General features: G+C 35.8%; 2 protein-coding genes across 4 annotated transcripts; both read left to right on the top strand.

Moving 5' to 3' along the window:
- Window positions 1-13,098: 13,098 nt before the first annotated feature.
- Window positions 13,099-45,424, top strand: LOC132151672 (caM kinase-like vesicle-associated protein). Of its 2 annotated transcripts, none has more exons than XM_059559961.1 (11): window positions 13,099-13,281; window positions 38,711-38,818; window positions 39,076-39,207; window positions 39,441-39,515; window positions 40,076-40,214; window positions 40,496-40,616; window positions 40,968-41,043; window positions 42,203-42,339; window positions 42,438-42,516; window positions 42,605-42,692; window positions 43,014-45,424. In XM_059559961.1, the coding sequence occupies exons 2-11, from the start codon at window positions 38,724-38,726 to the stop codon at window positions 43,194-43,196; spliced, it is 1,125 nt and encodes a 374-aa protein (XP_059415944.1). In that variant the 5' UTR covers window positions 13,099-13,281; window positions 38,711-38,723; the 3' UTR covers window positions 43,197-45,424. The 2 variants fall into 2 exon arrangements, with proteins under 2 accessions (XP_059415944.1, XP_059415945.1); XM_059559962.1 differs by lacking the exon at window positions 13,099-13,281 and adding an exon at window positions 24,674-24,903.
- A 329-nt stretch (window positions 45,425-45,753) lies between these two features.
- LOC132151671 (RNA-binding protein 10-like) lies at window positions 45,754-66,564 on the top strand. 2 transcript variants are annotated; one of them, XM_059559959.1, is made up of 23 exons: window positions 45,754-45,854; window positions 46,605-46,714; window positions 48,431-49,955; window positions 50,315-50,404; window positions 50,721-50,790; window positions 51,873-51,946; window positions 55,054-55,125; window positions 55,228-55,516; window positions 55,602-55,759; window positions 55,861-55,961; window positions 56,133-56,196; window positions 56,474-56,540; window positions 56,766-56,830; window positions 56,936-57,059; window positions 57,948-58,045; window positions 58,137-58,421; window positions 58,543-58,689; window positions 59,514-59,585; window positions 59,812-60,048; window positions 62,430-62,504; window positions 62,717-62,793; window positions 62,888-62,939; window positions 66,048-66,564. In XM_059559959.1, the coding sequence occupies exons 2-23, from the start codon at window positions 46,668-46,670 to the stop codon at window positions 66,138-66,140; spliced, it is 3,882 nt and encodes a 1,293-aa protein (XP_059415942.1). In that variant the 5' UTR covers window positions 45,754-45,854; window positions 46,605-46,667; the 3' UTR covers window positions 66,141-66,564. The 2 variants fall into 2 exon arrangements, with proteins under 2 accessions (XP_059415942.1, XP_059415941.1); XM_059559958.1 differs by having other exon boundaries at window positions 57,945-58,045.
- The last annotated feature ends 5,525 nt before the right edge of the window (window positions 66,565-72,089 follow it).

Genomic DNA, 72,089 nt, shown 5'->3' with positions numbered 1-72,089 from the left:
TTGTTGAGGTTTGTCCTCTGGTGGACTGCAGTGAGTCATAGTTGTCACATCAGAAATAAACACAACACTTAAATGCCAGTGTCATGAAATGCTGTACTGCTTTTCAGTCTCACTGCTTTTCTTGATCTCAATAATGTTTAAATTTACATTTAAATTATATAGGCTCAATTCTGTGCTGAAATAGCTACTTTCCAAGATCCAGACAGCTTCTAATGGTTTAAATCAAGTCTTGTCCTACTGGTGTTTTGAATTAAAATGGGTTGCAAATGCCATTCCACGTTCCAACAAACTGAAACACGCTATTTCAAGCAAAGTTTAGCTTCCTCAACAGGAAAATTAAATGATTCAGGTACTGAAACATACATCTAGAGCTATACACCAATATAACTTCTCAGAAAGCCTTTGATTAGCTGCTACCAACTGTTCTTCATCTCGACTCACCTTGAAAACAGTGTATTTAACTCTCTCTGTTTCCATAGCACTCAGCCTTTGTTAGAGACCCAGAAAGAAAGAGGTGAGGGCTGGAACTGAATGATGGAGGGTTGCTACTGTTCAGTGAGCTTGTTAGTGGATGGATTCTGGAACAGTCACGCATGACGGAGCTATTTACATGTACCGCCGGCCGTCTCTCTGTAAAGCAGAATCCTTCAGACGTAGACTGAGCAGTAATCCAGTTCACATTGTCTTCTCTAAAAGGGTGGGATAAAAGAGAGACAAAGTCTTGCAGCAGTTTCTATGGGTGATTTGAGTTTGACAATATTTTGAAAAGCACTTCTCAGTTTTTCTGTGCAAAACATGATCTGTGTCACACTGTTTGTGCCACCAACTTGGAACTTTTTGAAAAAAGTGTGCTACTGCTTTTCTAAGCAAACAAACCTAAAAAAAAAACCCTTAAACATATTAAAAAGGGTCAAGCATATCCTCTCTTCCTTTGGGGCCCTGGTAATCAGTACCGGTTTTACCCCCAGTCCGACGGCCCTGAGCATATCATACCAAATTAACATATAACATATAGGGGCAGAGCCAAAGTAACACCAATTTACTTAGCCACCTAGCTAACCACCTAGTAACCAGCCAAACAACCATGACAACCCTGTAACAACTAGCAGATCATACTAGCAACTTTCTAACGGCCACTTAGAACACCAGTTAACTTAGTTTTGCGCAGGTAAATGTTTTGGTAGTCTTTGTCTTTCCATTTCTCTTTAATTGGTGTGCTTTTATTTTGAAGTTTAGTTTTGAAGCTCTTGTCCGTTCATCATTCCTCCATTGATTTTTCAGTTGGTCTTGTTGGTCTTTATTTATACATATCTGAGGCCAAAACCTGAAAAATTCTTCTGTTTCAGACAGTATACTGAGGTAGGGTAAAGCTGATTAATTAAATTAATTTATTAGGTTATGTGTCAATGGTTTGTCTAAATGAATGGCTACATTTTTGCTTCTCTAGTAAAATCAAACCACTGTCAGGAAATATATGGTATAAATTAAGATCTGGTTGAAAATCTGAACAGTGAGATGCCCGTCTTTCTACAGCTGTGCTCTATTTGTGGATTGTTCTCAATCCTTCTCGAAACCAGAGTGTTTGTTCGTTGTTGTTTTGTTTTTCCAGCAGAGTGCTGGTTTCTTTAGGAAGCTCAGGATAGTGAGGATGTTTCAGACGTCAGAGCTACAGCAAACACCTGTCATCTACTGGACACGGTGTTCTTCGTCAGTAGATTTGACGTGTACTGTAAGTGCGTGTTTGTACTTGGCCAAAATGTTCAAAAAATAAAGAAATAAAAAGGAAAAACACTAAACAAAAACTAAGCCACTGGAGGAAAAAAAGTTTAATCTTTATTAATGAATCACTTTCTATATATATTAAGATTTATATACAGCCATTGCTTCTGCCTTTATTGGAGCAGATTTTTTATTGTTTATTTTAATTTTATTTGTTTGCATTGAATTTGTGGTTGACTTTAATGCCTTCCATTTTGCTATATGTTTTAGTATATATGTATCTTGGCTACAAGCTCTACCAGTAACCCAGATGTCACGATTTTGTTCATTCGTGCTTCTTTACCCTAACATCTTATTTTCTGTATTCAGTTTGAAGTTCAGCCTTGAGCCTGTGTGTTTCCAGCAAACAAGACTGCAGTGCATTCTTCCATCCTCCTTCTGCTGCTCCTCTGCGTTGTCGCAAAACATCTAGAAAGATTATGTAAAGTCTCTCTCAGGTCACAGGGGTACAGTTTGCTACTCGCATGAATGCTGTTGGGATGAATATGTCTGTGGATGGGAATTCATAAAAACATTTATTTACCATGCCATGAAAAGCTTTTTTTTTTTTTTTCTTCACAGACCCAAGGCCACATGCGTCAATGGGATGATTATTAAGGTAAGCTGTTCAGATCTCTGCAGATCACATTGAGAGCGAAGGAATGTTCTGTTATGTTTTGTTCTTAATCAGCGCTTAGATTTTTTTTTGAAATATTACAAAGGTTAACATTTCACCTCTCACTATCAAATCAAAATTATTTTACTTCAGCATATTTGCAAAAAAATAAAATGTCTTAGTAAAATGGTAGTAAATTGTGTATGTTTGCTTTTTGGATTTCTTGCAGAGCTTGAATAACTGGGGGTTACACAATTATGATATAATATAAGTGTAATCCTTAAGTGTTCAAACAAATAATGGACACATAAGTTTAATTTTGATGGAAATGCAATCTTTAAATAGGCTGATTGGAGGCATTATGTAACCGAGAGCTCATCAGTGTGTTTCACGACATGTATTTTGAATGAAAAATTATTTTTATTTGTTTCACATATAAATGAGTTGTACCTATATACTTTTTTCCCCCACATAGAAAATAGCTTAACTGCAAATGAACAGATGCAAATGAATAATACACAAGTAATCCACATGACTTCAGTCCATCAATTAATGTCTTGTAAAGTGGAAAACTGAGTGTTTGTAGTAAAACAAATCCATTATTAAGATGTTTTAACTTTAAACCATTGCTTCTGGTCAAAACATGAGTCTGTTATCCATAAATATGCTTTCTTTAGTTGAAAAGTCCACTCCCTGTTGTCCTCTCACATCAAAACCCACCAACATATTTGTTTAGAACTGTTATGGACTGTTTGCACTTGCAAAACATGCTTAATCTGTTCATATTTCGTTCCTGATTCAGATAAGATGAGATTACTTTTTTAACTGGAGAAAGCAATATTATGGATAGAGGACTTGTATTTTGGATCAGTTTGAAGTTAAAAACATCTTAATGAATTTTATTACAAAAACAGGTTTTTGCTTCAGAATATTTTAATTGATGAACTGTCGTGTTAATTACTCGTGTTTGGACTCTTATTTCTGACATTCACTGCAAAGGATCCACTGGTGTGCAAGAGATGTAGTGCTAAGTTTTTCCAAATCTGTTCTGATGAAGAAACAAACTTATCTATACCGTAGATCTTGGATGGCCTGAGAGTGATTTAAATCTCAGCAAATTTTCATTTTTTGCTCAACTGTTCCTTTAATGGAATATGATGATATAAACTACAGTATGACTTTGCTGTTATATAATCTTTTGAAAACTTTTAAAACTTTTAAAAACTATTTAAAAATTAATTCTGTCATCATACTGACAGCTGCGACACAACCAGCACTTCACATGCCTCGTATTGCTTGTGCAGCTCAATTAACATGCCTGGGTATGAAATATGCATCAACTCATTAATCTATAATATAATGTGCTCTGCTATACATATCTACTTTTCAGTTTCATGTATGTACTGTGAGGTTAATTGCTGATGTACACAAACTACGCCAGTGATCTAAATATTATTTTGATTTTATCTGATTTTTTAATACACACACATTATATTACATGTATTACATATATGTAATATAATGTAGCAATATACAGTAGCCTACAGACCAAAAGTTTGGACACACCTTCTCGTTCAAAGAGTTTTCTTTATTTTCATGACTATGAAAATTGTAGATTCACACTGAAGGCATCAAAACAATGAATTAACACATGTGGAATTATATATGGAATTATATACATAACAAAAAAGTGTGAAACAACTGAAAATATGTCATATTCTAGGTTCTTCAACGTAGCCACCTTTTGCTTTGATTACTGCTTTGCACACTCTTGGCATTCTCTTGATGAGCTTCAAGAGGTAGTCACCTGAAATGGTCTTCCAACAGTCTTGAAGGAGTTCCCCGAGAGATGCTTAGCACTTGTTGGCCCTTTTGCCTTCTGTCTGTGGTCCAGCTCACCCCTAAACCATCTCGATTGGGTTCGGGTCCGGTGACTGTGGAGGCCAGGTCATCTGGCGCAGCACCCCATCACTCTCCTTCTTGGTCAAATAGCCCTTGATGCCTTCAGTGTGACTCTACAATTTTCATAGTTATGAAAATAAAGAAAACTCTTTGAATGAGAAGGTGTGTCCAAACTTTTGGTCTGTATTGTATATATATTATATAGTGGGTTTTTGTTAAATGTGAGCCAAAATCATCCCAATTAGAAGAACCAAAGACTTAAACTTGTTGTGCGCAATACACCTGAGAAAAGCATAGGAGACAGCTGCATTTCTCTATTTCTTCTTGACAGAGGTTGTCATAGAAACCCTTTACTCTTACTTCTTAGGGCTGCCTACTAGCAGCTGTAAAAACTGTCAAGTTCACATGGATACAGTATCAAGATGCTCTGCCCCCCCCCCCCCCAATTCAGCCCACTAAAGTGCATTCATTCTTTTGATTAGGGTGGGTGTGATGACTTAACACTGCTCTAAGGCATTCATATGCTACCTCAAGGCCATTGTTGGTGGTGCTTAGTTTATTGTTTATCGCCCATGAATCAGCTTTATTGTGCAGATCTCATTTTGCACCACTTTATTGTGCTCCGTTGTCAACAAATTTGGAATGCTATCCATGTTTACAGGATATATGCTTGTCATTGCAGTGGGAATTGTTTGTTAGAATATACATGCATCTATTATTTTGTCAGTTTGTCAACAGGCTTCCAGAATGCATTTTGGATTAAAAGAATACACTAACAGTGCTATTTTTAGTGAATCCAGTCATTGGTTTGTGTGTGTGACAGAGAGGGAGAGAAAAATAGCAGGTGGTGATATATGATCTTTTCCAACATTGTGCAAAGATCAGACTTAAGCCCTTAAATTACAATTATGCAAAAATGTTTTTAGCTGCCATCAAAAGGTCAGTCTGCCCCCAAATATTTCAATGATAGTATAGTATTACTTTAAATAACAGTGTGCTTTCCTTTTAAATGTAAAGATTGTGCTTGAACAATTTCACAAACATTGTGCTTACTGAAGCAGTACCATTCTCTCTCTCTCTCTTTCTCTCTCAGCTGTATTGTTTTCAACAATCTGATGCATTTAAATGTAATGTCATAAACTGCATGCTGACACAAGCAAACAAATGAGATACAGCAAAACAAATAACAGACAGCAAGACTCATCATGTTTTAAATTAATAAATTTGTATTTCTTGCTATTGTGACCAGCATAATAGATAGTTGGCTAACATGAACAGATGCTGGGAAATCTGCTTGCCCAATAAGTGTTAAAGGTGGGGTATGCAATTTTTTTTAAATGTTAAGGTGGGGTATGCAATTTTTTTTAAATGCTTTAGAAAACTGATTCAGGCCTAGTATCAAAGCAAACTTGTAGCCCATCAGCAGTAATGGGTGTGTCTACTCATGATGTGGAGTAGAGAGCGTTCAGTGCACAGGATGGACATTAGCCAAGCCAAGCGACAGAAAGATAAAGATGGCAAATAAAAAATCAAAAGAGGAAAACGTCTACAGAACAAAAAAAGGCTTAAGGCAAAAAGGAGGACCTGTGTAAATATCGGATCAGCTTTCCAGCGCTGGAGAGAACACAAGGAGCTTGAAGGCCTGCGATCGGATGCAGAGGTTGCTTTGTCTCTTCTCGATAGGTGAGTAACACCGTGTCTGCACCACAACAGCTAAAGTCTGTCTAGTACACTGGATGCAACAAAGTGACCGTTGAAAAGCATTTGAAATTTGTGTCAATGCATCATAGATAGAACTCAGCAGCAGTTTTTCTGTCGGGGATTTGTCGTGACATGCTACACTGCATCTAGTGTAGACCATAGATTTGTATATATATCTATGGTGTAGACTGCATCACTGATTATAATGAGTTCTGTTTTTTGTTGCACCGCGCCACTTCCGATGTAGACATGATATAACTTTGTTTTTGCTTTGTTTCATAGAACTAATCTTGCCTGGGTTGCATACGTATGTATGGGACGGAGCTATCAAAATAGGGGCGAGACCCTTTTGGAGTAGAGGCATGTTTTGGTGATTTCCAATGTCAACATTGTCTACCAGAAATAGCTTACCCCACCTTTAACAGAGCTAGGATACTAAGTTTGATAATGTATCGTTTTTGAATTATCTTCATTAGGGTAATTTTATTTTTTAGCCAATATTTTTATATATGTGTGTGTTTATCTTTTAAACACTCTGCATATTTCACATTTAACTGTATTACATTTTAAACTTACTGAACGTTCTAATATTTTTTTTTTTACCGATACTTGATTTTAACATTAACCAACATCTTTTAATATATTTATTTTGAGCAAGGAGAACATTAAAATAAAGTTTACAAATGCCACTTAACTGTTTGCACCTTTAACAATATTTAGTATTATTTTCATAGATGTTTTGTACTGTAAGTAGATTCTATATGTGAAGTTTACAGCCTGAGTCACAATTTAATCTGGAAGACCTACAGTACCGATTGATGATCCAGGCAGAGTAAATGGTTAATTCTATTACATACACTTCATATCTGCACTTCCACAGATGTACACACACACACACACACACACACACAAAACACTCATCTTCCAAGGACCCTGATTTGGTTTCTGTGCTTATCACCATGGCAACCTAGCTTTGACGCTGAATATGTTGGATCGCAAACAGAATTCTTTAGAAAATCATGTTGCTGTATCAATTGATTTCAAATTGCAGAAAACATGTTTGCTATATTGTGAGTTAAGGAAACCAGTCAACCATCACCACTGGGAATCAGAATGCCAGCTAACTCAACACCTGCTGGAAGTGACAACTCACAAGACGAACCAAAATATGTGACATTACATTTAAACACATTTGAATCAAAATATACTGGCATTAAATAGAAAAGAAATAGTGGATTTGAAGGTCTGGTATGAGTGGTGTGCTAAGGTAGTGCTGTAGGAAACAACATGATTAAACATTTACAGTCTGCAGAGAGACCAGCTACATTTCACAGATGGGACAGAAGTGCTTGAACCAAAAATTCAGTGCACACACCATCTCTCAATGTCCCTCATATGTTGCTTTCACTCATTCAATAAGCAAGTCCTCCATTCATTCCTTCCTACGATGCAGCTTGTGCACTTTTTTTTTTGATTGTCTCTCTCCACGGTCAAAGAGCCATTCCTGAAAATGCATCAATAAAGTTACATTATCAGAAAAACATATCTGATTTCATTTCTGAACTTGAAAAATGTATTATCAGCATACATCTGAAGCTGTTCACATATGATATAGTATAACTTTACCACCATGAGTCAGATACGTTTACGCAATATTAACGTTAATATTCAGGTTATGAAATATGTGTCTTCTACTGTGATGGAGAATGTGCCACTCTTCATGGCACTGGACGTAACTGGGACATCTGTGTTGTGGTAACCATGACAACATGTGAGTTTGTCATCTACAGTGGCAAAGCTCTGAGGGGATTGAGCACATGATGCGGAGTCTGTACCAAACACCCACCCACATAAACACATATGGCACATGCAACATACTACGGTTCTGGTTTAAGCCACAGTAAAAGCATCTGATTCTTATAGGGTGTTATTTAGAAAGGTTGCAGGTTCGATTCTCACCATATGATGCACTTTAGTGCCCTTTTTGAAAATAAACTGTGTCACTTTGAATAAATGTCTGCTAAATAACTACTCATTTAACTGACTATTTTTAGGTAAAAGTAAACTTATTTTTCTGATATTATACTCAAATAAGCAAAACATTGCAGGGTGGCAGTATGTAATATCAGTTTATTCTTTGCCTTTTATTCTTCATTTCTCAAACAGTTTCTATTCTGCTACTGTAAGGCCATTAATTATCTCCCACTTTGTTGCAGATGCTTCCCCCTGCCGAAAGATTTTTATTCACAAAACTGTGATTGAGACAGTTTGTTCCCAGCAAGTCGAGGCTTGTTAGCTGATACGTTTTGCTCTCTCCTCTGCGCTCCATCATGATGCTTGTAGAAAACTAGATGAGACAATTGTTGTCAAGGTAACCAATCATCTTTAAAGAACTCATAATGCAAATAGCATTTAAAATCTAGGGTCAATAATGTCAGTTAGCTGAAACCCGTTTCTAAAAAATATTTCTGATTCTGACTGTGCTATTTATAGATGTCATAAAAATATCGGATTGAAATGAATTCAGATACCTGAGAACTAATCGAATCTCAAAACCTAATGTCAAATTAGGTACAAAAAAAGAAGAAGAAAAAAGTCATTTAAAAGTCATTAATTTTTATTAGCCAGGGATAAGCTTTTTTAAAGAGTGGATGGTAATCTTTAAATATTAAACACAGATATTTAATATTTAGATATAAGATATTTTAGATATAAGACCATGGACTTTAACATGTGACTCCACTGTGTAGGGACACCGGCAAGGGATATAAGTATCACTTTTGAATCATCCTCTTTTCTACACGATCCTTCACTTTTGTTTCAGTTTTTATGACCAACTCTTGTGTTTTCATATCCCTACAATTACTACCACTCGCAAACCACCCATCACACACTATAGGCAGCACAATCCTAACAAACTGCGCACTTTGCCTATGTCTGCTAATACACTACTTTCTCTTTCTATAGGTCTCTGGAATTGTCAGTCTGCAGTAAACAAAGCAGATTTAATTACATCTATTACTAGTCATTCAAGACTAAACCTCATGGCCCTGACAAAGACCTTGAATCAAACTAGAGGACACTCTACTCCTGCAGCACTCTCCAGTAATTTCTCATTTTCCCACACTCCCACCGTCTGACTGGAAGAGGTGGAGGTACTGGTCTGCTTATCTCCAATGATTGGAAATTTATTCATTTCCATTCTCTGGGTATTAACAGCTCCTTTGAATCACATTCAATCACTATTACCCACCATTTTAAAATCAATTTTTAGACCCCCAAGACCACAAGGTAACTAAAAAGATTTCCTAACCTATGACTTGATTTCTGCACCTACTGTATATCTGGTGCATTCACAATACTTAAACTTTTAAGTTGAGCTAAATGAAGTTGTTGAGTTTAAGCACTTTGTGTGGGGAAAAAGTTGGAATTACTTAGTTAAACTAAGTAATGTCAATAAACTTAATAAAATAAGTTAAGTTTACTTACAGTGCAGTTATAATGATGTAAGTGAAATCTCGTGGCAGATAAAAAGGTCTACACTCAACCATGAGAAACTGTAGGTTAGCTGAGCAGTGTCTCCCAACAATGACAGAGTTCATACACCAAGCTTTGTTAACATAAATGCACAATCCGCCACCTTTGGTCTTGCCATTATGTTAACAAAGCTTGGTGTATGAACTCTGCCATCAGTTCAAGCCCGAAAGGGGAACAGAGTTGCGTGACAGACACAGTGATGAAGCTCGTATGTGTTTGTAGTACACAAGCCACGGATGGTTAAGACAGCTGACTCCACTGTGTGACCCTATCTCTCTCTCACACACACGCATACACATGCGACGCGCAAAACTTCACATTTGAACATTCAATAGCAAATACCTAAACTAATAATGAAACATTACAGTAGCTGATGCAGAAGTGCCAGATTTTCATAGCAAAGTCAGATTTACCTCCTCTCCTAGGTTCACGAAATGGTCGTACATAAAATGCGTTGCTGTTCTGTTGTAAGTAATCTTAAAGATTCCTAAATGCATCTTCAGAAGGCCAAATAAAGTGCTTTTGTTTCACCTAGATACACACAGCATCTCCCTGACATGGCTGCTTTAACACTAACTGCTGTTACTGAAACAACGGCTTCTGCTTTGCGTGAACATTTGGGCGGCATTACGCAAATATTTCCACATAGTAACGTAGACATGTGGGGGCGTATTTGAATGAGCTGTTTTAGGGGGCGTGGCAGAGTATTAACTTTGATATATAATATCTCTTTGGATTTGAGACTTTAGTCTTTGCAACTTTACAGATCTTCTTTACGCACCAAGAGATTGTAATACTCCAAAGAGAAAGGAAAAAATTAAATATCATCATATGACCCAGAAGTATAAATCAGTCTTAACACGCCGCAGACATGTGCAGTGTAAAAAAGGGGAAAAGATTTATTCATGATACAGTGTCGGTAGCTTCACTGATAATAACGGGAGGGTTTTTAAAGAGCATATAATACTCACACTAGACTGAAGTCAGTTATGATGTTCTTTGGTAATGTAAATATTCTTGGCTCGTTTTCTGTTTGAATAACAGAGGAACTGTTTGATTAACTGCTTGTTGTCAAATATTTCAAAAACATTCTTCCTCTCCTGAAAGATTTGTGCATGTCTCTGTCTCCTCAGCACCATCACAAGCCCCTGCTGGCAAACTCCTAACCACTTGAGAGACCTCTCAAGCTGTCTTAAATAACTGGGAGAGTAAGAGTGATTCTTAGCTTTAAGAAATTTGATAAGAAATTTGAAAGAAGGATTACATTTTATGAATTCTAATGAATTCTCAGCACTTAAGACAAAATTGCACTTTGAGAATCTTGATAAATATGGACCCAGGCCCTTTCTTTCAGAGCATGCTTCACAACTCCTTTTTCAAGCTCTTGTTCTGTCCATGCTGGACTATTGCAATGCTCTCTTGGCAGGTCTTCCAACTAGTTCTATCAAACCTTTACAATTTATCCAGAACGCGGCAGCAAGAATGCAAAGAATGCACGTCACACCTCTGTTTATCAATTTGCACTGGCTACCAAAAGGTGCTCGCATAAAATTCAAGGCATTACTGTTTGACTCCAAAACCACCACTGGCTCTTCACCACTTTACATAAATTCATATTTCAGACTTATGTGCCCTCTAGAAGCTTGAATTCTGCACGTGAACGTCGCTTTATTGTGCCATCCCAAAGAGGCACAAAATCACTTACACAGATGTTTTCATCTTCATAGATCTTCAAGATTAGGCTAAAAACACATCTCTTCCATCTTTATTTTACTCTCTATCTCTAGCACTCTCTATACTAATTCTATTCTTTAAACAAAAGACTTGCACTCTGTTCATTTACTAACTGCTTGTTTTGGGCAGTTTTGTTTGGGAGTATATTACAGAGATAATCTTCAGGTAGATAATGTATAAAGCAAACAAAAAATGCATAACAATTAAATATTTGACTTTAAAGATAATGACACAAGATTTACAATAACTGGAAAAACAGCAGAGATATATCCCAAATATATTAAAAAGTACTAAACATATTAATAAAAAAGTTGGCATTAAACACTATTTACACATAATCACAAGATGTGGTATCACCAAATTTATGGAATAAAGATAAAATAATTATATAGTGATTATTTTACCATGTAACTATATATGATCAGGCTCCCGTCCCTCAGAGTGTCCCATCACCTTCATACTGAACTGTTACTTACTGTTCCTGCCACATCAGTTTGTGTCTTGTCATTTCCTGTTAATTATGTTAAAGCCATGTGTTTTTAAGTCAAAACCATGCCTGAAGGTATGACTAAGGGTTTACTGTTTTTCAAGGTATACCCACTAAGAACACTGACCAAGATAAGCACACTGTTTATAATAAGGTATGTGTGAGAAGAGCTTCAGTCATACTAAACCAAAAGAGCAGAAGATGCCACACACGCCACACTTACAACCATGCAGTAGTTACAAAGCTTAATTTTAGATAGTACATGACTTTATGCAAAAAAATAAATAAATAAAATAACCTGTAATTCCAGGAGGCATTGTTGAAATCAAAAAGTGTAGTGCAGCTGTCAAGCAGTACCCATTGAGATCTGTGCTTATTCCTGAGTTAAATTTAATGAAGCTTTTCTATAAAAGCATACAGTACATAAGAGTTTCAGAAATTAAATATCTGGTAAAATTCTGGCCCTGTAACATCATAAAATATCTTAATTTACCTACATAATGGCAAGAAAGTAAATAGTATGGAAAGTTAGTAGAAAGATTGAGGTTCTTTAATATTTAAACTTTAAAAGTTATTTTTAAGCTTTTGCCTTTATTTTACATGACAGTAGGGGATAATAGACTGGGGGCTAATTTTGGGACATGTCCGAAGTAGATCCCAAACTTGGATCCCCAACTATATTTTGAAAGTTTTGTACTATCATTGCAGTTTCATAAAAAATAGGCCTATAATGTCTGTTCAACTGATTTCCCCATTAAAACAATCACTTCCGTAAGAAGATGCCATTAAGAAACTGGTTTGTTTTTTAATTTATTGTTACTAGTCTAATCCAACCAAAGAGTAAACTAATTTCAAATGTATGCCTATTTTTATGTAATTTTTTTTAAATTCTAATTTAAAATGTGTAATATTTCATCCAGTATTCTTGCTTCTATTGTCCTCATTTGTAAGTCACTTTTGATAAAAGCATCTGCTAAATGACTAAATGTAAACATATCAGGGATAAGAAAATTTAATTTATAACACAGGTGACTCATTAAATGGGAGCTTTTTACTCTGATAATTCACCCCCAACTGTTTTCGACCATTTTGCTGTTTTGAGGGCGTGTGTTCTCTTAACTGGCCATAAAGCACACCTAAATGTCAATGATAACGTTAAAACTTTACATTAATTTGATAAACAAAGATTAGAGACACATATTCCCAGACACTGTTCAATAACCAGACGGGCATTAATAGTTGTGTAAAACCTGACTGAGCAGCATAGAGCAGTTTGAGCTGCAGCAAAAAACTATAGCTAGTGCACGTCTACCTGAGAGAAAGAGAGAGCGCGCGCGCGCGCGCGGGAGAGAGAGAGAGAGAGAGAGAGAGAGAGAGAGAGAGAGAGAGAGAGAGGTGCAGGTTTCTGGGTCGGCAACAGAACGCGTAAATTGAGTGTGGCACGCGGAATATTGGCCAAAATTACTCAAACATCAGGAGACGCTCAAAGGGAAGCGAACGAGAACGGTCGACAACGCCTATTTCTCTGACACGCTCAAATTATCCGGTAAGTCTTCGTGTTTACATTAATTCCACGCAACTGTTGTCGTTGAATGCGTAGATGTGTTTCCCTAACGACTTTACCGAACGCTTTCGTATAAAATGTGTTAGTTATGTTTAACAGACTGCGTTGCTATTCTTTTCTTTCCTTAGCAAATTCACCTGTGACTTAACCATAACTAAAAATAGCTGGTGGCACAAACTCTTTCCACAACTTCAAGAGGTTCCGCGCCACACTAATGCTTGTATTTACATTTGTATTTGCATGTTTGAACTTCCGTAAGGGGAATTTGGTCTGTTAAGTGTAAATAGTATATAAAATATGTTTACATCGAACCCAAATTCTTGAACGTTAACTAAAGTGCAGTGTACTGCAGTGTTGAATTATGTGTGTGGTAGTGGTCAGTCAGCAGATGCATGTCATTGGTTAAAACAGGTCAATCCTTGCTGCATACATGACATGGATGCTCACAGACCTGGTTATTAGATATGAAATGTATTTTGTTTTATTTTTTGCAGTCTATGACATCATGTACCACCAGCCCAATGCTGTCACCTAATGACATTTTAAGGGTTTTGTTTCAGCATCTGCAACTGTTTTATTTTGTATAACTAAAACATTGATATAATATTCTAATATTTATGTTTATCAGATTTAAGTGGTTTATAAATTTAATACTTGTACCTAAATTCAAATAGTGCAAATTAGAGTCTAATACAAAGAGTGCTGCTGTTACAACCTAGCACATGGTAGGTTCTATGTGAACAAATAGGAAACATTTTTGTAATATAGATCAAATACTAGCAGCAACTCTAAAAACATAACAGACAGTGCATGTCTATATATGTAGCTATGTGTGTGCACCCATTATGCTTTTTCATGCAATCTGAAATGGAACACACAGTGGAAGGTGACAACCCTCCGTATCTTGTCAGGCTTGATCATTTTTTTTTAAACATGTAGATGAAACATTAGTTTAGATGGTATCTATTAAATTAAACAAGATAATTTGCTTATTCAAATTATACTACTTTAACATGACCATAAATCAAATAGAAGACTTCAGATGCAAATTAGTTTTTTTTTGTCAGGCTTCTATATTTTTGTTCAGTTATTTCACTTTAATGGCATAGAAAAGGACCTATACATTTTCATTAAAAGTAAAATTACTGAACCTAAACATAGGAGCCTGATAAAAATGCTAATTTTAGATGAAAATTTCAGACGGCACTTAGAGGCTTTTGCATATGGAGCCTTCTATTATAAACCAGGTATATTTTCTTGGTTGTGCTGTAACCAAATAGAAATAGAAACTTGTGTAATTTATAAGCGCTTTCATGAGATTGGATTCAAATGTATATTTTATGACTTAAAAAATTGCATGTAATGCCTTTTTTCCTGTTTGTTGAGTGATCACATCAAAGTTTTAGTGAAAAGGCAGTCCTCATCTCTGCCGAACAGCAGCATTGACGGTAGGGCTGCATGATAAATCGAACGGGATCTCGATTTTCATTCACAAATCAGTAAAGCCGGTTCTGTGATTAGCAGTAAATCTCCATCACCTGCTTTCAAGTGGAGCAGCATTTACTACACATAGCTGTAGTTCTCTGACAAGCTATGCAAAACCATGTTCATAATCACAGACGATATAATTCTAGGATTATGAAATCGACTAAATCATTTGCGATAATGACAGCTGTTTGCGTATCTTCTCAGTGAACTACGGCTCTGTTTAGTAAATGCTGTTCCATCTGAGAGCATGTGAAAATACAACATTTAATAACGTTTTAACTCCAAATTCACTTCATAACATCAGTTAGTTAAGTGTTTAAAAAAATCCATCTGTGAGATGATGTGGCTTCTTAAACAGAATAATTAAAACACACAATATTTCTCTAAGCAGTGATAAAGGCTATGTCGATTAGCATTTCATTATAGATATACTGTATTATGATGAAAATTATAATAATAAGAACTCAGATAAACCATATATTGCTGTAGTTGTGTGTTATTAGTCATGTTGAATTAATGAAAACAGTTAAATCTTCTGTTTATTCAGCTGCAGCGATAGGCATTTCTTGGATTTCTTCTTCGCGGCATAGTTGGATTTTCAGCGCGAGAGCGTCCTCTGGCCTTTGGATGGAGATTTACTGCTGATCACAGAACCTTGCTGCACTGAAAGATATGCATGACAATCGCTGCTTCTGCTTAATCGTGATTTATTGTTTACCTTTGTGGTTTAATTTTGATTAATTGTGCAGCCCTAGTTGATGTTTTGTGCCCAATTCTGACCCCCACCAGATTATTACCCCCCTGGTATTGGTAGATTTAGGAGTAGGTGTGGGAAAGGGGTTGGGATTAGGCAATCAGGTAGTAATTTGGCAGGGGGTCAGTTCCAGTTGTGGCAGAGATCGAAAATGTCATCTATTTCGTCCACAACTTCTATTTCGTGCATAAGGAGCCGTCTGCTCTGCTCTCTATAGCTTTCGTGAAATAATGTACAACAATAATAATAATATAATAATAATATACAACGATCGATCATTTGGATTTTCTTTGAATTAGAATTTTCTTATAGGAGTCAATAGCTCCTTAAACGGTTAGTTCACCCAATATTCAAAATTAATGTCATTAATAACTCACCTCCGTTTATCTTCGAGTCAATCTTTTGTTCGTTATCTGGCTCGGCTCGGTGTTCATCTTCAGTTCTCTCTTCACAGCAGTTCAGTCAGTGTACTGTTTGAGTAAATGAATTAGTCCAGGATATTGGTTTATTTTAACTCCGAGGGAGTGTCAGCCACATCAAAAAAGTTAACAGCTTAAGTCATTTGTGGATAAATGCTTATTGGAGACGCGAACCATTTTAAACGATTCAGTTCGATTTGTTGAACTGGTTCAAGAAGATCTGGTTACATCGAATGATTCGTTCACGAACCGGATATCACTAAACTGCAGTGTTTTGAAATCTCACAACAGACACGGAAGAGAAGACAATGCTGAATAAAGTCATAGTTTTTGCTATTTTTGGACCAGAATATATTTTCGATTCTTCAAAATATTCTAACTGACCCTCTGATGTCACATGGACTACTTTGATGATGTTTTTCTTACCTTTCTGGACATGGACAGTATACTGTACACACAGCTTCAATGGAGGGACTGAGAGCTCTCGGACTAAATCTAAAATATCTAAGTAACTGTGTTCCAAAGATGAACGGAGGTCTCACGGGTTTGGAACAACATGAGGGTGAGTTATTAATGACATAATTTAGATTTTTGGGTGAACTAACCCTTTAAGTGATTTTATTTATTTATTTATTGTCTGGAGCCCTGCACCACACACACACACACAGACACGTGTTTGCAATTATTAACTGTTTTGCACTTTTCCTATAGACTTCAAGTACATAATTGTCAACATTTTTATGTTTTCAAGGTTTTTTTTTCTGTGGTAATTGAGCTAAACTTGTTTTTAACCTATGGTTTTCCTTTAAATGCTCTCAACCTGTAATTTAGTGGTCACAGTATTGTTTGAGAGGCCATTATTTCTTATGTAACAGTTAATGATTGTTGTGCTAGTTTATAACAACACATTTTGTAGTCTAGTTTTTGCATTCTATGTTATTTTTTACTCATGAAAAAAAAAAAATATGTTGTTGTCAGATTTGGCCAGTTTGTATTGTGTGTCCACCTCTTAATTTAGTTTTAATTAACATCCCATTGTGTTTAAAGGAGTCCATCTACTTTTTTACAGTTGTTGATGATGTTATGGCATCAGGACAGAATATAACAGAACTGACCATGCTCTCTAGGGGTCCCATAGAAGACGAGCACAAAGAAGCTCGGACACCACCCACCACCTCTGTTCAAAACACCATGCTGTTATCCAGAGCTGTTAGCAGGGCCCATCATCCCTTTATATAACATAACACCTGGCCCACCTCCACCCACAGCCAACACCGGCACTGCACCAGAGGTGATTAACAAGAGCACCACCCCCGTCTCCCCCACTGCAGATTTCACAGTCACTGTCACTGTCACAGTTTTGGCTATTTCTCAGTAAGTTTATATATATATATATGTATATATATATATATATATATATATATATATATATATATATATATATATATATATATATACAGTACAGACCAAAAGTTTGGACACACCTTCTCATTCAAAGAGTTTTCTTTATTTTCATGACTATGAAAATTGTAGATTCACACTGAAGGCATCAGAACTATGAATTAACACATGTGGAATTATATATGGAATTATATACATAACAAAAAAGTGTGAAACAACTGAAAATATGTCATATTCTAGGTTCTTCAAAGTAGCCACCTTTTGCTTTGATTACTGCTTTGCACACTCTTGGCGTTCTCTTGATGAGCTTCAAGAGGTAGTCAGCTGAAATGGTCTTCCAACAGTCTTGAAGGAGTTCCCCGAGAGATGCTTAGCACTTGTTGGCCCTTTTGCCTTCTGTCTGTAGTCCAGCTCACCCCTAAACCATCTCGATTGGGTTCGGGTCCGGTGACTGTGGAGGCCAGGTCATCTGGCGCAGCACCCCATCACTCTCCTTCTTGGACAAATAGCCCTTGATGCCTTCAGTGTGACTCTTCAATTTTCATAGTCATGAAAATAAAGAAAACTCTTTGAATGAGAAGGTGTGTCCAAACTTTGGGTCTGTACTGTACATATATATATAATATATAATATTCAGGGCCGGATCAACCCCACCCCAGTTGGCAGCAACAAATTAAAAGTTATGGGCAATTTGAAAATTTACAAGCGTGAATCTCCAATATCCGACTGCAGTGAATGCAGCAGCACGAGATGACAGAGCAGCAAGAGACTATAGACAGTATGCAAGAGACTGATTTGTTTGGAAAACTTTCTCAGTGCGCGCGAAGTGAGGGAACCATGAGACACAGGAGGAAAGAGGTAAAAATGTATTATCAAGAAACGAAGCTTTAATGAAAGCACAGACTTTGCATTTGAGGATTTATTAATGCTTGAGACTATAAAATAAATTAGTCATAATAAAGTTATAGCCATAGGTAAATGTTGAGAGCTACAATTTTAATTTGTAAATAATACAATTTATTAATTTACTTTTTTATTTGATAAAGGTCTATTTTCACCCCTATAGTAGGTGTTTTTTTTTCATCATCATATTTGAGGAAGGGGGGCACAACAATACAATCCTGCTTAGGGCACCCATTTGGCCAGCAGCAGCCCTGAAGTTGGTGTTATACACATCTCTGGGAATGTGTGCTCTACTACACACACACACACACACTGAAGCACGCGTGTTGTTTTCAGCTCTTCACTATATTGACACATGATGTATGCTACACATGTGCACATCGTATACACTGACAGAAACGGCAATGTCTTTACGACAACCTGTCAAAATAAAATTTTGGTATAACTTGAAGAAATTCTAACAGAAATATAGTACTATTGCACAGTAGAGTATGCTATACTTCAAGTAGGCCTAATAGATATTGGTATACACTTTTCTAACGTCAGTAGCATTTGAGGAGAGTGACTTACAGTCATACAAACAACTGTAATTGTTAATCTAGGTGTCAGCTATGATGCACAATTGAATTGAATGTTTGATATTTATTAAAATAAACTGTAAATCATATGTAAATTATGCTACTTTTTCACTTGGCCCCAACGCAAATTTGACTTGCAGTCATAAAACAATTGTAATGTGTTCAGCTACAATGCACACCTTATACATTTTTAATATATATTTAAATAAATTATAAATCATTTAGGTAAAAACTAGGCCCGTTAATCAGTTTCAGGCACATTCCTGTGAAAGTTTTTTTCTTTTTCTTTTTTTTTCAGGTTCCCTTACGAAAAGTACCCATGGTTTTAACAATAACACCACAAATCATTGTTCTTGTAGCCATGGTAACTGCAAATTAACCATGGTTTTGTTACTTCAAATAATAATTTACAAAGTATTAATATACTGTAATATGTTTTGATGTTGTTGTTGCTATAAAAACAGACCTAAGCCATCAATAGCCTTTAAAATGACTTAAAATGTATTATATAAAAACAATGAGGCAATAATGATTGGTTAATAATAACACTGTTAAAATACATAATGTAGGCAAATACAAAATAAACAATTTATGTACATGTTATACATGTTATATTACAAATGCCTGCAAATGGAGCCAAATGCCATGTAATTGCTGCTGTTACACTCAATCAAATCCTTGTTTAGGCTACTGATCAAACATTTAATTCAAATATTCACTTAATCTTTCATTTTTGACCACCTTGTTGCTATAGATGGCACAGCCTTTATAATTTCTTCAACAAAAAACATGCATATCACAACCCTTACAAAAATAAACCATGGTTTTATCATAGTAAAACTGCTTAATTTCCTTTTGCATGATTTCTTAATGCTTGAGACTATAAAATAAATTAGTCATTATAAAGTTATAGCCATAGGTAAATGTTGAGAGCTACAGTTGTAATTTGTAAATAATACAATTTATTAATTTACTTTTTTATTTGATTAAAGGTCTATTTTCACCCCTATAGTAGGTGTTTTTTTTTCCATCATCATATTTGAGGAAGGGGGGCACAACAATACAATCCTGCTTAGGGCACCCATTTGGCCAGCAGCAGCCCTGAAGTTGGTGTTATACACATCTCTGGGAATGTGTGCTCTACTACACACACACACACACTGAAGCACGCGTGTTGTTTTCAGCTCTTCACTATATTAACACATGATGTATGCTACACGTGTGCACGCCAGCACGCTATGAGAGGATTTCACCATTTCATTTGATAAAACTATCGTCATTCATTCGTATCGTATACACTGACAGAAACGGCAATGTCTTTACGACAACCTGTCAAAATAAAATTTTGGTATAACTTGAAGAAATTCAAACAGAAATATAGTACTATTGCACAGTAGAGTATGCTATACTTCAAGTAGGCCTAATAGCTAATAATAATAATAGTTTATTAATAAACACAGAAACTCTGTCTACAACCCACCAAAATAAAAGTTTGGTCTAACTTACTAAATTATGTAAGAAATTGCACAGTAAAATATACTTAAAAAAGATATACTAAAACGACCATATTCCAATAACATCTAAGGATAAATTTAGCTCTTGACTGGTTGAGTTAGATGGTGATTAACACTAAACAGTAGAAAATCAGTTGAGTCTCCCCATCTGTAAATGTCACTGGCTGTTAAAGTCTTGTGTTTCTTATAATAAATTGAAATATTGATAACACTGAACCTTTTATAATGCTCTTAATTACATGTCGATGCATACTGTATGCATTAGTGAGTGTGGTGGTGCTTATGGGGTATGGTCACTGATTCCTTATATGAACTGTTTCAAATGCCAGACATTGATTGCATGAGATTAAGTTTGTAAATGATAGTCTGTGCCCTTTTGTAGTGTGCACATATACTATTTATCATCAAACTGTGATAACTGTGACTAAATTCAGTATATATACGTCTGCCATATGTTGCCACCCCTCAAAAATTCCTGCCCCCTTCTTGCCACCCCATCAATATTTTTCTACATCCGCCCCTGATAATATTCATATAATAATAATATTACAAATATTATGGATGCAATCAAGTTAATCAAAAGTGACAAGAAAGACATTTGTAATTTTATAAAAGATTTCTTATTCAAATAAATGCTGTTCATCGAAGAACCCTGAATGCTATTCAGTGCTATAAGAATCCTGAAAAAAAAAAAAATTCACAAAAATCTATTTTTAACATTTCTAATATTAAGAAATGTTTCTGTAGCACAAAATCAGCACATTAGAATGGTTTCTGAAGCATCATTGAAACAGAAGCGTGCAGAAATTGCTGCTGAAAATTAAGAAAATGGAAAAGAGTTACTAATTTACTCTATTTTTGATCAATTAAAATACAGCCTTGATGAGCAGAAGAGACTTTTTTCCCCCAAAAACATAAAACTCACACATTTTAAGTATGTATGTGTTCATGTGCAATTTTGTGGAAAACAGAAAAATAATTGTTGAGCTGTAGCCTTTTTACAAGGTCTATGTGCATTGAATTTATTTAATACACGAGTTTCAAAATTTGAGTTGAATTACTGAAATTAACTTTTTTCCATGACATTCTAATTTATTGAGATGCACCTATACATGTGTGTGTGTGTGTGTATATATATATATATATATATATATATATATAAATTGCTGTCAAACGATTAATCATGATTAATCGCATCAAAAATAAGTTTTTGTTTACATAATATATGTATGTGTACTGTTTATGTATATATAAATACACACACATTCAGTATATATTTTGAAAATATTTACATGTATATACATTTATATATTTATATTATTATATTTTATATTATACATAAATATATTTAATATAAAGACATAACATACTATTCTTAAATATATACATGTATGTGTACTGTGTTTATGTTTATATAAATACACACATTCAGTATATATTTTGAAAATATTTACATGTATATACATTTATATATTTAGATAATTATATTTTATATTATACATATATTTAATATATAGACATAACATATTATTTAAGAAAAATATGTTGCTTATGTTGTTGTTGTTATATGTTGCAGTTGATTCAATGCATTTAGGGGTGTGGTCCTGGTCAAGACAATTTCCTGAACTCCAAACTGAATGTCAGAATGGGAAAGAAAGGTGATTTAAGCAATTTTGAGCGTGGCATGGTTGTTGGTGCCAGACGGGCCGGTCTGAGTATTTCACAATCGGCTCAGTTACTGGGATTTTCACGCACATTTCTAGGGTTTACAGAGAATGGTGTGAAAAGGGAAAAACATCCAGTATGTGGCAGTCCTGTGGGTGAAAATGCCTTGTTGATTCTAGAGGTCAGAGGAGAATGGGCCGACTGATTCAAGCTGATAGAAGAGCAACTTTGACTGAAATAACCACTCGTTACAACCGAGGTATGCAGCAAAGCATTTGTGAAGCCAGAACACGCACAACCTTGAGGCGGATGGGCCACAACAGCAGAAGACCCCACCGGGTACCACTCATCTCCATTAAAATAGGAAAAAGAGGCTACAATTTGCACAAGCTCACCAAAATTGGACAGTTGAAGACTGGAAAAATGTTGCCTGGTCTGATGAGTCTCGATTTCTGTTGAAATTATATATATATATATATATATATATATATATATATATATATATATATATATATATATATATATATATATATATATATATACAGTATATATAATGTATATATGTATAAGTAAGTGCTTAACACTATTGCTGTAGCTGGGAGAGACAACTTTCATCATGGCAAAAACATTACTGAGATACTGCCTGCATGTGGTTGAGATTACAAGATCTTGTCTTTTTTATTTCTGTCTAAATAGAAACATCCAGTTGACACAAAATTCCCTGGAGTTGCTTCTGAGCATATAAAATAAGAGGATGAGTATCACTGTGGCTGTGGTTGTGTGTGAATGAGAGAAGCAGAGAGGCAAATGGAGAGAGATTGGAGTAACAATTACAGAAGACAAATAATAGGACTGTATCTACAGTGTCTTGAGTTTTATGGAGGGCCTTGTTTAATAAAAGCATCAAACGTGACACATGCCCTCATGACCTAGATTCATGCCCCTGGAGTGTCTCAATCTGGCCTGTCTCCTGACAGAAAAGACACTTATTTAGAAACTGATAACTTTATTTAACATGAATATGACATGCAGTTAACTGGTGCAAATTTGTTTAAACTTAAACATTAAATGTTTAGACTGTCAGTTTTACATTTACATAATATTTTGTATGAAAAAAAAACTATATAGCAAATACAGTAACTTTTATTTCACAATATAACTCTGCTTCAGAGAGATACGGTCTGTCTGATGTCAGATATGAAGGGGAATGTAAAATGAAGATGTTATTTAATATTTCACCCACCCACTTATTTATCATAGTCAACATGTCCGTCATCATCTGGGGATGCATTAATCCATGCAGGTATAATGGAGCCGGACTCCGGTTAGTGGATTTGAGTCATTAGCTTAACAAGTTCTAGGGACATGAAAGCACAACAGCTGCGTAATACTTCCAGTAACAGTTGATAAGAGTTCTCTTTGAAAGTCCCTTTATTTTTAGTATTAACATTAGCTTGAGTGCAATTTAATTAGATGTTCAGTAGGATTTAATTTATCATAATATCTTTCTTTTTTTTAAGTAGTGTTGGTCTTCATCCAGTCGAGAAAATTGAGTCTCTATCTTTGTAAACCAGGTCTGATATTTGTTTTTAATTAGGATTTTGGCTTCAATTGTGTCCTATTGTGTTTTAGATTTAGATTTATAGCTGCTTGAAAACAAGGGTTTGGTTTAGTAGTGAGAATACGGAAGCCCAGTGTTGTAATGTGGAAAGCTTGGAGGGAATATGTTTTATTATATTACCAGCAGGAGTTATTGCTTGCTGCTAACATACCCATCACCGATTCCCAAAACTAGCTCTAACTCAGAAAGAGAACAGCCTGATGTAAGACTTCCAAGTAAGAGCTAGAAAATGTGAGACTTCTCTTGAGAAATGTTGTTTTGTTTTTTTCACTTCAAGCTAATACTTGAAGAGTAAAATAAATAAAATAGAGCAACATCTTTGCTTTTATAGTCTGTTGGAATCCAGAAGCTATTGCTTTTCCCTTCTTTTTTTGTTGTTGCCTGGGAAACAGTGTTATCATGAGGCGGATGCTTGTTGTTAAGTGATCCACCCTCAATGTTTTTCGGTGGAAGCATGCCCAGAACAGCCAGGAAATGAAGTTAACTGAGCAGTTCTCTTTGTTCAGTGCCATGGCATATCTCATTTCTCTCATGTCTGTGACGAACATTTTCTGAAAATTATGTGATGTAGAACTTTCTAAAAAAATCAAATAACTTTATTTTACTACTGATGACAAATGCAATATTCAAAAACTATGCCAACACTAAAACTGAAGGAAATGGCTGCAGTTTTTTTTTTATTGATTTGATATGAGTTTTCACACTGAGATTTCACAGCTGATCCAAACCCATCTTTCAAAGGACACATAATCAAAGAAACTTGATTTTGGTCATAATAACTCAGTTTTGACAAAACGTAGAAACTGCAATTTGCCTTTGCACTGCAGATTATTACAGAGGGATTTCTCATACAGTCTCAAAAGTCTGGAATTTGGATAATGAAAAGTTTTGTTCATATGCCAGGAACACTTTAGAGAGAGATTTACATGAGTCCTTAAATGTCGAAGTGTTTACTTGCAATGTGCAGTGCTGCGCAATGATCAGCTCCCCTCCTCTTGAATCCACCAGCCTAACTACTGCTGGCTTTACTCTGAAGCAGCCGCACTATACTCTACCACTGCATTTATGTATGATTGTAACCAAGGCAACAAACAACATAAGGAACAGAATGGACAGATTAACCGACTGGGTGTGAAGCGAATATAGGGTTCTTAATACGCACATAATTCCTCCAATTAGCCATTCCTCAGAGACACAACGCAAGTCTTTTTGGGAAGGTTCTGACTGCAGCAGCTTGTGGTGTTGTGGAGGTATTATACAGGTAAGATAAAATGCATTGCCCTCTTTGAAGCATGTATTGTGCTCTTTTATGTTGTCCATTGCGTCTCAGGAATGTTTTCATGCACACTCCATATTTACACTACAAAAGTACATTTTTTGCATTTTAATGTGGATAAAATGTCTTTATTTTTTGTATAATGATTTCCAGCATTATCATTTGTGTCAGAATTCTCCTTATGTGTGCGTCTTGGTGCTGTACTAAGCCATCTGGCACCTACTGTTTCACCACAGCTTGATAAGATTCACCCTTTGAAGAGACCTATAAATCCGGCTGTCTGTTAGGCCTGTGATGGCCTTCTACAGACCTCTATCTCAAAAAATGTGGTGTGTTGCATTATTTAATAGTTGAAAGTAAAATATGAGATGTTTTTTGCAGATTATGAGAAATTCTGCTCAGAGGAGCTTGTGTCCCTTTGATTTTAAAAGTGTCTTCCATGAAGAATGTTATTTTGTTTGATAATTACTTTAGGTTATGTTTAGAGATGCACCAATAGACTGGCCAGGGACCACAATTGTGCCCATTTCTTACTCCCTGCCAGATTATTACCCCCTAGTATCGGAAATAGACCAATTATAAGCAAAGTGGGAAATTACATCTGTTTTGTTATAAACGGCAGCCTCTTTCCAGTCACGGAGCACTTTATTTTGGGATTTGTTTAAATGAGAGAACATCTTTAATTTAGCCCAAATTGGGGGAATTGGAATTAATTTTACTATGCAAAAAAAAAAAAAAAAAGTTGCATCACAATTTGCATAGATTTTTGTTTGTATATGATGTCAATTATTTAAAAATCTGAATCGGCAAAAATCTGTATATTGGCAGGTCACACTTACAAAAAAATCGGATTCTGCAAAGAAAATTGCAATCAGTGCATCTCTAGTTATGCTATCGATATACTTGGCAGAAAATATATTCATATTTCTAAATTTGGTCACTTCAGTTGAGTCACATCTTCCTTAGAATATTTCCTTTAAGCATCATTTACTCACTTTCAGGTTGCTTAATACTTTTTCTTCCTTGAAACATGGGAGGAGATTTTATTATTGAAATCTCAAAGCTACTGTCCATTAGATGAAACTGCATGGTCACCAGCTGTCAATTTCTGCTGTTTCTGGGTTTATGGTGTAGAAGTTAATAATAATATAATTATTATATGGGGAAAAAAGTAACTGTGTGTTTGTGTTGTTTTATTTATTTATTTCCTGATTTTCCTACAGTAATTATCATGCATACTTTCTATTTTCATAATTCTATTTTTCTTTAGCTGTATACATTGGAAAGTCTATCATTTCGTTGTATGTCTCTTTATTAGGGAAGTCGTGGCCTAATGGTTAGAGAGTCGGACTCCCAATCGAAAGGTTGTGAGTTCGAGTCCCGGGCCGGCAGGAATTGTGGGTGGGGGGAGTGCATGTACAGTTCTCTCTCCACCTTCAATACCACGACTTAGGTGCAAGGCATCGAACCCCCAACTGCTCCCCGGGCGCCGCAGCATAAATGGCTGCCCACTGCTCCGGGTGTGTGCTCACAGTGTGTGTGTGTGTGTGTTCACTGCTCTGTGTGTGTGCACTTCGGATGGGTTAAATGCAGAGCACAAATTCTGAGTATGGGTCACCATACTTGGCTGAATGTCACTTTCACTTTTTACAATGACAATATAAGATGAATTGAATTGTTGATATTGTGATCATAAATGTTTACTTTGAATCACAAATCTAAAATTTGCTCAGAAACACAGATGTCTCAAGGCAGAGATAAAGCTGCATTTTTAGCGGGTTCACTTTGAGAATTAAAAGTCTTCATAAAAAAAGTAATACATGAAAACGAATAAGTGGAATAACTCATTTTCTTGGAAGTAAATTTTCCATCTCACTGGACCGATGGTTAATTGTGGAGGAGTGACAGTTCAAAGACATTAACAAAAACCTTGCTTTGAGTTTTTAAAGACAAACTTTCAGAAATGGACAAAAAAGAAAAGACTAAAATTCCTAATTAAAAAAAATATTCTGAAAAGAATATTTCATATTCAATGCAAAAGCAAGGTGTATTTTTCTTCATTTGAGTCATATTAGAATAGCTTGCATTACTTTGACTGCACATCATGAATCCGACTATATTTAATATCACAATATCATTGTGAAGAATATTGTGGATAGTGTGGTAAATAACACTAGATAAAAGTGTTTTTGCTGTTTTGGAAATGGTAAACAAGTAAATTAATTGTGAGCTCACTGTGAATGAGTTGTGTGCACTTAATGTATAGTATAGCCAGGGGTCATTTAGGGTTTATGAAATTTAATTTCTCCTGATTTTTGTAAATCAGTGGGGTATTTATCTAATGTATGACCACAATTGAGTGCAATATCTCATAAAGATTGTAAGCTTAAAGTCTTAAAAAGTCGACGTCGTCTTCTAAGCCCTGAAGATGGGTTAGTTTAACAATTGGACTCTGGAAAGCACAACAATAGCATTAGTAGGCCTACATCTGACTCTCAGATAAGTTTTAATATTAGATTTTTTAATATTTCTTTTAATATTAAATTCTTCATCCACATTTGAAAAAGTGAAGTTAACAGATTTTTAAAACTACTTCAAACAGAGGGGTAAAAATAAAATAGTCCCAGACTGTAGATTTCCGTGTTTAGGAACTAGTTTTCTAGGCCATCTAAATGAGTGTATAAATCATTTTCTTTTAGATGCAGAGGCTGCATTTAGTTTGCAGTTTTATCTTGTTTAAAGCATCTGGATGTCTCAGGCTATAAACATGACAAATTTGCCCTTGATTAAAAGTTTAATACATATTTAGTCACCTAGCAGTTTTGTGTTATATGGTCTGCTGCACATGTAGGGCTGACTGTACATCATTACTCACTAAATAAATATATAATACTGACTTGAGTTAAATTTGTTATATATAATTTATAAACTTCAACTACAACCCGAATTCCGGAAAAGTTGGGATGTTTTTTAAATTGTAATAAAATGAAAACTAAAAGACTTTCAAATCACATGAGCCAATATTTTATTCACAATAGAACATAGATAACATAGCAAATGTTTAAACTGAGAAAGTTTACAATTTTATGCACAAAATGAGCTCATTTCAATTTTGATTTCTGCTACAGGTCTCAAAATAGTTGGGACGGGGCATGTTTACCATGGTGTAGCATCTCCTTTTCTTTTCAAAACAGTTTGAAGACGTCTGGGCATTGAGGCTATGAGTTGCTGGAGTTTTGCTGTTGGAATTTGGTCCCATTCTTGCCTTATATAGATTTCCAGCTGCTGAAGAGTTCGTGGTCGTCTTTGACGTATTTTTCGTTTAATGATGCGCCAAATGTTCTCTATAGGTGAAAGATCTGGACTGCAGGCAGGCCAGGTTAGCACCCGGACTCTTCTACGACGAAGCCATGCTGTTGTTATAGCTGCAGTATGTGGTTTTGCATTGTCCTGCTGAAATAAACAAGGCCTTCCCTGAAATAGACGTTGTTTGGAGGGAAGCATATGTTGCTCTAAAACCTTTATATACCTTTCAGCATTCACAGAGCCTTCCAAAACATGCAAGCTGCCCATACCGTATGCACTTATGCACCCCCATACCATCAGAGATGCCGGCTTTTGAACTGAACGCTGATAACATGCTGGAAGGTCTCCCTCCTCTTTAGCCCGGAGGACACGGCATCCGTGATTTCCAACAAGAATGTCAAATTTGGACTCGTCTGACCATAAAACACTATTCCACTTTGAAATAGTCCATTTTAAATGAGCCTTGGCCCACAGGACACGACGGCGCTTCTGGACCATGTTCACATATGGCTTCCTTTTTGCATGATAGAGCTTTAGTTGGCATCTGCTGATGGCACGGCGGATTGTGTTTACCGACAGTGGTTTCTGAAAGTATTCCTGGGCCCATTTAGTAATGTCATTGACACAATCATGTCGATGAGTGATGCAGTGTCGTCTGAGAGCCCGAAGACCACGGGCATCCAATAAAGGTCTCCGGCCTTGTCCCTTACGCACAGAGATTTCTCCAGTATCTCTGAATCTTTTGATGATGTTATGCACTGTAGATGATGAGATTTGCAAAGCCTTTGCAATTTGACGTTGAGGAAGATTGTTTTTAAAGTTTTCCACAATTTTTTTACGCAGTCTTTCACAGATTGGAGAGCCTCTGCCCATCTTTACTTCTGAGAGACTCTGCTTCTCTAAGACAAAGCTTTTATAGCTAATCATGTTACAGACCTGATATCAATTAACTCAATTAATCACTAGATGTTCTCCCAGCTGAATCTTTTCAAAACTGCTTGCTTTTTTAGCCATTTGTTGCCCCCGTGCCAACTTTTTTGAGACCTGTAGCAGGCATTCAATTTTAAATGAGCTAATTAAGTGGATAAAAGTGTAAAATTTCTCAGTTTAAACATTTGCTACGTTATCTATATTCTATTGTGAATAAAATATTGGCTCATGTGATTTGAAATTCCTTTAGTTTTCATTTTATTAAAATTTAAAAAACGTCCCAACTTTTCCGGAATTCGGGTTGTAAGACAAAAAGGCAAATACAGTGTAAAATACAATTAGCATAGCAACAAGAAAAACTCCTTATAAGAAGTGCTTAGTGGTCATTTTCACTACAATTGATAAATGAGATGTGAGATGGTGCCATGATTGTCCAATCATGTTTGGGGACAACTCCCTTGTTTTTAAGCCTCCGCATTCATGGCCAGAGTACATTTACAACAAACAGCCTGATGCTATGATTGTGCCAAATGAGAGAGAAAACAACATGATGCACCATCAATTAGATTACTAAGTACCCATTTCTAAAAATAAATTCATCCATATGAATGTGTTTTCATAAATGTCTGTCTCTGTTTGTTGACTAACAGCTAATTGATGCTATGTTTCTTCATTTGTTTGATTACTGCAAGAGAGCATACTTTTTAGCTAAGAGGAGAATAAAACACACTTGTAATGGCTGATGGAGGCTTGATGGTCAATTTAGTGTATGCTCAAATGGAACTTTGTTAACTGAACATATTCAGATACATAATGGAATTTCAGGACAAACTGTAACAAGGTTGTTATAAGATATTGACGTCTATCAATGATCTTTTATTTTTAATTTTGTGCATGTTTACTAATGTTTTTATTATTATTTTTATTATTTAAACTGGTCAGAGGACATTTTTTATTGCTGAAATGTTACATTTGTATAGTTTAAGAGACTTAATTCTTAGTTATATATTTTTTGATAATGCTAGATAGGTAAATATAATGTACTTCTAGAAATTCTAACTTTAATGTTATGGCAAATCTGAGCACAGTTTGAAACAATGTTGGTCTTTTTCTCAAGAGAAATGGATTTGCTGAGACAAAAGTCTCCATTTGATCTCTATTTAATATAATTACTGTTCAGAGCAGATGTAATTTGTGTTTTATCTTTCTGATGAGTGCTTCCAACTTACTGGTAAAACAAAAATACAGTTAAACAGTCCTGGCAAACTGATGACCTCACACGATTGAATTAAAAAAAATCATTATTTGTTTCAAACAATGCTGGTCGTCCTGTAACACTTCCAAAATTTTATTTGATGCTATGCTCAGTAGGCTCCCACATGGAAAAAACCTATATAAACATATATATTTCAATATAGGTTTTGATATAGGTTTTTAATATATGTGACTAGGGATATGCCGGTATCAAATTGTCCTGTTGCGGTTAATTGATCATGCTTTTATCACGGTATACGGTATTATCACGGTATTGCAATTTTGTTTTAAAAAGTGGTCATAATACAGTATAACAGGTTAAATAACTTAATAATCTTATAACAAAAATAACTAAACATTTAAAACAATAAAGCAATACAGAAAAATATATAAAAGTTAAATGTTTTACACATTAACGTGCAAAAGAACTATAAAAACCAATAGGTATCACTTTACAGTAAGACCGCATTAGTTAACCTTAGTTAATGCATTAACATTCAAGGCAAGGCAGGTTTATTTGTAGCACATTTTGTACACAATGGCAATTCAAAAAGAAAGTAAAAGAAAAATAATCACAAAAATAAAATAAGCAATTTAAGAACTTGAAAATGAAAATGATTTAAAAACTGACTTAAAATGAATTTAAGACAGTTTAAAAATAGAAAATGATTTTACATAAAATACAGTACAATACATAAAATATGGTGTAATCAGTTCGGACATCGGATAGTGCTCATTCAATAAATGCACAGCTAAACAATGAGCAATAGCTACATTTGATATAGATTTAATTAATCTTTGTTAAAAAATCTTAAAAGTCTTAGTTCATGTTAGCTCATTAAATAACACAGTTGCAACTTTTAATTTTAACAATGTGTTATTAAATATTGGAATACCTAAGATTAATGAATGTTCAGAATAATTTTTTCATTGGCAGTTTATGTTAACTAATGAAGCCATAATGTAAAGTGTGAATGAACAATAAAAGATCAAAACACTTTCAAACAATATCTAGGGCATTTGTAGTCCAGATTTTTTTTTTAAAAATGAATGTTTGAAGATAAATAGCCTATTAAGTCTAAATATTTCAGTAGTTGGCTCTGTAATAAACACCATAGGGAAAACACAAATCTGAATGGTTATTTAGGATTATTTTTATGTTTACAGGGTAAGGGCTGCATTTAGCACCATCTGCTGTCAGAGAGTGAATGTGCTCTCATGCAGCGCGTCTCTCAGGCCAGTGACCAGGCGGCAAGGAAGTCGACCGGAAGTTGAAGTCGGCCACGTGCCGCCATCTTGTAGCAGAACTTCACTTGCGTTAGTTTTCCCATTGACTCCCATTCATTTTGGCGTCACTTTGACAGCGAATAACTTTACATCTGAGGCGTTTAAAGACTCCGTTTGTCCATTATTTATTTCTAAAGATATACGACGATGTATAAAGGGCTCCATTACCTTCTATGTTACATTATGGCCCCCGTAGAAACAGTTTTTGTAAAAAATAGGCTAACGATTGCGTCATAACCACTTGACTCTGTCGCATTACCGTACAGACAGGAGGAGAAGCTTGCAGGCAATTAACTTAATATGGCGTACTGGCATTACATTTTAAAATACTATACAAAATAATTAATCAGAATACTTACTCCTGCTCACTCACGCCAAAGAACTCCCCGCTCAAGCTCGCCGTCTCTGCAAGATTAACGATGGCAGTTTGCACGCACAGCCACTAGAAGATTTACATCTGTCAGACAGGTTGCTGACGTCATCAAGCTTAGTTTGAGTCTGCGCGTCAGAAACGGAAGTGCTAAAAAACGCTAAAAAAGGGCTTCACTTGTCTCAATTGAGTTCCAATGGGGTCGCTGTGTCCATTTCTTTTATTGTCAATGCCGGTGACACACTGGCTGCGTGGCATCTCTGCTGCGTGCCAGAAGCATGGCGGCTGCCTCGCGTTTTCTGTGTCTTTACACACCAGAGGCGTGCCTGACGCGGCGCTGGCGCACTGCTACTACTGTAATATGACATAGAGGGAGGCCGCCAACAGACCAGGCTCTTGTCTTCATGACAACAAAATCAACTTTTTTTTTACACACCTACAACTACGCCTACTGATAAAGGACATCGTCAACAGTTTTGACGGCAAAATATACTATGTTTGACAGGTGCAATATTTGAAAATAGATAATTATTTATTTTTTAAATTACATTTATATCTGAATTTATGTCAACCTATAGACTTTCAAACATCAAAATGTCATGAATTAATATGTATTTGTGTACAAAATGACATATAAACATATTTTCCTATTATATTTTGCCTGGAAACGCTTCCAACACGCTAGCGTGTCGCGTGAAAAATAGGCGTCGGTTCTATTTCTAGCATGCACGCGTTTTCCGCGCGGCTCGAGCCGATTCCCACAAAGCCTTGCCCCTTCATCACAGTAATTGCACTCCTGTTAATTGCACTCAGGTGTCTTCACTTGATAGTCATTACCCTGCCTATATTAACCGGTCTGTTCTGTTTGTTTTCATGGAGTCCTTTCATTCCGTCACCCAGTTTTCTCACCTTCCGAGTTTCCTGTTCCTTCCCTGTTTGTTTATTGTTTGGATGGATTTATGGTTTTGACCCCTGCTTGTTGGATTCTGATTTGGATTACCCATTAAATACCACACTGCGTTTGGATCTCTCGTCTCCTGTGTTTCTCTGGGTTCCGAACTTAACACACATGCATTAACACAAATACTGAAGCTAGATTGTGTAATTTATCAGAATCAAGGTAAAGGGGTTATATTTTGTCTTTTGCTTTCTAAAGCCCAAATAGGCACAGATGACCCCCTAATCCTCAGAAGATTTAGATGAGCGTGTAAAAGCTAAACAGCTAACAAAAGTTTTTCATTTACAAATTTGTTCAACGGAAATGTGCTTAACAAGGGGAAAAGATTTCCTTGGCGTCCTCATATCTGGCCTTTTCCTGACTTCTGCTGAAAAAGAAAAAGTGCAGCTGCCACTGAGAGAATATGGTCCAAATTATTCTTTCATATCTTTATTGTCTTACCTAATGGATTCTGTTTTATTACTCGTGATAATTGCATTTTTGCATGCAACTTAGATGTGATGAGACCCTTTCTGGGAAATTAAAGAAACCTTACAAATGATATCTCTTAATATCTCAGTTGTTTTCCTACACAACAGTTAGTTTAAAATGGAGAGTAAATGAAGACTTGAAATTGAAAAAGCCAGAGATTTCAGTGAACTCGAAGATTTTTTAAAAGAATTGTTCCAATATTATCTTAGTTACAGCTTGTACGAATGAGGTCAAATCTCTACTCAAAGAGTATTACAAAAAAAAAAAAAACAACCACAAACAATCATGGCGGACGAAGAGGATGCAGTGGCCATAGTTTGTGCTTTGTTTTTAACCGAAAAAAAAAAAAAACATAAGAAAAACAAGAAAAGGCAATGGTCAAAGAAGTGGAGACAAAGTCCTCCATCTCCGACGTCCACCGGACTTTCTGGTGCGCCATGCCGCCGGCTGTTTTGAATTTGTTTCCCGGTATTTCCTCGCTGCCTCGTCACCTCGCTTTCTGATTGGCTACACGCCACAGTCCACAGGCTGCGTGATCGTTTGTCCTCGGGGGACACCACACACGAGAAGAAATCGGGCCAAATAAATCCAACATGTTGGATATCCCCGATTTGAGATCGGAGTGGTCCCGACATCCTTCCGAGCAGAGGAGAGCAGTCTTAACACACCACACACGGCAGGAATATCTGATCAGATTATTTTACGATAATCGGAGCATCCTTAAGATTGTCGGAAGGTGTCAATTGGGGCTAAAATCGGCCTAATTATCCTGCCGTGTGAACCAGGCTTTAGCAAAAGATAGTGGTTTACATCAAATGTCTCATAGCAATCATTTAACAAACACCATGGGCACCATGCTACATAAAGAACACATCTGTCAATCATCATTCAATCATCATTCAATCAAGGAAGTCATGAGAGCGGGGAGCCGTAGATCCATGGTGCAGGAGAATTAAATAGAGCGCCAATCACTCCAGTCACCATCAGGTCACTCTTTAGCAGCTCCACCTGTGAGTCATTACAGTGAGAGTAACAAAAGAGAAAGAAAGAAAAACACGCCAGGGAAAACTAGACCACGAATACACATCTTCCCCATGAACCACATAAAATACTACACTCCCACGTAACAAACTCTATACACTTTTTGTTTTTCCAAGACACTTTTTGTTTTTCTTTTACATAGTTAATATTTAAATGAAATTATGAGTTATGAAAGAACATCCTCTGATAAAATAAATACTCCTCTCTGTGCTTTTTTGCAATGTGTTGAGTTGACACACAAGCAAAAATGTCCTGCATTAATGTAACTGAGCTTTTGATCGTACACTTTTGTAGATTAATAGACCTTAGTCAGATTAGATGCCATACTGAATTTTAGAGATGCACCGGCCATCAATCGGAACCAACTAGTTTTTGCTCAATAACCTGCGATTGGCAAACTGCTTTTTTGTTTTATTTTGGGCAATCTCTGTTCCTAACTTGCACACAAAATTCATTGCAATAATTTCCCAAAATGTTATTTGTGTAGAAATATTACAAAGTCTGTAAACAAGACATTAGTAGAGTCCAGAGAAAAATTGCTGAAGATGAGAAAATACTGTACCAGACAATGCAAAGCTCGCTATTCACTATATGTGAAATAGTGGAAGAATATTCGAAATATTGATTTAGGGATGCAGGGTTTATATGTATCTCTGAAAGGTGCACTAAGTTAATTTTACCAAAAAATGTTGATATTTGAAAGCACCAAAACATACACGCCCATACCCCAACAGGACCTCTCTCTCTCTCTCATTTTGATAACCCCGCCCTACACGTATGTAGACAACCCTGGCAGCGACAATGGTGGAGTCTGCAATGCCTGCATAACGCAACATATTCTAGCAAAAGCCAACACACATAAGTTGTGTGAAACAAAGAAAATCAACGTTACTCACCAATCAAGAAGAAACAGATCAAACTCGGTGTCCAATTCCAGTCCTTCCCTCTCCTTGAGTTTACTCCACCGTTGGAAAACTGCTCCAATATTTAGTGGATATTGTCCTACCTTTTGCCTGATCGTAACCCTTTTTTTTTATGTTTTGTCCCTCCACAATAACCGTCCTGTGCACTCACTGAGCACTCTCTTCTCCCTATTATTAGACACAGCCCTTGCTTATTGGCAGCAAGTGTGTTTTTCGACTTGGCCCGACACTGTGGTCAAAAGCATTTTTCAAATGTTGTTTAGTGCATCAACTCCATATAATATGAAGTAGTGTTTATAAGCACAGCGATGAAAACGAGGCTTTAAGGGACAAATTAACAGCCTTTACAATGGAACAAACTGTATAAAGGTCCTAAATAACTTAATCTTCACCAACTCACAACTTTCAAAACTGTTTTATAGAGTTTATGCCTACTGAAAACATTTTTTTTTTCTCCAGAAAGATATTGTGGATGAATAATTGGTTTGTTGTTAAACAATAGTATAATCCATTAAACGCATTGCACATCACTTAAAGACCTGTTTATATTCATGCCAAATATTAAATGTCACTACCCTAAGGTCTATAGTTATTTTTAGATGAAACATGGATATAAAATCAGAATGAGAATGGTATACCTGGTTACAGAAAATACATACTAACAAAGTGAAATAAATAATAAATTAAAAGCCTGCCACAGGCGAATAGAGTTAGTCAACACAGTTAATCAAAACAGCTTATGCAAAATGATAGTGTGCACGCTAAATGCATAATTCCCAATTTAGTTTTTTAAACATCTCTTCTCCTGATCACCCAACTGTCTTTAAAGTGCTCCTCTCCCCTCATTAGCATGCATGTATTGGCCTTGCAAAGCCAATGTCTCCTGCAATCATAGAGGCCAAGGGGAGATTAATTAGAGACCTTAGTGCTCCTGTGACGGGCAAAGCAAACAGCCTCTCGCTCAGCCTGTAATTTATGTAATGCTTCCTTTACCGTGGATATAAGGAATGGCCTTTTTTTGGTCGATATCTGGCACTGGGTGGTAATGATGCTTCAGTCTGCCCTCCTGCCTTTTCTGGACTATTATGGGGGAGTGGAGAATAGAAAATAGGATGTTTTTTTTTGTACTATAACATCAAACAAAGGGTTTCAGAGTAAGTTCAAGCCCGGCAGAGTTCAGAGGCGTGCAGTGCATGTGAACTGTTGTGCTGGTTTTTGTCTTGATTCTTTGTTCAAGCTGAAAGCCTGAAGCGTTTAGAGACAAAATTCCTGTCACATTATCCGGTCGAGCTTCAGTGTGATTGAGGACTGTCATGGTGTTTGGCAAATTATTGGGTCAGACCCGATTAGCGGTGTAATTGTACTGTCAGCCTGATGTGTAATTGCTTGTTTGTGTGAGGCCTTTTTGTTGTTTGTTTCAGTGTGTAATACTGAGATAGATAATGGCTGTCCTCCCAGCTCTCAAAACAGTAAAGTTACATTTTTAGAAGAATTGGCAACAGTTCTGAGAAGTTTATAGGCTCTTCTGAGAAAATTAAACTAATGGAGTATCACATGACATGCTGCATAAGGGGAATTTAGAGGTCTGCGGGCTTTTGAGCTCTGCGTGTAGTGCATTTAGATTTTAACACTTTGTTCGTCTTTGTTTGTTTCATTAGTTCTCTAGTCAATTTTAATGTTAAACCCTTTAGGGGTTTATTACCAAAGGAATGCCGCCCTAGGAATCCTCCAAAATAAGTGCACATTAAATCAAGTACTAACACAAAGTGAAAATGCTAAGCTATCAAGCTTTCTATTGCTTCTATAAAAAACTGAAGAAATGTGATGGCAAAATTTGATATAATTTTTTGTCTAAAATCAACTGCAACTAAAATATGCAACTGTCTTGGTACTGTTACAGTACAGATGGTACATAGACGGGAGATCACAGGTAAGGAGGTTTATTGACACAAGCAGATGGGATGGTGAACACAGGTCAAATAGCAATGGCAATAGTGACTGAAGAGTGATCGTGCAATGAAACAGTCCTTTGATTGAATGGTATTGGAGCCTGGCGTTTCTGTGACGGGTACCAGATCAAAAAGAAAAAAAGTTATCTTTGCAAATTGTCCTTAATAATATAACTTGGTTGAACGTTTCATTCAGACATTTATCATATTACAGAAGTAAAATGGGTCACAGCGTCGTTTTGTCTTACAGGCATTATTTACCCTACCATAAAATTTCTCATCATTTACTCACCCTCATGTCATTTCAAACTTGTAACAGAAAATCCTGTTACAAGTGTGTATATATATATATATATATATATATATATATATATATATATATATATACTGTATATATGTGTGTGTGTGTGTTTTGGTCAAACTATCCCTTGAAATGTTTTTTTTGATAGGATCCAACATCACTCTTATTATTTGATACCCTAATGCAATTAATTTAAGAAGAATGTCATTAATCTATCTGATATCCCTGTGGTCTTTTTTTTTTTGCTTGAGCTCAAATTGTATCTGTCAGAAATAAGCATGATTACTGTATGTTCAAAGAATCTGAATTTTTTTTACAGCTACTTCCTGTCACAAGTGGAAATTGTCACTTTTGGAATAAATTGTAGGCATTATTCATGTGTGATTATGAGAGTGCTGTCTGCCAAATCTCTATCTCCCCCTCTTTTTTGCGTTCACTTTTTCTCGCTCTCAGATAAATAAGAATTTATTCCTCCTCTTTGAGTTCTGACTTAGTGAGAAAAGCAGCTCAATACAAGAAAGAACGAAACAGCTGTGTGCATTTTTTAATTGTCAGTGAATGAATATGGAGTGAATGAATATGGAGGTTTCACAGTAAAAACTCTTCATAATTTATTAAATCCACACCATCATAAACACACACATCAGTGGCTTTCAAAATATACACAATTAAAATGTGCACTTAAAGAGTGGATAGAAGACAAAAATTCTCTAGCCATCAATGATTTTGTTCTTTGAGAGGCTGGTAATTTGCTTGGTAATGTCGAACATGTGGGCTACAGGATGATTAGACTCATGCAGTGTTGATTTGTGTCTCTACATTATATGCTAGCTTGGGTTCCTCCTTTAATATAAATCTGTCAGCAACCAAACGCAAATCCTAAGTTCAGTTGCTTAGAGAATTAATAGCACCCCTCTCCTCAATAAATGGCATGGTTTGAGATGTCCAAATCATGCATGTCTGTAACATGCCATTAAATAACTTTTTGTGTTTGTTTTCCAGGGCAGGAGCAGCCATGCCATTTGGCTGTTTAACTCTGGGAGAGAAGAAGGACTACAACAGTCCTTCAGAGGTCACTGATAAGTATGACCTGGGACAGGTAGTGAAATCGTGAGTACACATCTATGGTTTTGTCTACCATAATTTTATTGTAATCTTTCTGTTCAAACTATACGTTTGTGAAAAATGCTCCTGTTTAACACTTTTCCAAATTTAATATAGTTTTTTTTTTTTTTTTTTTTTTTTTTTTACAAATTTCTCATTTACCCAAAAAAATTTATAAAAAGTTTACACTAGATTCTGAATCCCAGATTTTCAGTGTTGACTCAACAGCACTGTATATGTGTTTTTATTGTCTTCAATAACAGGGAGGAGTTTTGTGAAATCTTCAGGGCAAAGGATAAGAACACACTGAAAATGTACACCTGTAAGAAGTTCCTGAAGAAAGATGGAAGAAAAGTACGGAAAGCAGCTAAAAACGAGATCCTCATCCTGAAATTGTACGTTTTACATGTATGCTATTTATATGATCCACATTTTAGTGAAGAAAGGTGCTTGCAGATGGTGCTCAGTGTTGAAATTGGTTTAACACGAGTGGCAGAATGCAGTCAACTCTTTATCATGCAAATGCTTTTATTTTTGCAGATAGTCATGATTTCATTTCACTTTCTGCTCTGCTTCCTTTCACAGTGTCACAGTTTCTCTCTTGCTTTCTCTCTGTCTCTCCCCGCAGGGTGAAGCATCATAACATCCTCCAGCTGGTAGATGTCTTTGAGACGAGAAAAGAGTACTTCCTCTTTCTGGAGCTGTACGTTCTTTGAGATTTTTGTGTGTGAGAGTGAATAAGAAAGTACACGAGTGTGATTGGATACTTTATGTTTTCATTACGTTCAGATTTTAAAAGCATAACTGAACCGAAATGAAAATTTCATTTTTCATGAACATTTTTTTTTCTTCTCAAGGTGGATAGGGATGTGGAATATAGAATATACTATTTTCCCTATATTAAAATGGATTTATTTATTTATTTGAGATTGGTGTGTAGTTGGGACAACTTTTTTTTTCATTCTCTTGTATCTTTATCCTGTTACTATTGTGAAAGTTCAGTGAACAGATTAAGCAAGTAAAAACATTATTTTTTAAATAATTCAATGGGGACTGGTGTTTTTAAGCTGCAGATTGTTTAAATGTTGACGAAATGTTCATGATATCTTTACATAAATATGCATTTGCTTCAGTTTGTATCTTGATCACTTTTTCTATAAACTAAAAATACACCTTTCTAAAATCATCATGTTACAAGCACAAGTTTGATTCTCACATGAATATTTGGTTTGACCATTTTTATTTATTTATTTTTTACTTCAGAGCCACAGGAAGGGAGGTGTTCGACTGGATCTTAGACCAGGGCTACTACTCAGAACGTGACACCAGCAATGTGATCCGGCAGGTGCTTGAGGCTGTGGCTTACCTGCATTCTCTTCAGATTGTTCACAGAAACCTAAAGGTGACTTGGGCCTTTACTACCATCTAATGGTCACCACATGGTAATGCACCAGAAGGCAGTCTTAGACTCTATTTTCAGGAGACAGAGGTTAATTAGACACCTTAAAGGGTTATTTCATGCCATAAGGAAAATTATTTTATTACTATTGGCATGTCTTGCATCTCTTGTTTTTTTTGACACAATCCTGAAAATTTCTGATTGTTTTAAAGTCAAGATGCAAGGTCAGGTTTTTTGAGGTTTTTTAAAATTGATTGCACTATTATATCTTCTCACCCCGTCAGCTGGAAAATCTGGTCTACTACAACCGTCTGAAGAACTCCAAAATTGTAATCAGCGATTTTCACCTGGCCAAACTGGAAAATGGTCTTATCAAAGAACCATGTGGCACACCAGAGTACCTTGGTAAGAAAAAGTGTCAAAGCTTTCAGAAGTAACTGTGCCCTATGGGAATTATGATTATTCATATAAATATATACGGATATGATTAAAATATATTTAAGTTAATAATGAAAAACGAATCTATTTAAGTTACTTAAAAATAACAATGTATAAATAATAATATAGCCAATGAATTCGGTACACATCATATGTGATTTTTACTATTAAAAATGTGTAAAATATTTGTAAAATAATGATTGATATGTGTTTGGTTTGGTTTGAGGAAAATAGTTAATTAACTTTTTAATTGATGGTCACACCATTTGACATGTTTTGCACTATATTATATTACATATTTGTAATTTTCTCTTATAGCTCCAGAGGTGGTTGGCAGACAGAGATATGGCAGACCGGTGGACTGCTGGGCCATCGGGGTGATCATGTACATCCTGTGAGTTCATGTGTCGTTTTTTTTACACATTTTCATTCATTGTGTAAGATGGTCCGACGTATTCAATTCATTGTGCTCTTGAACCAGATCTTTGTTTATTAGTAGACCCCATAGATGTCTGTATTGGAGTCACTTGCCTGACCCATCCATGAGGTCATCAGCATACTTTCCATTTCCTGTAGTCACATTGCTTGGTAGCTCATCATTACCACTCTGTAAGTGCACAGTATCTCCTGTATCTGTTTCTCTCCTTAACCTCTCCACAACAATCAAATGTTGTTCATATGGTATTGTTGTCATAATTAACCCCTTGTCCTAGGACATTTTAAAGGGTTAGTTCATCCAAAAATATAAATTATGTCATAAATGACTCACCCTCATGTCGTTCCAAACCCAGAAGACCTCCGTTCATCTTCGGAACACATATATTTTAGATTTATTCAGTGAGCTTTCTGTCCCTCCATTGAAAATGTATGTACGGTCTACTGTCCATGTCCAGAAAGGTAATAAAAACATCATCAAAGTAGTCCATGTGACATCAGAGGCTCAGTTAGAATTTGTTGAAGCATCGAAAATACATTTTGGTCCAATAAATAACGACTTTATCCAGCATTGTCTTCTCTTCCGGGTCTGTTGTGAGTGCGACTGCTGTGACTGTTGACGTACGATGCTGCTGATGTGATCTTTGTTATTGGGCGCACCAGAAAACACGTCAGCAGCGTCATACGTCAACATTTTGGACCAAAATGTATTTTTTCGATGCTTCAACAAATTTTAACTGACCCTCTGATGTCACATGGACTACTTTGATGATGTTTTTATTACCTTTTTGGACATGGACAGTATACCGTACATACATTTTCAATGGAGGGACAGAAAGCTCTCTGACTAAATCTAAAATATCTTAAACTGTGTTCTGAAGATGAACGGAGGTCTAACGGGTTTGGAAGGATATGAGGGTGAGTCATTAATGACATTTTTGGATGAACTAAACCTTTAAGGCTCTGGTCATATGTGTGTTTACAGTGTGTTTGTGTGTTCTACTCACTGCTGTGTGTGTGCACTTGGATGGGTGAAATGCAGAGCATTCAGAGCATTCAGAGTATGGGTTACCATACATGGCCATGTACTTTCATTTTTACTTCATAATTTTCAACAGACTGTCAGGAAACCCACCTTTTTATGACGAGACAGAAGATGACGATTATGACAATCATGATAAGAACCTGTTCCGGAAAATTCTGTCTGGAGACTACGAGTTTGACTCACCCTATTGGGACGACATCTCTGACTCAGGTACAATACACAACTCACTACACAGTAGGTGTGGGTTGGATCTGTGGGACTCTGATTTGATCAAAACACAGACTCAACCTTAAATATCTGCTTTGCAGCAAAAAGCCTAGTCGCATGTTTAATGGAGATAGACCAGGACCAAAGAGTGACCGCACAGGAAGCCATCAATCATGAGTGGTAAGGAGCCTTTGTTAGTGCAGAATCAGCATTTTATAACTTATCTGCCATTTAGTAAAAAAAATAACTGCTGTGCTTTTTTTTTTAGGATATCTGGAAATGCCGCCTCAGACAAGAACATCAAAGATGGTGTTTGTGCTCAGATCGAGAAAAACTTTGCTAAAGCTAAATGGAAGGTAAGGTTTCAAATAAATACTGTTCTTTTGACCTTTCTGTTGATCAAAGAATTCTAAAATAATGTATCATGGTTTCCACAAAAATATACAGTATTGATAATAATGAGTAATATTACTTGAGCACCAAATCAGCATATTAGAATGATTTCTGAAGGATTAATTGACACTGAAGCCTGGAGTAATGGCTAATGGAAATCCAGCTTTGACATCATATGAATAAATAACATTTTTAAATATATATTAATAGATAAGTTGTTTTGAACTGTAATAATATTATTTAATAATAATTTAAATATATATATATTTTTTTTAATTATGCAGAAAGCTGTTCGTGTTACCACCATGATGAAGAGACTCAGGGCTCCAGATCAGAGTGACTCTGGAGCCTCTAGTCCTGCAATGGGAGCCTCAAGAGGACCTGTTACCCCCAGCAGCATCCCTGTTCCCCTGGCTGCCACACCAGTGCCTGCCTGCACCACCCTGGTTGGCCAGAATCACCCCTAGGCCCAGACACAAGAGTCTTCGGCTCCAATGCGGTGTAATGTAGAGATGTTAACATCCCAGCAGAGTAGTGGGGAGACTAGGGAGGAATAGAATGGCTGATTACATTCAGACAAATATAGTGGCAAATAGAACAGCACCTACACACTACATATAAATTCAGTTCAATTGTTTAATTAAAGTTCAATTGTGCTTAAAAGCTTGATCTCCATTTTACATTTTCATTTGTGCAAAATGCTGTTATCTAGGAAGACTTTAAAATTTAAATCCTAGTCCCATAGTAGTCTATCTGTATTTTCTTAAATAGCTTTATCAAAGAAATATAGTTTGTTACTTCTTAAACAACAATATGTGCTTTAATTTCCATTAATTCAAACCAATTCAAAACTTCTCTTCAAACCTTTGCTACCATCTTTTTAATGGTATTATACAAAATAAGATCCAGTACCTGTGTGACGTTTATTTATTTAGTTCTTATATTTACTTAAAAAAAAGTTTAATTAAAAGTTTATGCAGTTCAATTATTTTCAGTTATATTTATTACATACCTGAAATTTACAAGTGGAAAACTGATTTTTTCTAGACATTTTGTTTCTTTCAACATTGCAAAGAGCAAATGACCATTTAAACAAAAATACAGCCTGAAAAGATGAATTTTAGAGCCATTAAAAAAGATAATTCACCTAAACACAAACAAAATTAAAGCAGCTGAATATTGTGTGTCTGCATAAAAAGAATGGTTGGACTTTGATATAAATTTTAATACAGACCTTTATCCAAATGTTTGTTTGATCCAGAAGAGCCCAGCTGCTGTATTACAATTCATATCAATATTTTATCACATAATATTAGCTAACCAGCAACTAAAACTGATGTTGTATTTCAATCATGGTCATGTCATTGTTTTTGTCAATACTATCAGTATAATATTACTTGGTGTTTCTGTACTGCTGAATCATATTTCTTTTGCTGTACAATCTTTATAGAAATTATGTAGCTCTTTTTATTCAGTATGCCCTTATATCCGTATTCTATAGAGTACTGCATTTTATATAGAATAGAACTGGTTTCATTGAGTCTGATACATTGAGGCCTACAGGTTGCCAGAACGTTCTGTAAATGTGCAGTACAAACAAAGCAATATGAATATTGCTGTAATACTGTGAAACTGCTATACAGATAATAATGTGTTCCTGCCATATTTCATACAGGTAGCCAAGCAATTTGCTCTTGATGGTTGTTTGTGTACTCATCTTATAGCTGTATATTATGTTCAGTTATTGTATTCTGCCAAAAATCCAGACTTAATTGTTACTGTCCATGTGGAGAGAGATGAATCAAAATGTCTTTAAACTGCAAATCCTGCTGTAGCTCATGTCCATTATGGCATATTTATTTGTTTATTGTTGTTTTAATTGATTGTCTGTAGCATGATCTCATTTTAATTTTTAAGTATTAGCTGAATATTCTCTCCATTGTACATAGCTTCACTGAGTTTTATCTGTTAGTACTATCTCAGTAATGTAAAAGGAACAGACATACATTTTGATTGGCCTCTGTGTTAGGGTGACAAAACATGCTATTTTCCCAGGACAAATTCTGGCCAGGAATTCTATATTACCTAAAATATCCACTTTTTGGCTTTGTTTGCACTGTGCAGACCAATTGTTGTATGGCAAAATACTTTGATGTACTTTTGCTGCTTCAAGTCGAACACATATATGTACACAAATTTGCATTACTTTGACCATTCTCTGTAGAGCCCACCTTCTCATGCACCACGATTGGTCGATTACATACAACCAGTCTGCATGTTACTGGTCAAACGATCATTACTTTCATTAAGTATGAAAACAGGAAACCAAAGGCAAAACCTGGATATTTTAGGCAATATAGAAATCCTGTCCAGAACGTGTCCTGAGAAAATGGCACGTTTGGTCACCATACTCTGTGTGCAGTAGTTTGACCTCTACTGAAAACCAGAATTTTCTCCTCTTTATGTTTTCCTCTTTAGGATACACTGACTGTAGGCTCTGTAAACACTGAAATATATTTTCTGAGAAAAGTTTTCATAGAAGACAGAGCAGAAAAATAGGTGATCATGCCTGTTCAGAGTAAAATGTGTGATTCATCATTTTCATGTATCAGATCAGCCTAATGTCTTTGTCACTGTTTGTGGCTTCTGTATTTTGTTACTCGATATGCAGAATAAATGTTTTTGGACAGTGTAAGTTTCCATTGTGGTTCTTATTTCTGGTCTAGTACTAAATTTAAATAGAACATTTTGCATGAAGTCCTCACCTATGTCCCCTGATTCACTGCAATTGCTAATTGAGTATACATATACATAGTGAATGTGTAATGGATTAAATAATTATAGCTGCAATAAAAATCCAATTACATGTATAATGCTTTAATTTATAATGTAGTCTATACATTATTTTTTTTTGACGGACAGATAATAATCACATTTGGCATGTAATCCTTTCATATGGCAACATATTTTTTTTAACCGAGTCTTAAAACTACAACTCCCGTAAGCCCCATAGACAGTAAGGTAAGCCCTCATTCACCGGAAACGGAGTATATACTTTTCCGCCTCTTTCTGTCGGGAAACCTAGTTCCAGACAAATAACCTGCGAAAAGATCTCTACAAGCTAGGTGAGAAGTCTTAAAATTGCTTTACAGACGTTAAGGTGAAGATATAAGCCACTGTTATTCGTAGCTTTTGTAAATTAAAGATTAACGAGAAAACGTTTCTTTCGTCCAGGAAATGTCTTGATTGAAAGCTAATATTAGCACGTTAGCCTTCTTTTAAAAGGGCAGGTTTATGAGACGAATAAAGCAATACTTGCCTTCTTGTTAATATATATATATATATATATATATATATATATATATATATATATATATATATATATATATATATATATATATATATATATTTGAGTACTCAAAATGTAGTTTGAAATGATGCTTATGTTTATCAATCTCTTAAACAACGGTGTATTTGACATCTGATTTTATTTAATCGCATTTAGTTAACGTTACTCACATTAGCCAGACGTATTGTGTTAGCGTGACGCTTTCACAACGTAACTTGCTTATCAACCCGAAACTATCAGTTCCAATCTTGTGATATCATTTTAAACGATTTTAATGTCGTTTAAAGAGACGATTTAAGCCCTCATCGTGTTATGCAAATATGAAACGGTTAACGTTCATTTGATTGCATTTCGCTTCTAGAGCGTGTAACGGTTAATGATTTGTGTTAGTGGTTAGTAGTAGACCGTTATTTTATAATTATTTGTTCGAATGAGGCTTTAAAGCCAGGACGTTTAGCGAAGTTACAATATAATAAGTAAATTAAGTGATGTTTAATGATAAAGTACTATTTATTGATTTCCCAAGTGAAACGACGTTCTGCACTCGAAACTCGTGCTAAAGAAGAGTTTCGAGGAGAGGAGGAACACGATGTGGAACGGTTTAAGACCTGGACCACGAGGAGGAATGCCCTTTCGGTAAGAGATCTTAAATTAAGTACAGTTCTAAGACCATATACTTTACCAAACACAATGTACTGTGTTCCTAAGGTTTTCTTACTGTGAGACACGCAACTTAAAACTTCAGATCAAAACTAAATGGCAGACCTAAAATAGCTCAAACTTATTGCACCTTCAATTCATTGTGCATTTCATATTTAAAACTATCTAAAGTTGCAGATTTTGCCACATGATATAAGAAATATTCAATGAAATTTGTCTTCATAAATTCACAGTGTTAGTGTGTTCAGTTCAGTTCAATTTTATTTATATAGCACATTTAAAAACAACCATTGTTGACCAAAGCACTTAACAATGTCCAGAAAAAAATTAAATAAAATGTCACACACAAACAAGACAAATACAGTAAGAACATCACAATGTCTCAGCTCGAAATAAAAGCAGGTGTGCTTTTAAGTAATGACTTAAAAATTCCAACTGTCTGAGCAGTTCTTATGTGTACAGGTAAACTAATCCACAAATTAGGTGCCACCACTGAAAAAGCTCGGTCACCTTTATTTTTTAACCTAGTTTTCAGAACATTGAGGTGCACCTGATTGGACGACCTCAGTGTTTTAACAGGAGTGTGGACATATAAATACACAGGCGCCTACCCATTTAAAATCTTAAATGTTGTTAAAAACAAACAATAAAATATTGAAATCAATCCTGAAGCAGACAGGAAGCCAGTGTAGTGAAGCTAAGACAGGGGTAATGTTCTCATACTTTTTAGTCCCAGTTAAAAGCCAAGCTGCTGCATTTTGAACTGTAAGCGTTGATGAGATGACTGATCCAAACCAACATAAAAATAGTTACAGTAGTCTAGATGTTATAAAAGCTTGTAAGTAAAAAAAAAAAAAAAAAAATACTTATCACAGTTGCATAATTTAAATTGTGAATTGCATGCACTAAAATGTTGACAAATCACTTTCTGTACTTGATTTACATACACCTTCAATTACAAATAGGCCTACATGTGTTCATTTAATAAAAAGCAGTTAGTGATCACTTGGTTTAGATTTTTTTAACTGCTTAAATTTAATGCTGTTGAATCTTTTTTTTTAATGGGCAAACGAAAATCATGTTTTTTATATTTAAAATCAAACATATATAGATATATATCGAATTGCGTAAAAATTTTGACAATATCGAGATTTATTTTTATATGTATCTCCCAGCCCTAGCATCTACACAAGCACTAAAATCCCCAGGACGACCAAACACAACAATCTCAGTCTTATTTTCAAAGAAATGAAGCTTTGTCATTTGTTTTGACATGCAAATAAATTTGTACATCATCCACATTACAGTGGAGATATTTTGCTTTCTAAAAATTTAACCCAAGGACAGCATATACAAAGAAAACAACATAGGGCTCAATACTGACCATTGGGAGACGCCACAAAAAAGTGTGTCTTCCAGGACGTAATAAGAGAGAATCTACAAAGAAGTGCAAATCTTATACACTATTATATTTTATGTAGATTGGTTTTATTTTAAAACTTGCAATGAATCTTGGGATAGTCTGGCCAGTTTTATCTTTCATGGCCCAGAAAACAAAGGACACATTTCGTGGCCACATTTGATGGAGCAGTATTTGAAGGATGTAGCCTCTGAATTGGGATACAGCTTGTATGTTTTGTGAAAAAGAAAATAGATCGCTCATTTGCAGTAATGATTTTGATTTTATTGCAGTGGCGAACCTCGCGGAGGCATATTTGAAGGCAGAGATGGCCCAAGACCTGACTTCAGAGGTCGGGATGGCATGAACATGGACAGGTCACCTATGGACATGAGGCGGTTCGACTGCCCACCTGATATGAGAGGACGAGACATGGGTCTTCATGACCCAGGAAGAGAGCTTTCTCGAGACTTTTTCAGACCTGGAGATGAAATGGAAATGAATTTTCGAAGGCGCTTTGAAATGGATCAGAGAAACAACCTTCAGAATCCTCCAGGTTTTATGGGTCAATCCAGGCCACCGATGGATATGGATGGCAGAGACATGCAAGATGGTAATATGAGGGGTCCAGAGGACAGATTCATGAATATGAGGGAGAGGGAGAGATTCCAGATGGATATGCCTGGGCTTCCCCCCATGGACATCAGGAGGAGACTTGCTATGGTGGCTATGGGTGGAAATGGAGATCATGGGGACATGAGAGACAGGGAGAGGACACGAATGGGTGGCATTGATGGGTTCAATATGGACATGCCTCCCAGAGACAGACCAATGATGGATTTTGACAGGCGAGGTGTCACCCCTCCAATTATTCCAAGAGGAAGGTTTGAATCTGATATGGATCTGAGAAACCGCATGGGATCCTCCAATGATTTCAGAGAGCAGCCTCCTCAGATGTTTCGAGACCATGATGGCGTTTCCATGGATATCAGAGGAAGACCTGAAATTCCCTTGGGTCGTGGTGGCCCAGAACCCATGATCAGTGGCGATGAGATGACCCTCAGAGACCGAGAATTCCCAGAGCCGATGGACAATCCCATGGGCTTCAGAGGGAGAGAAAGTGAATTGCTCTCAGACGAGTGGCACGAGCATGGCATGAGAGACCGTGACCCTCTTCCGCCAATGATGGGCAGAACACCACCACTTTTCCCGAGAAAGATGAAAGACAAGTTCTTCTCTAACCGTGGAAAAGATGTAGACTTTGGAGAAAATTCCCAGTTCAAAGACCGAGACAGGCAGTCTGGGTTTCTGGGAAAAGATTGCACAGGCTTTAATCGATCAGAAAGAGACTGCAAAAATATTCCTAGTGATTTCCCAGTCAGAGATCCAACTCAGAAGCCCTCACTTCTTCCACCGGTTCCCCCTCTAAATGCCAAAAGTAGAGATGGAGATAAACTTTGGCCAGGTGACCGAGATGAAAAGCCTGACAGAACTGCACCAGCAGGAAGTAGACCTCCATATTTCCAAGACAAGAACCAGCCAAATCGAGAGCATCATTTCGCCAGTGATCGAGTGCCCTTTAAGGGATCTAGTGACATGGCTTTAGATCAGGGACCACAGAGAGAGAGCTTGTCCAGGCCAAAGGAACCCCAGACTAATAGAAGTGAGCGTCAGGATCAGGATTATCGAGACATTGATTATCGCACCAGCTCAGGACGCAAATATGACTACAGTCTTGAGGATCTTCAAGGACCCGAGAAAGACATGAAGGAATCCAAACCTGTTCCAACTCAACGACCAGACGACTCTGGTTCTCAGGTTAGAATTCGTCTTTTGTTTTTCCTTTAATGAAAAGCAAGACAAGTTTCTATTCATCTTATTTGTTTCAATTAGCAGTATGTATATAAATTTATGTTTTTAGAATAAACACATTTTTTATTATCTTGCTTTTTCATCAGCTTAATACTTTTTATTCTCAGTGGGAAAATAAAACAACAAAAACTTTTTTCAGATTGGATGGTAATTAATGTAAAAGTGAATATAACATTCCTTTTCACAGCTCATATAATAGCTTGTGGACTAGTACAGAAAACGTAATGTGAATTCAAACGCGCTAGCACAGATTGACTTGTAAATTATCCAAATGTTTAAACTCTACTGTGAATTTTGAAATAAAGGACCAGGATTACAGGAGTGCAAGTGTTCAGGATCAAGTCTCAAAGACAATTGCCATCTCTGGAATTCCTAAAACTGCCACAATGCAACAGGTAAGCAAGATGTAATTATTCAGACTAATAACAATTAATTATGCATAATTACATGCAAATAAACCTAAGCCAAACCCAAATCCTAACCCTAACTATATAATAAGTAAATGTAGTTAATTAATATTACTCAGTACTTCTATGTATAATTACACTATAACAAGGAGACCTTAAAATAAATTGTAATCACATACTTAAAAAAAAAAAAAAAAAAAAAAAAAAAAAGAAGATAAATTCTTGGCATTCTAAAACCAACACCATCAGTTACCTAAATGATTGTCAAAGTAAATTTGACATCAGTTATTTTTTTCTTTCATAGATTCTGGATGCTTTTGCAGTCCGTGATGGTGTTCCAATGCAGGGCATGAAAATAAGGGATGTTGTGCCAGGTGAGATTTTGTTCGTTGTAAACATTGATGATCGATTCGCAACCACATCGCTATTCGCTCTCTGAATCTTACGCTCACTGTCTCTTTTACATCGATTGTACTTTCTGCATCTAAGATGCTTTTGTTTTCTAAAGAAAATGTTCATCAGTATTTCGAACATGTTACAGGATCTCTTGTTGTCCCTTTTCCCAATGTTCTTGTGTGGGAGGATGAATTTTGCCTGTGCAGCTTCCATCTTCAAGGTGGCATGCACTTAGAGGGAATTTTGGAATTTCTTAAACGTGGTTACCTTTCTAAACAAGCCATTAACTGTCGAAACACAAATACCAACTGCCACTACTTTGTGATGTGAAATGTTGCTGCAAAATATTCCTCTCTGGGTTCAGCTGATAAAGGTTTCAGTGTTTTTGTTCTTTTTTTTTATATGCCAGAATAGTTTCTTTTCTTTACAAAAGACTTTGTCATTAAGCTAATATGCTTTTTGATGTTCCATGGAAAACCTGAAAATATCCGGAAATTTAAAAGGTTTTTTATAAATGTTGGATAAATATTATAAATATAATAAAATCATTCTTTGCCAGTGTCTCCACAAGTCATGGAAAATAGACAATTTTAATATGCTGTATTTAATTACAGAATTATCTTTCATTCTTTAAAGCATCTATAAATTTGCAGTGAAGAGAGCAACCTCTTCAGATTTAGTTTTTTTTCCAGTTAATCCAATTAATAACATTTTTGCTTTTTTATTGTTTAAAATTTATTTTTTTATTCTTGCAATTTTTTTGGAAAATAAATGTGGATCTTATATAATGTGTTTTAGATGTGATTAGATAAGCCTCTTTCTACTATTACTATTTTTTATAAATTTTTATAAATGTATGTCTTGGCCTCTGAGTTGAGGCTACTCTGATTCTTCTTGATTGACTTCCAACAATTAAAAGCTGTTAATGAAATAAAATGTGACAGCGAATTCGATTTGTGATGTCCCGTGAAACGAACCACTGCTTTTTTCTCTTGAAAAGTCTCCTATTTACCTGCAATAACTAACTCAAACCCATCTGTATTTCAAATGCTGTTCCCAGGTTACAGCTACGATATGGCCTATGTGGAGTTTTTAAACCTCGAGGATGCTGTCCACTTCATGGAGTCCAACCAGGTGGCCCATCCTCGTCATTCTACAACGGCTCTGTCTGCTAACAGGAAGAAGGCTTGGGCCTGGGGAGGGGGAGGTGGCTGGGCTTTGGGTGGAAATGGGGTAGATGGGACATGAGACCTTCAAGGGAACATTTTTCCCACTTATTAATCATGACCAATTTAACCACGCCACTTAGCTTGCAGCATTAACTTTTAGACATAGCAAGTGAGTGTAGTAGTAAGGAATCCGCTATTCTTTGATGATTGCCATAGGTGTGTTAGCTGATTGTGCACAACCTTTACAATTCACTGTTTTTAACTTCTTATTCAAAAGAATTTATAGATTTATGAATAGATACTGATTTGGAATTGGATTTGCATCTGTGCAACAACTTGTGCAACCTTTTTCTTCAACTCTCAGGTGGTAGTACACCAGACCCTTGATATTTCATTCATTGTTTTCAACAGTATAATATTTTATTTCCCTTATTTGACCATCTCGAGGTTATAATCTCACGATCACTTTTTACTTGCTCCCACTGGCATGTTCTGAAGTGGCAAAACTAAACATTCTTCTTTGGCCTACCTTTATTTTCTTACATTATAGTGATTCAGCATTGGATTTGCAAGATTGCAAATGCTCCATGTATCTTCCTTTTGTAGACTGTCATGATGTGCTGACCTAAAAGGAAAGTGGTAGCTGAATTTCTGATGAACAGGTTGTTCTATGGTTGTAGGTAAAGCGTTATGCTGTTATGCATTCTTCACCAGCAACAATCAGTATTATTCTTGTGCTGGGTCAACACTTATCCCTTATCCTTCATTCTTATGGAATTACAGAGTTCCTGAACTCTTCTCTTTGGTTCCGCTTGCAGCCTGAATTTTTCATTCTTCTTTCAATGGATTGTGATTTAATCATCTTGAGTTGGGGTGTTTTATCGCTTCCAGCACAGCAAGCTTGTTCTTTTATTCCTGTTTACTCCATCTTGACCAACTTCATGGTTGTTGAATATCTGGATGTATAGTGAGATCCATGCTGATGTTTTTTAGGATAATCCAGACTTTGATAATCGGGACTTGTTTGTACTAGTAGTATTTTGACATTTCTAATGAAACTTGCACTATAAATGTAAGGCGAGTACAGGAACTAGAGGTTTGCTTGGGTTGTGTTGTGCTGAAACTTGAATACCATGTGGTTTGCACTGGTTGTATTATTATATACCCCCCCCCCCCCCCCCCCTCCGTTTTTCTTAAATATCTGACAAAGTACCTTTCAGAGAAAAATCTTGCTCCGGGTTCTTGTTTCATCCGGAACTAGTTTCTCTGCTGGCCAACTAGCAGGATAACTTATCTTGTTTTTTTTACTTGGTGAGACACTTAAAAACAAATTTCTACAAAAAGTAACTGCGACAGTGATGGTGGGTAAGATGTCATAAAATGTTGATCACATTACATTGTTAGGTCATTTACCTAGAATATTCTTTCCACGTAAATGCTGAAGATCCCGTACCAAAGTTGTCCAAAAACAGTATTTTTCTTTGATCAGGCATGAACTGGGATTTTTACGTGGGCCAGTCAACTTATGGATTGTCTTTTGAAACCTTTTTTTTAATAAACAAATATATGTATAGTAAAGAGAGAAAAGCTTGGTGTCCTAGTATAGATAGAATGTCACTGCTGTTTTGACTCTCCATTGGTAAAGTGAATTGCGATCTAGCGGTTAACTTTTTCCGAGCTGCTCTCCTCTTATCTATCTGCTTCATTTTTTCACTTGAAAGAAGCCAGACTTTCTTTATTCATTCTGTTACAGATGAATGTGCATTTATTTGTGTGGTGAATATGCTTCTACTATGTACATTGACATTACTAGTTACATTTTTCAGTTATATTTTGAGGTTAGCATTCAAATTAAAGTGGTAGTACATAAACAGCAGCCATATAGCCACTACATTTTGCACAATATTTTACCTTAATTTTCACTCTTAAGTATTTAAAAAGGGAGATGAAAAAAAAAAGTAAACTTAATCCAAAAATGGTCATAAGTAAAGCCCAGGGGTCCGTTCTTCATACCTCACTTAATACATCTGAGATGATTTGACAGATGCTAGATCTTTTAATCATGATAACTGATCTCTGGCTAGTTTGGTTCTTCAAACAAGTTAGCGGATTAGATTAAAATATCTGGATTAAGTTATCTGAGATTACTCTGTGTTATGTTCATTGGAAAGGGCAGATATATGATACTCAGCCATGATCAGCAATGCAGTGATTTGCTGGCGGCAATTTAATGACATCATATAATTAAGATCAAGGAAACAGCCAAGTGAGCAAAATGACAAAAAGTTCTAATAGATAAATAAAATGTGTAACTATTTTTAAAAAAACCACTTAGATTACCAATTACTCTTCATAATTTTTAGTATTTGTGCAGGTTTCGCATTTTATCAATGTCATGATTTTGTAATTAGCTATTCACTTAATTTTGAAGTGGATTTGCTATATGTGACAGGGTTTAAATTAATTGTGCGTCATAAAAGCATTTTGAGATTAGAGAAGTGGTCTGCATCTCGAATCAAAGCCACCCACAGAAAATATCAATATTGTTCAAATTAATGCACGGCTCGGACAAACTGTACGTGTGCGCGTCACTGTAATAAAATAATTTTTTCCTTCATGAATAAATCTCTCTTTGAGTAAAACTATCATGTTTATTTTTATAGATTTACACATTTCAGCTATTTTCTAAATAATTTATTTAAATATATTTTTTCCTGGTTTAAGAAGTACTTTTGTAAGAAAAAAAAATGGTTGGGACAGAGTTTCAGTATTACCTTCACTTAAAACAGTGCAGAGCAGGTTTGAGCTAACACACTTATTGCTATGACAGCAACTCCGGGATGAGCTTCGAAAAACCTAACAGTCCTGGATCATGTCAGATCATCAACAATAAAATCCAGCTAACGGAGTAATCCACGTACGAAGAACAGACCCCAGATCAGATCTGCCTGTGTTTATGCCCTCAGATGGGCAAATGGGAAATACCTTTTCTTTTTTGTTGTTAGGTTGGGTTGGTTTTTTGGGGAAGCTATCAGTTACTTAACATTGAGAGACTTTCTCCCTGTTTTCTAGGGGTCTGTTAAGGTTGGTGACAAGACTGCTCTGCTCAAATATATCCAACCTGACAAAAATGTGACAGAACAGGTGAGTTTCCTCTTTGGTAGATCTTAATATGTATTGATCTTAATCATGATGCAACGCATCTATTAGTGTGATTGACATCCTTAAATTTATTTTGCATCGCAGCATCATGATCCACCAGCTAAAACCGCTCCAGCCAGCGATGATGGTTTGTTACCGAATCCAGTCCAACCACTGAATATAAAGGAGGATACCGATACCAAGCCTGTGCAGGATCCTGTCTCTCAAGGTGTGTGGCAGAGAAGCTCCAACTTGACCCCTGAAGCATGGCAACAGCAAGTGGACCAACAGCTACAACAGCAGGATGTGGAGCAACAGGCAGAGGAATGGACCAATCAGAAAGCTTCTCGCCAAAAACTGCAGCACTCTGATCCAGTCTTCAAGGAGAGCAAGAGTAAGTGATGTCAGCTGTGAATTAGGGAAACAAGTGAAAAAAAGTAGGATGCAGATTGTTCTTAAGTTTCATGTTTATTTTTAAGCAATGATTATTAAGAACATTTTGCCTACCACCACTGTGGAGACCATTCTGCAAGCACTCGATACATTTGCATACCTGGATGAGCGCAATGTTCGTCTGGTCAAAGGGAAGTCACCTGGATCCAAATGCTTCTGCTTTGTTGATATGGATTCACATGAGGTATTGTACAGATACCTCATTCTGACTACAATTTAATGTCTCAAAATAGTCCACGTGTTCCTTGATGCATTGTTAATGATAATGTTCACTTCTATATACAGCATGTGACACGATTGGTGGAGCTGCTCACCAAACCCCGCCCTATCATGATTGATGGAGTTAGAGTTTATGCTGAGGTCGCCAAGCCTTTGAAAAACCAAAAGTAAGTCTCATCTTTGTCGGGATATGTGGAAGTAATGAAATAATATTTTATAAATATTCTAGTTTCAGTTCTTACTTAAAGGAAACATTTCATAAATCCTGAGAGAAGAAATTTCAGAATGTACTGTGGTTGTTACTTGAGGTTTGAATGTAATTCTTCCTTTCCCTGCAGCTATAGGAGGGAAAATGATAAGTCAAACACTTCTCTCCTGGGTTTCCCTCCAGATGTTATGATGGTAGGTAATTTCAATGCATAAGATAAGATGTTACCAAAACAGCTAGACACTGTTTTAAAGGTATGTTTTATAAGGTTAAGGTTATCTCTATCTTTAAACAGCATTTTAAAAATGAGAAAATGTCAATATGGTTGAAGTTCACTCAGTCTAGCATATTTTTACATATTAAAAAAATGCCCAGGGGAACGCAATAACATGTTTAATGTGAACGATCCTCCTTGTCATCATATATCTTATAACATTTTTATATCTATTTTTCTTTCTCTAGCAACATCAGTATCAGCAGCCACAGCATTATCCTCAGCCTTCTCATACAACTATGGGTGTTGCACCCACCATGCAAGGTATATGGTTTTTAATTATATGATTATTGTAATTGAATTGTAATTGTGGCATAATATATTCATATATATACGTGTGTATGTGTATATATATATATATATATATATATATATATATATATATATATATATATATATATATATATATATATATTCATATTTTAATTGTAATTGAAATTGATTGTAGCATAATATATTCATGTATGTGTTCTGTGGGACTTCCTGCAGGTGACCCAATGGGAGCAGATGCCACGTTGTCATCAGCTGCAATACCGGCTTCAAGCTTAACACAGGTGGTTGTCTTTTTTATACTAGCAAAAAGGCACGTTTTTTTTAGAGACAGTTTTAGCCAGGAGAGATTGGTTTTGGACTGTAATAGACTATCTGGCTGTGTGCAGGGTGTGATGTATTCTGAGACAACGTCAATGGCGCAGTCAGTCCAGACAGCTGAGCACCAGACTGCAGCTTTATCTGACACTGCTCTTCCTGGAGCTGAGGAGTCCATTGATGGATACAGCTACGGTATGCCACTGTTTAGTTAAAGATTAAAATTTTTTGTTATTGTATATTTTAGATATGTAACGATTTGATTGGATTCACGATACTGATTTCACGATTCTATTTTCTCACGATTTTTTCTAAACAAAATTAGATTTAAGACAAATTCTAAATGAAAAGTGTACTTTTCTTATTGCTTGTACAAAATGCTGCACATTTCTTTGAGAAACCGAAATGTCAAATAACAAAACTAAATAGAAATTTTAAAACCCTAAATCTAGTTTAATAAGACAAAAAAATCTCTTCATATAAACAGGCTACTCTTTCCATTCAAAATTAGAGGCAACCACTGCATTTGAATCTTAATCCAAACAAAGATGCTAAATACATGCAGCATGATAATTTTTTTTAACCTAACTTAGATTGCATAATTTGAAATTTTAAAACAAAAACAGAATGCTTTGAATTTAGTTTTGTGATGCTATACTAAATAAAACATCTGCACGAAATAAAGCGCAGAAGCTTGGAATAAGATGCAGATTCACTCTCTGACAGCAGGTGGCGCTTATGAAACAGCAGTGATTCCATGGTTACCGGTGTAAACAAAGCAGTGCATATGAATGCTGCTTTAATATGAATTATACAGAAATGAGATGAAAAGAAAATGTAATCTAAAATTTTCTAAAGACAGTCAGTTCCCCTCAGAGATACATTCATATAAGCTTCCACCCCCAAATGTATCGTGATTTGTTCAGCATCTCAACCGATTTGAACCGTCACATATTTGTGAGGACTTTTAACCGGCTCGCAGTGAATTGTTACATCCCTAATATATTTATTTATATTTACAGTATTCAAAAGCCCTAGTTGAGGATTCAAATTGGTCTGATAATTGTACTCGTGTTACAGCAGGATCTGAGGCTCCAGAGTTGTCAGCCTTCCTTTACGATGCTACATCAGGCTTCTACTATGACCCTCAGACTACCCTGTACTATGATCCCAACTCAAGGGTATGTATAGAAATAGCCTTTTGAGTCTCCTGAATTTGTAATAATTAATTAAATACAATATATAATTACTTATTTATTTTTGCTTGTGAAGTATTTCTACGATGCTCAGAATCAGCAGTACCTGTACTGGGACAGTGCCTTAAAGACCTACATCCCAGTCCAGAGCTCTTCGACTGAAGGTCAGGAGCTGGCCCCTGAAGCTGCTGTTCCCATGGCAACTGCTGCTGAGGTTATAGCTACGCCCATCACAGAGGAGGAAGTGAAGGCAGTTACAGAGACCGTGCCGGAGGTGCAGGTGGAAGAGGAGACTGCCCCACGTGCAGAAAAAAAAGAGAAGGAAAAAGAGGAAAAACCCAGAAGTTTAGCAGCTTTTAAGGTTTTAACATCATAATTGACTTCATCAACATCATAACATAATTTGCATCACGTTCAGTTTTTTATTAACAACAGCAAGCACTGTTTTAGATCTGTGTTGTAATTTTGGATCTAATCATCAGATAATGAAAGACATGGAGCGATGGGCGAAAATCCAGAACAGGCAGAAAGAAATTGTCCGATCTCCTTCACCTCTTCTAAAGTCTGGAGGAGATGACCAAAGACACTCAAAAGCTGCTGATGCGGCCTTTGCAGTCTTTGAAAGGAAGGTCAGATCGATAAAAAAAAAATTTTTTAACCCCTTCAAAAAAAAATTAACAACATACTTATTACTATTGCTTATAACTAGAATTGGGAATTTAAATAAACCCCAAACATTACAAATCAAGTAACTGTAGCACACACTCTTTCGACATGAATGCTGCAAATCCGCTCATTGACGAGAGGTGTTTTTTTTTACTCTGAAGATGCTAAAACAAAAAAATTCTATTAGAATCCAGAATACCCTAGCAGCCACATAGCAACACGTTACAAACCACCTGGAACACCTTAGTAACCCCCTGGCAACCTCTCACAACACCCTAAGATTGAGGCAACAGTTGAGGTTTTGTTCTTACGGTTTCTTCAGAAAATATCAAAATCTAGTGTTTATCATTATACTTCCCAGAGTTAATAATCATTACCCATCATATAGACAGATTGGGTTGCATGTTTCATGCTCTATATTTAATCCATCAGCAAAATATTGTAATGCTCTGTATTTTTAGTCATATGGAGTTTTGTGGGTTGCAATGTCCCAAAAATTATTATGCTGGACTATATTTGAAATCTCTAATTTCTCTCCCCCCTCATATAATTTCACTGGCACACATTAAACTTGATATCTAAACATTTTTTTTTCACTTCTAACCTCTTATTAGCATCCTTGACTTTGTAATTGTTTATAAAGTAAGGGAAATGCAATAGGCTGGATACATTGTGTTTTTAACATTGAGTATGTTTAAGTCTGATCCTACCCATCAGTCATCTATAACAGCCTACTAAACCTTAGCTACGATCTTTCTTATTCCATATGGTTCCCTTATTCATATAGGTCACTGGTGCAGATGAATTATTCAAGAAGCCTCTTGCTCCGCCAAAGCAGAAAGAGGAAAAATCATCAAAGGTGAGAGTTTACAGTCTCCCTATCGACAGCACACACACATTAACATGCACACAAACACACTTCTGGGATTCAGTCTCAGTTTTCCCAGACAGCTAAAAGGGCACAAACATCACCTTGACCCTGATTGATGTAAGTTATTTGATTACACACACTAAAGCAGATTTACTGTGAGTGTAGATTGTAGATCAAAGCAAAACTCCCCTCTCTCCCTCTTGTGTGTTGGCAGCGACCCATGGGCTCCCTTGGAATGTTGGCGGCCGACTACGGGGCAGGCAGTGATGAGGAGGAGGAAGAGAAACACGAGAAGCAGGAAGCTGCACAACCTGCAAAGAGCCATCCACAGGCGGACGAGAAGGAAGACAGGTTGACAGATTGGAAGAAGATGGCATGTCTTCTGTGCAGGAGGCAGTTCCCTAATAAAGATGCTCTGATTCGCCACCAGCAGCTCTCAGACCTGCATAAGGTACCAAATCTCTAAATGAAGCTCAGTGGGTGACATAGGCAAAAAAAAGCAGAATGCAAGGATCAGGTTTTTACAGCTTATTTGCATGGCACCTCAATATCATGTCACCATGTGACTCTTAGCAAGGGGGTGAACCAACTCCAGAAGGCTGAAAGTAGCCTAATATTTAGACTAATGGCTATATGCACACCAAAAACCTGTCTGTTTAGGCAAGTATCAGTGTGACGAGTGGGGCGGGGCCGAGAGCCGTGGGAACGAAGCGAGGCCGGTGGAGTGATTGGGAAATGAGCGACGCTTGCTCCACTCACCGGTCTAGAGTCCCACGGAGGAGATCGGTGAGTGGAGTAGGTGTCGCTCATTTCCCAATCACTCCACCGGCCTTGCTCCGTTCCCACGGCTCAAGGCCCCGCCCCACTCGTCACAACCAGATATGGTTATTAGGTCATAAAATATTTTTAATACTTCCAGATTTGTATTTAACATGATCACGATTGAATAAAGCTGTAAATTAAGCTTTAATTTCAACTGTTATTCAAACAGCGAATAAATTACATAAAGCGAACAAAGAACATTTATATTATCAAAGACCATTATGAATGACTTTTAAATTCTCAAAAAAAAAAAAATATACAAGGAAAGGTATAGTCCAAGTTGAAGTTTAACACATCCATATGACAGAAAATGCTAAAGCATGATATTAGCGCGTTCAAAATGAAAATTAAGCGCTTAAAACAGAATAGTAAAGCGTTTAAAGTATACAGCGCTTACGGACACAAAAATCAGTGGCCGGTTATAGCTTAGTTATAACATAAAAACAGCAATCAGACTGCCTGTGCATTTTAATAATTTATTATCAAAAATACAAACTGTAACAGTTACATGTCAAAAAAAAAAACAGTTTTGAATAAAATAAACTAATTCATTCTTTAAAATAAATTAAACTTATTAGTAACTTAGGCCTAGTACAAAACAAGGCAAAAAAAAAAATACTGTAGCAAAAACGCTGTTTGGTATAAAAATAGTGGAAAATTAATATAATTTTTATATTGTTCAAAAGGAGAATTAACAAAAACGAACAATTTAATAAATGCACATGGCACATCGCACAACGCCAAAACTTAGAATAAAAAAGGCTGCAAACAAATCAACAGCCTAAGTATTTGATTAAATTGTTTATAACAACTATATTTAAGACAAAATGTGGAACAAATAATTTAAAGAACACTAATACAAATCAAAAATATCAGAGCAAAACCGCAAACTGCCATTAAGACGACGAGTCTTGACCTGAAACAACAAATTGCAAACATCAGACTAATTTTTCTTACAGAATAAAAAACAACTTCAGCATTATATAAAAACAAATAAATAAAAATAATATGTATTTATTCATTTGTATAGCCTACCCGTTATAAAAATACTCGTTTTTTTTAATATAGCCTAACCGATAGCAAACAGAAACACTACAAAAAGGAAATTAAGCATTCTTACCTAAGCTTTCAATTCGATTTTATTTTTTTCATATTATGTGAGAGGAACACCAGCTTGTCCACATTGTTGGGAAGAAGGGAGCTTCTCGACTTGTTCACAATGAAGCTGGCCTTTGAAAAGATGCGCTCTGATGGAGTGGATGTGGAAGGGATACAGTGGAGGCGTTTAGCTGCTTTAGCGAGCTTTGGATATCGATGTTCATTTTTTTGCCACCATGCCAATGGTCCCGAATCAACCTTTGTTTTATCTGCCAAGTAAATTTTTAGTTCATCCTTCTCTTCTGCATGCTGCATGATATCTCGGCCTGCTTTTTCCTTTTTCGGTTCGGGCTCACCCTCCTCTGCATGAATATGATTTAACTTAACAGCGCAAATGTGTTTATATCCTTATTGTTTAAACGAGGGGCCATGTGGGGGTTAACGTTACTAACATGTTTTAAATAAGACATATTCGATGTTGACGAGTGATAGGCAAATGTTTGCCTGCAGAGTTTGCAAACAGCCTTTTTAGGGTCGTCCTTCGACTTTTCAAAATGATCCCACACTTTGGACTTTTTTCCTGACATAATTATTAGCATCAGCCAGACACCTCTCCCACAAGTGCGCTTTGGTATACCGCGAGGCACGAGATCTCGTTGATCTCTCGGTTGCTTTGATGTCATGTCATAAACTGACTGCGCAGCCCCTGATTGCATAATTTTTTCACGTGATTTTTTTTTCCGACTAAACACCTAATGAAAATGTTTTCGACCAAGCCCTCTTCATATCGACTAACGTTTAGTCGACTATTTGGCGGCAGCCCTATGAATTACATAATCAAATGAACTGGATTGTTTAACAATTTGTGGGTCAGTTTTTGACCTTTTCTTTGTTTTTGTCTGTTTATTTTAGCAAAATATGGAGATTCACCTAAAAATCAAAAGGTCAAAAAGAGAACTCGAAGCTCTAGAAAGCCAGGAAAAAGAGGTATACTTTTTTGTCTTTCATCAATTATGTACAGTCCTCAGCATAAATATGTAGACCCTCTCCAAAATATCTGTAAAATAAGTAAACTAGCCAATTTTGTTTAAATGAAGGGTTGCAGAAATGAGTACATCCTTCCAATAAATATTCTTCTACTTTTCAAACATATTCTCCATTGTTACGATGATTCTTTCTCATTTTAAACCCGTCCATAGATGAAAGTGAAACAGCCGAATGGTTCACCTGAAGCAAAAAGAAGAAAGTCACAAAACACATGGGCCGGCAGCTCAAGGTTTATGATTTTCTGAATCCTAATACATTTAATTTAAATTTGGCATTGATCTAGAACCACGATTTCTTAAATGTGGCATGTTGTGTTGTTGCAGGGGCAGTCATAAAGGCAGTGAAAGACCAGGTTTGGGTTTAGAGACTGCTGAGGTGAGTGTCTGCTGAGCCACAGGATGTTTTTGAACTGCAGCATTTGACGGTCACAGGGTTTCCATGGACCACTGACTTTTAAAGCATTAAAAGTCATTCAATTTTATTCCTACAGGCATTAAACATTTTCAGATGGTTTTGAAGAAAAATTATATTACCAGTTTATTTGAAATATAGCCTTCTAATTCATGACTTTTCAATTTGCTATCGCAAAATATGTACTTTGGTGTGATATACACACTGAACCAGTCCGGTAATTGCAGTTGGCTGGTGTGAAAATGCTGTATCACCAGATGTTTGGACCACAAACATTTCCTTAAATCGGAAAGAAATGGGGTTAGTGCTATTAAGCAATTTCCACGAGAATGATTCAAATTTTTCCTTTTTTTTTTTTTAACATTTGGTGTAACTTACTATTGATAATGAATAACGTATTGACATTAACAAAGTCACACTAATTGAGGCTTGTGCAACCCAGGTGTGTATGAGAATAACGTAAAGAAATCAAATCAAATGAGCACAGACAAAGAAAGTCAAAGAACAAACATAAAGCGATAAAAATTTTTTTTTTTTTCATATACAACCTATGTAAGCCATGTATATATGTATGTATGTATATATATATATAGAGAGAGAGAGAGAGCCTAGTTAAACATGAGACGACCAAGAGAATGCTGTTTGCCGAATATCTGCACGATTGCTGATTTGACTTTGATTTTATTCATTCAATAAACAAGTAGTTAGCAATAAGTGACTTATATTTTTCGATAGAATACATTTTAAAATAGTAATAAAAAAAAGAGATCACAACATAAGTCACGCTTCTCCAAGCAACACAATGCAGTTTTTCATAATAAATAATTCAGTTATTTTGTAATTAATCATTTGAGGTTGTGGTTGAGTGATCTATTCATAAAGACAGGCACTTGCTTCATTCTTGAGTGAATTAGCCATCTGAATGGTTGAACTAATGAGTCAAATGCTCACTCATTAAAACAGTCACTTACCGCCACCTACTGGCAGTTTACTCACCTATTTTTACTCACCTATTTAACCTGGAGAACCCACGGGGTCAAATTTGGCTGCTGTTAATTGCTGCTACCCAAAATGAACCAACAAAAAAAAAAATTGACAGCCCAGAGTGCCACTTCTGACCTCTTCATAGAGACACCTAGTGGATCAATATTGAACTCACAAGTGCCAGAGTGGTAGTAACAAGTTGGCTGACCACATGCTGTTTTGTTGAGCTGGAAACCTACCAAAACAAAATCGTCTTCTCAGTAAACTAACGGATGGTAAAATTGTGTATTTTTTGTTAATCTATTTAGTATTAGCTTGCAGAATGCCTAGAAGTAAGTTTTATATTGTTTTTGGTTTAAATTAGCGACTCTGACCCTTTGGTTCTTTTGAGTGAATTTGATGGAGAATGGTGACAGTCCTGTATTTGGCTAAAGCCTTGAAATAATTTAATTTGTATAATATATTTTAGTAAGTAACCTCAGTAGTACAGGGCCAGAGACTAATAAATTAGTATATCTTTTCAGGGAGTATGGCCACTCCCTTTTCAGGACAGGGAAAGCAACCGAGAAAGATCACTCTAAGACAGGTATTGGAGCAACTTGAAGCTGATGATAGTGACTTTGGCTTTTCTCTAGCAGAACACATTTTTGGATAAGCAAAGACCCATGTTGTTAGTTTTTTTCAGTTGTGATTTTGGCCCTGTGTTCTTGTTTCCATTGGCCAAAGTGTTTGTACATTTGAAATCCAGTTCTAACATGCAACAAATAAAGCAAAAAAAAAAAAAACATTGTTAAATGTAGCTGTGTGGTTGACTGATTATTTTCCTAAATCTAAAATAGTTTGCATTGACCTTGTTTGTTATTGTGATTCTTTGAAATGAAAGCCCAATGGGTCAAATTTGGCCCTAATCCTAAATTAGGGAATAAAGGGTTAAAATTGAAAAAGTGGATATTTTGGTGTTCAGTGAACTTGTAGCAGTAATTTAATGCATAGTTCATAATTTTCTAAAGAGGAAAATGGTTCTTGGGTTCTCCGGGGTTAAAAGTATCTTTCATCCCCCCCCCCCCCCCCCCGACTTTTCTTATTTGTTTATTACAAATTATTTAAAATACTAAGCTTTTTCAGGTCATGGTCTGATTTTTCAGTATGTCTAGCATTCCACATCTGTTGGTACTTTGTTGGATCAATTTTGAAATATCTGCAAATATATTTTGACATTTTAAAATGCCTGCTGATCCATTTCAAATTCAGTTCAGAGTGATGATGGTTTAATAAATTATATAGATTTTCTAAAATATGCAAGATTATCATCATTGCATCAACTGTTTTAATGTTAATGTTTTTTTAACAAGTCTCTTATGCTTACCAAGGCTGCATTTATTTGATCAAAAATACAATAAAACAGTAATTTTGTGAAATTATTTTAATGTATAATAACTGTTTTTTATGCGATTTATATTTTAAATGATAATTTATTCCTGTGATTGAAAGCTGGATTTTCAGCATTACTACTCCAGTCATCATATTTTTTGTATATATTATCAGTTATTTTTAACAAATGGTTTTATTCCACAAGGACAAATTTAATTTATCTAATTGTGGCAGTAAAGACATTTATAATGTTACAAAAGGTTTGATTTCAAATAAATGCTGTTATTTTTTAACTTTCTATTAATCAAAAGAACTCTGAAAATGTGAAAACAATTCAATATTGATAATAAGAATCATTAATAATTGTGTACCAATAATAATGTATTATTACAGAGCAGCAAATAAGCATATTAATATGATTTCTGAAGGATCACGTGACAGAAGACTGGAGTAATTATGTTGAAAATTCAGCTCTGATCACAGCAATAAATTATTTTATCATTTATTCACACAGAAACCTTTATTTTAAATGTAAATAAAATTTTGTAATATATAATATAATATAATATTTATTACTATCACTCCAGCCTTGGAGAGCAGAACAGACTTGTTTCAAAAACAAAAATAAAAAAAAGCATTAAATTAAATTTGATGAGACATGCACAAACACTGGGTTGAGTGGTTTCATTTTTATCTTTCTCTTGTTTCTTACCAAAGCGGAAGAAGAAGGAACCTGTCGTATGGAATCATGCCACGTACAAACAGGCAGTTCGGAAGGCCATGTTTGCACGTTTCAATGAGTTGGACTGAAAATGAATTGAATGAACAAAAAGGGAATTTGTGAATATACATTCATACACACACACGTGTGGTGTCGTGTGGTCCGTTGGGAGCTCATTCCAGGCTTTAATCTGTGAACTGATACAAAATTCCTGGAGGAGCTTGTTATGCCTAACCCCTCATTTTGTGGTGGTGTGTGTCTGTATAAAAATCAATTATTTTCTTAAAAGCCAAATGTACTCTTATGTTTAATCATCCTTTTTGTAGCTCTATTTTTCAGGGCTTTTTAAATATTTCCTCATTTGATAATGTTCTATCATGTGTTTTTTTTTTCTTTTTTTTATGTAGTAAAATTTATGTAATATTTCATTTGTAAAATGAAATATTTGAATTAAGGCGATTATACATTGTAATTTGTCCTTGGGTCAATAAACTGCCTCAACGTGACTGTAAACATACAATTGGTCTATTGTATTTCTAGATTTTTTTTTATATATATATATATATATATATATTTTTTTTTTTTTACTAATTTATTTTATTTTTAGTACTTGTGGCTGTCTTAAAAGTGTCACTAAAAGAGGATGGAGCCAGTTTTCTATGCACTCCTCCCAGGGGTGCCTTAGGATAACCAGAGGCCCCTGAGCTACAGCATTATGCTAGGCCTAAGTACGTGTGTGTGTGTGTGTGTGTGTATAAATAAATATATATATATATAGCTTCCTGACAGTTATTTGTAATTTGTATGAAAAATGTATTAGTAATTTTTTCTTGTTGACATTACAGTTAATATGTACAATGCTGATCTGCTTAAAAAATATAAGAGAATATGCTAATTCAGTCTTTGCCAGAAGGTGGTGCTTGAGGAGAAGCAGAATTATAGCCTTTACATAAAGTAAACCCCGCATTGTACAGAGATAATTTGAAAAGAAAACGCCATCAAAACGAAATTTTTGATGAGTCTACAGATATGATTAATTGCACATCATTAGTACATTAAAACTATCACTTGGCATTAATGTGGGCTATTTGCTGGTAGTTAACTGTGTTTTCTGTTTTGAAACATGCCGTGCTTGTTTAATTGATTAAATCATAGCATGTACACAGAATAGCTCTCACGCTAGGCTTCTTTACTAGCGCATTGTGCATTTCGCTCACAGTATATCAACTACATATAGTTGTGTGGGGGAAATCTTAACCGAACCATTCACAACGTACTACAATCTGAAAATGAGTGTGCGAGTTTGTTTACAGAATGCTGTTGTCACAGCTTCAAACTCCCATATATACAAATTATAATAAAAAAAAATATATAATTTACCTGCAGCCAGCAGACCCCTCCCAAGTGTAGGCTGAAGCGTGTGCGCTAATGTGCCCCTGCCTCCTCCAGGTGGCAGAATATAGCTTACTATTTCAATTTCACATTAAGCCGCACCTCAGAGATGTCTAATGCTGAAAGAATGAATCTACTCATGCAGTCAGGAATTTTGTCGATACTTCATTAAGCTTTCTCCCTTGGCTTTATTTTCCATTTTCTTGTGGTTCTTTTATAGCCGAGTGCCTCGAGGTAAACTTGAAAGTGATGCATTGACAGTACACTGTGCTTTACTTCAGTGCATGCACAGTCAGAGATTATATTTCACTCGATCTAAAAGTTCTGCATCCTTCACTAAACCTTTTAGCACTTTGTCATAAAATGTTGAAACCCTGTTGTTTGTTACAGACGGTAAGCTTTGTGCAACATAATTCCTCATGTTCTAAGCACCCAACTCATTGCCTTACATATTAACATTTAAATACATTTATGTGCACAACTTTAACTTTTGAAGTGTTTGTTTGGATGAAGTTCTACAGAAGTCAGCAGCAAGTAATACATCAGCAGAGCCTGCAATAAAGATCCCTCAGCCTGACATTCAATGAGTGTTTGATCCTTTTCTTGGTGGACAAATAGTCTCTGTCCATTGAGTTTGAGCCCGTTGAAAGAGAGGAATGTGGGCTCTCACACTGTTTGTTGTGGTCAATCATGCTTGAAAGATTGATCAGGCATAGAACCATAAAGACAAAAAAAGAAGAATGCACCCCAAAAATGGTTTCTCCAACCCTCCGTAAATAGCAGATAAAAGCTGATAATACTCGTGTAAGGATAATATATGGACACAGCAGAGCTCTAAGACTAGCTCTCCACAGAGCAAATTTTAGGACTCTGTTCTTTATCAGACTCTTCTTTGATGTGTAAATGGCTGTTGCCTGTAGTCATGGTATAATGTAGAGCATGTCAAAGGTCAGCTTGCTTTCCTTCCTCCTCATGGTTTTGTCATCTGTAATTGCTTTTTAATCAGTCATTCTTTAAAAGAAAGCTTGCAAATGTCCGTTTCAGCCTGCTTCTTTTGAAGGGGAGGATTTCTGTCATATTGGATCTTCTCAGAGTTTGTTCCCATACATACTTCTTGGCCTGTTTCTGTGTCTGTGGTTTAAAAAAGTCCAGTAACCTTGTCCCAGAGTGAGTTTAAGATTATCCTTTAGCTGGCAGTGTGAAATTATACAGTAAAAAAAAAAGGATTAAAATCTGTAAACAATTTGCCCAGACATTTAGCAGTTCACAGGTAGGATAGTTGTCCTGAGTTTAAACTCACAATTTCTCAATATCTTCTTAATTTTAATAAATAAATTTAATATTAGTTATAAGTTTAATAGTTCTTTAATCATTGATGTACATGCTAATAAGCAATATGAGTCTGTAAAATCCTGCACAGCTTTGATTGGTGTGATGCTTTTTAGAATGGGTGGTAACAGTTACATTTTAAAAAACACCAATGATCAATAAATAGTTAAATGTATTAAGTGTCATAAACTGTTATTCTGACAATTGTTAATTTACCATATTGATTGTGTTAGTATGATGTAGATATCAAGGTCTGCAATATTAAAATTTTGCATTACATTTAAAAAGTTAAACTTTTTAATATTACTTTAATAGATAATAGAAACAATATGTTTAAAACTTAAGTGAATATTTCCCTTATAATATTTAAAAAAAATTATAGAAATAAAAGTTGCCTTTGTGATATTACTTTTTTTTTTTTTTTTTTTTTTTTACTTTACAAAATATAAAATCGTCTGTATAGATAAAATATATAGCTGCCTTCAGGACTATCTGGTTTATAATAAACATCATAAATTACAAAAATAAATTTCCAGGTGCTTTTTTCTAATTTTCCACCTTTATTTTTTTCCATGTCTGACACATGGACCTTGCCGACTGCCAAACAAATGTGTTCCAAATGTTTTGGATGACCATCTGCCAGTAAAGTCGAACAACAATGCATAGTGTTGACTTCATGGTTTGACCTTCTTTCGTTTTTATTTGCAGAAGGCCTTTGATTGCTAAAGGGAATTCCAGTACCAGACTTTCTACTCGTACAAGAAAAGATGCTCCTCTTTATCTGAGGCTTTGCAGCCCTCAATATTTTTCTAATCCATCATTGTATTCTCGCTTGTTGTCTTGCACCTTAGTGGGCCAGATGTCAGCAACACACCACACTCATTACTGAAGAGCACATCAAATTACCTTTGACCTTCAGATGAGTCTAGACCATTAGTGGAGATGCAGAGGGGCCAGTGAGGATGAATGTGGGGGTCTGAGGTTTTGTACCCACTGCATGTGCAGTGTCCTCAGGGGCAGGAAGACTGAGTGTGGAAACCATGCGGGGGACCTCATTATCTCCAGCCAAATCTGCTTCTTGCACATAGAGCAGGAGCTGCATGGGGTCTCTGACCAGCCTTGAGACCTTCAAAAAATACGCTACACAGTAAGTGTGCCGGGAAGAACCAATGATAAAGAGAGGAAGCAATTATTGTAGCTGTAATTCATAGTTTAGGATTAGGATTTCATTTCTACATAATAGCCTATGGTTGTTTTGGTATGTGTGTGCTTTATGTATGTGTTTTTTTCACTATGGCACATTTTTATTTTACATTCTCCGAGACTGTTTGGATTTGAAAATTATTCTGTTTCTTTAAATTTTTTATATATAATTATATGAGCTGGGTGCCAGATTCATTGAATGATTTCCTTCATTCCCCAACCATCAGCTCAAACATGGAATGAAACTCTTAAGAAAAACCCACAAATATATCCATTTAATAAGTAGCCTACTGTGCAAATGTTTACATTTGCTTGGGATCTCAAGGAGACCGCAAGTTTATTTTGCTGAAATTATCCCACACAATGTGTAATTAAAATTATATCAGCACAATCTCACTACAATAACCACCAGGACTCTTGATGTTGAAACTGCTTCTTGCCATAATTTTTTCTATTGGAAATAAGGGTGCAATTACCAAAAACAAACCCTAGTCTGTCGTATATATATATATATATATATATATATATATATATATATATATATATATATATATATATATATATATATATATATATATATATATGTATGTATATATATATATGTATGTATATATATATATATATGTATATATATATATATATATATATATATATATAATATGCATGCACATTTCTAATGCACGGTAAAAATGTCAGAATTTCATCAGCATTTCTGTATTTTTGTACAAGTATAACATTTTGCCACCATGAAAAACTTTACAAACATAGGGTCTCCAACTCCAGCGTAGCAAAGTGCTCACTTCAGTAGTATGTCAGCTGATGCAGTTCATCCAAGTATCGTTTACCTTTAAATACTGTTTTTGGATTTAATTTTACGTCCTGCTTTTGGCATAATTATTATTTTATTATTATTATTATCTAAGCCTCTAGATATCACACAAGTAACACTGCAGCCTTTTCGTAAACATTTGCATTTCACTTTGCATGTGGAAATTTGGATTGTCTTTGTGACGACAGCGGGCAGCAAAGCAAAGTCGATTCTTAGTTTTAGGGTTTTAATGTTTTTTTTTTTTATGTTATAGATTTATGTAGCAGTTAAGACTCCTTAAAATAACCAAATATTTATTTGTTCAATGTAATTAAATTAAATTAACAGTTTTTCAATAGCTGAAAAATGTGTGAAGGTATATTTGAGCTTATGGATCTAAAGGCACAGTAATTGATCTGATAATATTTATAATAATTGTACTTTTCGAATGACTGGCATACAACCCGAATTCCGGAAAAGTTGGGACGTTTTTTAAATTTTAATAAAATGAAAACTAAAAGACTTTCAAATCACATGAGCCAATATTTTATTCACAATAGAACATAGATAACATAGCAAATGTTTAAACTGAGAAAGTTTACAATTTTATGCACAAAATGAGCTCATTTCAATTTTGATTTCTGCTACAGGTCTCAAAATAGTTGGGACGGGGCATGTTTACCATGGTCTAGCATCTCCTTTTCTTTTCAAAACAGTTTGAAGACGTCTGGGCATTGAGGCTATGAGTTGCTGGAGTTTTGCTGTTGGAATTTGGTCCCATTCTTGCCTTATATAGATTTCCAGCTGCTGAAGAGTTCGTGGTCGTCTTTGACGTATTTTTCGTTCAATGATGCGCCAAATGTTCTCTATAGGTGAAAGATCTGGACTGCAGGCAGGCCAGGTTAGCACCCGGACTCTTCTACAACGAAGCCATGCTGTTGTTATAGCTGCAGTATGTGGTTTTGCATTGTCCTGCTGAAATAAACAAGGCCTTCCCTGAAATAGACGTTGTTTGGAGGGAAGCATATGTTGCTCTAAAACCTTTATATACCTTTCAGCATTCACAGAGCCTTCCAAAACATGCAAGCTGCCCATACCGTATGCACTTATGCACCCCCATACCATCAGAGATGCTGGCTTTTGAACTGAACGCTGATAACATGCGGAAGGTCTCCCTCCTCTTTAGCCCGGAGGACACGGCATCCGTGATTTCCAACAAGAATGTCAAATTTGGACTCGTCTGACCATAAAACACTATTCCACTTTGAAATAGTCCATTTTAAATGACCCTTGGCCCACAGGACAC

The sequence above is a fragment of the Carassius carassius genome, chromosome 10 (genome assembly GCF_963082965.1).
Source record: "Carassius carassius chromosome 10, fCarCar2.1, whole genome shotgun sequence".
NCBI lineage: Eukaryota > Metazoa > Chordata > Actinopteri > Cypriniformes > Cyprinidae > Carassius > Carassius carassius.
The sequence above is the reverse complement of the archived record's forward strand: the minus strand, read 5'-3'. Positions and strand labels throughout refer to the sequence as shown.

What these genes read in the sequence shown, in the direction of transcription:
- LOC132151672 (XM_059559961.1), top strand. Translation starts at nt 38,724, where the DNA reads ATGCCATTTGGCTGTTTAACTCTGGGAGAGAAGAAGGACTACAACAGT. An exon ending in TTGTTCACAGAAACCTAAAG is followed by an intron (nt 40,215 to 40,495) that starts GTGACTTGGGCC and finishes TCACCCCGTCAG; the next exon opens with CTGGAAAATCTGGTCTACTA. An exon ending in TTGCTAAAGCTAAATGGAAG is followed by an intron (nt 42,693 to 43,013) that starts GTAAGGTTTCAA and finishes TTAATTATGCAG; the next exon opens with AAAGCTGTTCGTGTTACCAC.
- LOC132151671 (XM_059559958.1), top strand. Translation starts at nt 46,668, where the DNA reads ATGTGGAACGGTTTAAGACCTGGACCACGAGGAGGAATGCCCTTTCG. An exon ending in ACAAAAATGTGACAGAACAG is followed by an intron (nt 55,126 to 55,227) that starts GTGAGTTTCCTC and finishes TTTGCATCGCAG; the next exon opens with CATCATGATCCACCAGCTAA. An exon ending in TGTTGCACCCACCATGCAAG is followed by an intron (nt 56,541 to 56,765) that starts GTATATGGTTTT and finishes GACTTCCTGCAG; the next exon opens with GTGACCCAATGGGAGCAGAT.